The 60,948-nt window shown below is 42.5% G+C and overlaps 1 protein-coding gene across 4 annotated transcripts; it reads left to right on the forward strand.

The window, feature by feature from the left end:
* Nucleotides 1-33,777: 33,777 nt before the first annotated feature.
* BNIP2 (BCL2 interacting protein 2) lies at nucleotides 33,778-59,277 on the forward strand. Of its 4 annotated transcripts, XM_014599952.3 has the most exons (12): nucleotides 33,778-33,873; nucleotides 38,788-38,934; nucleotides 40,462-40,592; nucleotides 42,050-42,117; nucleotides 43,317-43,484; nucleotides 45,244-45,420; nucleotides 46,169-46,271; nucleotides 46,574-46,705; nucleotides 47,833-47,919; nucleotides 48,053-48,151; nucleotides 49,689-49,724; nucleotides 55,010-59,277. In XM_014599952.3, the coding sequence occupies exons 3-12, from the start codon at nucleotides 40,543-40,545 to the stop codon at nucleotides 55,056-55,058; spliced, it is 969 nt and encodes a 322-aa protein (XP_014455438.1). In that variant the 5' UTR covers nucleotides 33,778-33,873; nucleotides 38,788-38,934; nucleotides 40,462-40,542; the 3' UTR covers nucleotides 55,059-59,277. The 4 variants fall into 4 exon arrangements, with proteins under 4 accessions (XP_014455438.1, XP_059570776.1, XP_014455440.1 ...); XM_059714793.1 differs by lacking the exon at nucleotides 49,689-49,724 and having other exon boundaries at nucleotides 48,053-48,184; XM_014599954.3 differs by lacking the exon at nucleotides 49,689-49,724.
* Nucleotides 59,278-60,948: the final 1,671 nt, after the last annotated feature.

Below are 60,948 nucleotides of genomic sequence, written 5' to 3' on the forward strand. Positions count from 1 at the left end.
CCTATGTGCGCACACACAAGCACACACGGCAACCATGCAGCGTGCAGAGCAGCTTCTGCAGCTCCCTCCAGGTAAGTCATTGCAGGGGAAGGCAGATTGAGGCTCCCATGGTGAGGAAGGGAAGGAGAGAGCAGGGAAGGGCTGAGGCTGGGGATGCTGCCCAGCCACGCCAATGCATGGGGCCCAGGGCTGGGATGGGAATGCAAGACCCAGCTGGGGACTGGCTCTCCACTGCTTCATGGACTCCTGGGGAGGGAGGCTTGAGGGAGTCATATGGCTCCCAGATTTGTGTGTGGGGCAGGGGTGGATGTGGGCTGCCTCCTGCCAGTCCAGGGCTCCTTGCTCTGTTGCCCTCCCCCAGGGCCTCCACAGCTTAGCAGGCAGGACCCAGAATGGGAGAGAAGAGCGGAGCAGGGAGGCTTGGGGCCACTGCTGGGAGCCCCACTCTAGCCGTGCAGCTGTGGTGAGGCCGTGCACCTCCCCATCTGGCAGAGGTGGGGGCACAACTCCATGCCACCACTGCCACTACTGCTGGGTGAGCAGAGGGATCCTCACAATGATGGTGCAGCTGGCATGGGGCTCCCGGCAGTGGCACTAAGCCTCCCCACCCTCCCATGCCAGGTCCTCTGTGGGAGGGGGAGCCCCAAGCCTACAGTGGACAACTTGCATCCTACCCATCCTCCCCTCCATGGGCTCCACTTTGGCCACACCACCCGTGGGGGGTAGGGGGATTGATCTTTTCTGCATCAGTTTGGGGTCGCAAAAAAATTCCAACTTTTAAATGGGGTCATGCTGAGGAAAAGGTTGGAAAGCACTTCTCTAATGAAAAAATGCTCACTGTAGCATTGTGTAAGGATTTCAGTTTAAGTTCTCATGAACTATTGAAAAAGGTGTCAAAATCTCTGCTGTAGCCTTTCCTCACATGGATAAACTTATGCAGATAAGCGATCCTTTGGATTTCAGTGGGATACCTACATAGGTATGATTGGTTGGGCTGACCCCTATTTTTCTTGTGCTCAGCAGTAGAAGTTTAGAGGTATTTTTTGTTAATTAAGATGAATTATTCTGTTATTTTCCATGGGCGAAGTTTTGCAAGGCAGCTATAACATTATCTTGCAAGATATTTGTCTTGCCTTACAAAAGGTGTTTCATCAATGTCAGAAAATCTCCCTCTGTGGGTCCCAGTGAAGCCTCACAAACATTTAAATCCCATTAGTGACTCCCCTACTGGAGGGGAAATAGATTTAATTGGGAGTCAACACACATTTTAAACCTCACCACAAAAAAAATTCTTCTCAGGACCTGAGTATGATTAACAAAAAATCTCTCTACAGCACTACGAGGAATAATTAAGCTGTAAATTTAGTCTTTGTTTGCTAAATGAGAAACAATATTTTTTACCATCGGCTTTTCCCCCCAACTTTATCTGTCTAGATAAATATAATTAGGTAATGGATGATGGTTTGTTAGCATTTTATTACATGTGTTTGCAAGGGCATTAAGAGTAATCATAAAGCGCACAACAAATATTGTAGGTGTTCAGATTTTCAGTACTAAAGAACGTGACTTTTTCAAATCAGATGGGTCTGGGACATGTGTTTTTACAAATTAACTCTTCCTTTATTCAGAACAGGAACTGAGATTCTTCCCTCTCAGCTGATTTACATACACTAATTGCTAGCTCCCATTAAGCACTAGGCGGTCACCTGCTCAATAAATTCATAAATTAATATTTTTACAGAGCAATTATTCACAGATAGCAGGAAACAATCACAATAACTTTATACTGATTTTAGCAATGGAACAGAATTATCCTTTAATTCATCAAATTGTTTGCCAATTCACTATTCAGCCAATGTGAGCCAGTTAAGCCATATAAAATTTAGAAGTGTGTGTGCGTGTGCGCACGCGCACATGTATGTTTATATTGGAGTAGAAGTTTCATAAAGCTCAAAATATTTAACTTGATATGCACTTTGATTGTTACATGATCAAGTTTTCTGAGCTAAAGTGACTTATTTATCTATTTAAGAAAGAATTATGTTTGTATTTTGCTGCAGAGCCTTTATGTCTAGGACCTACAGGAATAATCCATATTTATGGCTACTGCCATTCGAAGAAAGATCTGAGCTGGCATTTTAAAATTCCTTGCAGCTGACCTTCTCCAAGAAGCCACTTAAGAATTTAGTTCACTAACATATAGGTTATTTGTATCTTAATGTGCACCTGACAAACCATGGCAAGATAGCACAGACACAATATGCCAGGGGTAGGCAATGTTTTTTTGCTGGAGTGCCTAAAAAACCACAATCTCTACCTTGGAAGGTGCTGGAGTGCCAGCATGCCAGAAAAACAAAATGAGGGCAGGAATGGGGGGTACCTAACAGGATGCACTGCATATTAGTATACAGGCAGTCCTTGATTTACAACGTTTTGAGTTACAATGTTTTGCACTTACAACATTTATAAATTGACACCCTGTTTCAACTTTATGACTTACAACACTTGATCCGATGCAACGCCATGCCAGCGAACAAGTTCGCTGCGTCACTCATCTCCCTGGAGAACACCTGTCCAAACTTCCTTGGACACTTCCTTTAAGAAAGCAGACAAGACTTCAGAAAAACCAGCAGTTAAGACTCTTGAGAAGACTCCAGCCAAGAACCCTTCAAAAAGACCAACCAAGAGCCTTTCAAAAAGTCTAGCAAAGTCACCTCAAAGAAGTTCTTCCAAATCAATATGGTTGCTATTTACAATATAAATACACTAATGTAGCTGTATTACTCATCTATAATTAATTGAGTACAACATTCTGAGGTATTTTTGGTGAAAATAGGGTATTGGGCCTTGGTTCAGGAACCAATTCCCCATTTATAACATTGTTTCTTATGAGAAAATTGGTTCCGAATTACAACATTTCAGCTTAAGATGCAAGTTTTTAGGAACCAATTGTGTCATAAGTACAAGGACTGCCTGTATTTAATAATCATAAATGTTGCCTTTGTTGTTGTGTGTTCCTTTTTTGTTAAGTATGTTGCAGTGGGAGAGAGAGAAATAAGAGAGGAGAGAGAGAAAGAGGGAAAGAGAAAGAAAAAAGAGAGAGAGAGAGAGGGAAAGAAAAAGGAGAGCAGAGAGCGAGTCAGACACATATACATGCACATAGAGAACCAAACATGCACACGCACAACCAGATGTGAACAAACACAGAGAACCAGAACACAACCAAAACAGACACATAGAGACAAACATCCAGAACCAGACACGTGTGCACACAGATACACAGGGCAGCGCAGCCCTCCAACTGTCCGCGCTGAGGTGCACGTGCAGTTGCTGCCAGCATGGAGCTGTGGAGCCCAGTGCGGCTGTTTGCAGCTTGCCCACTTTTTGCTGCAGCTGCCCAGAGCCCAGGCTGGCTACAAACAGCTGCACCGGGCTCCAGAGCCCAGTCACCAGCTCTGTGCTGGGAGCAGGGGAGAGACCGGGATTGTGCTGCCTCAGACTCCTCCCCCACTCTCCGCTCTGAGGTGCGCATGCACGCACCAGTACAGAACTGATGCTGGAGCCCGGTGGAGCCGTTTGCAGTCTCCCGGCTACAGCCAGTCCTGACTCTGGGTAGCTGCTGCCAACCATGGAGCCTGGGCTGCTTGCATCAGGGCTTGCAGCCTCCCAGCTGCCTGCTGGGAGCAGCCTGGGCTCTGTGGCTGGCAGCAGCTACCCAAAACCGGGGCTGGTGGTAGTGTGCCAAGCAAAATGGCCTTGCGTGACATGCTCAGTACGTGTGCTGGGGGTTGCCAACCCCTGCAATATGCCATACCATCCTTTGGGAAGACACTGATTTCACAGAAAATGAAAATGTTTGGAAATACTATGTCTTAGTAAAATTGACATAATAGGCATAGGTGTCATACTATAAAGTTAGATGTGAATTCCCATCTACTAAGCTTTTAGCATGTGAGTAGTCCTATTAGACCTTGATAGCTCAATAGAAGGGAAAGCAGCAGATCTTTGTTCAGTATCTCCTTTTATAGAAGGTCAACATGCTCACTCACATGCCTCCCTCCCCTGCCCTCTGCTGCTGCTGTCCCCAGATGATATGGGGTGGGGGCAGCTCCAGAGCTACTCCTACCTGCTCCTGCCTGGTTCCAGCTGGGCTGCATTGGGAGTCTGGCTCAGCCAGGGACAGTGGTAGCAGATGGGTTCCTTCTCACTGCTCACTAGTGTTCCCCGCCAGCCCAGGAGCCAGGATCAAGGAGGGGACCCTGCCTCCTGCTCTATACAACCTGGCTGGAGTGAGGCAGCTCTGGAACTCCCTCTGCCCCTGGATCAGCCATGGACAGAGGCAGTGGTAGCTGGGGAACCTAGTGAATTCTTACCTGATTCAGGGACTTAAAATCCCTGGTTGCTGCTCCTGCAGCATGGTCTGCCCTTGTGGTGTGCATGGTGTGCTCCCAGAGCTGGGATCCTTGATCAGCCAACAGTTCCCAATCTCAGGGGCACATGGTGTGCCCTCATGGCTGGGAGCTGTATCAGCTGACACTTACTACTTGCCAGTTCAGGGGGAGCCCGGGATCAGGATTCTGGGCTTCCCCTGCACCAGCAATAAGGCATGATGGGGTTTTATGCTCAATCCCACAATCACACCTCCTGCCATACACATGTAGCATGGCATGAAGCATTATTGTGGGAATCGCTCATCAGATCCCATTGCTCCTTTAATTGCACGTCTGCCAGAGAGACATTTTAAGCATCAGCAAGGCAAATATGTGGAAATTTTGACCATTTTATTGCTGTGTGTGATCATTAAAATACTAAGAATTCAGAACAAAAAAAAAAAATGAAGGTACTAATCTCTGGTTTTCTTAGATATTTAAAAGATGAGCTAATCAGTCTCTCTGAAATATTTGTGTTTTATTGTAATGACCCTGCAATCTACTGTTATTCCCTTCTGGTAGTCTGAGTCAAGTTAACAATATTACTACTTTGCTCAAACTTTAATGCATTCCATGTTCAATTTTTAAAATAAGAATGGCAAATAATAGACCATTTTGGTGTATAATAAATGATCCCTTCCAAATTCTAATCATCTCTCACTTTAGTTATAGTCCTTCTTATAGCAGTGGACAACTTAAAAAAGCTTTTCTTACAACATGCATCTAATTTTTAAAGAGCTAAAATAAAGTTCTAAAATAAGTCCTTTAATTTAATGTATGCAAGCATGACCATCATGCTAGGAATATCTTCATTCTTGCTCCCCTTATTTTACACATCAACTTGTCTTATTTCTTGTCTCAATCTTCTTGGGTTTCTCTTTTCATCTACTGTTATTTTTCATTAATCTTTTTCAATTAATCAGATAATTTCTAACTGCAGGTAATATTAAGTGTCATTATCATCATCATGAATCAGACCCTACAATTTGCCTTCTGGAGTTTGGAACTTTCAAGGATAATTTTGTATACATTTTACTGTAACCGTGAGAACTTCTTTTTTAAGTGAAAGCAGAAATTCCTGCATAACAAGGGACCTACTGAATTCATGGCGGAAGTGGCAGCTCCTTTAATCTTGCCAGTTCCCCCACACACCCCTCCCCATTGCTGAATGGCTGAGGGGCTCTGGTGGCCCTGCTGCTTGCTGGGAGGCCAAAACGGCACCATATTTAAAACTGTGCTTTTTGTCTCCCTGCTGATGGGGAACAAGAGGCAGGGCCCCTGAAAGATTAAAGGAGCCACTGCACAGCCCCTTTCTGCCATGAATTTGGTAGATCTCTATACATAACTATGTGACTTCACAAATGCAAAATTTATGAAAAAATCATGTGTGTTCAAAGTAATATGTACATGTGGTATTTTTCTTCCAGTAGGATTATGTTACTTGTTATAAAACATTTTTTTCCATACACAATGACCAGCCATATATTATTAGTCAGAATGAGCTTCAGTTGTTTTGTGAAACCACGATGACAAAAAAGAACACAAGTAAAGTCTCTACATCAGAGTAACACGAAAACTCCTGCATTTAGCTACACTTGAACACAGACCAACAGCTGTCTTAGCACCAGAGATTTTAAAAGGCCAGGACACAAAAAAAAAAAAAAAAACCCCAACAAAGCTGCAACTGTCACAGGCAGGATGGCTTTATTGATCATGAACAAAACAAGAAATTATGTGAAAATTAATTTGGCATCATTAATTTGGCTTCATTTGGCAACCTCTGGGGATAAGCAAATGCATGCTCTTTCCCTTTAAGCATTATACAACACTGTGATTATGCAGATTATACAACACTATGCAGTCTGTCTGTCTGCCCTTGCTCAGAATGTTATTGTAATTATATCTAATAGGGGTGTGAGAAGCGGGCCCTGTTCGATTCGAATTTGGCCCGAATCGGGGACAGTGATTCAATTGTTGATTTGGATCACTGTCCCTGATTTGATTTGGCCAAATCCAAATCTGAAGATTCGATGCTGATTTGGAGAATCAGTGTTCTGGACATAAACACAGCTTTAAATGTTTTTTCTACATACCCTGAGGAACCAGCACAGCTCATGAATGCTGCAATGCTGGGATGAATAGAGCATCCCACAGGAGTGTGGAGGGAGGGGGGAGGAGGGGCTGTGTGCTCAGCAGTGAACCTGGAAGTGGACCGGACGTACTTTCTGTCAACTTCTGGGTCTGCCGGGGAGAACACCGGGGACCCCCGCAGCCCCCCAGCTTGGCGATTGACCACAGGGGGACCCTGGGTGCCCTCCCCACAGACCCAGGAGGCACCAGTCACTGAGCCAGGGGGTGTGGAGGGGCCCCCCAGTGTGCTCTCTGGCAGACCCAGAAGTGGACCAGAAGTACTTCTGGGTCTGCTGCCAAGCATGCTGGGGAGCCCTCCATGCTTCTGTGGGACACTCCATGCGCCCCAGCATCACAGCATTCACGAGCTGCCTGCTACCTAGAGGTATGTAGAAAAAATATTTGATGCTGTGTCTATGTCCGAATCGCTGAATCTCTCCGAATCAATTTGGAGGGTTCCAATTCAATTTGGAGAAATTAAAGGGTCCTCTGATTCAATTTGGATTGAGAGATTCGGCCACTAAATCAGGCCAAATTTCCGTCGAATTGAATCAGGGACCAAAGCTTCACACAGCCCTAGTATCTAATCACTTGAAAGTTACACCCATGAAGAAACTCCAGGATCATACCTGTGTTTGATTAAACATATAGAATGACATATAAAATATAGAAATTTGCAGCACAGGGCCAAAATTTGCTACTGGGATTTCTCAGTAGCAAAAAACCCCCAAACACACACACAAAATAACCTGGCCCAAAATGTGGTGCAACACATGCAGGACAAGCATGCACCAGCACATATAGAGATTAAGCCATCTAGAGCAATGCTCTGGCTGCCAGCCAGGCCACTGTGCTGCTTGACCTGTGTCCCTGCTGCTCCAAGCCATGAGGTAAGCCTGCTGGGGCCAGCACCAGTGCAGGCCATAGCCTCCAGTTCTCCATGGCTGAAGAGCCAGGAGGAGCTGGGCAAGGGCATTTTGCCCATTGCAGGATAATTTGTCCCATAGTGAAGGGCATGTTCAGGGGCATGTGCTGCAGCAATTCGTGCTGCTGCAAATGCACATCCCTACATGTCTGGACACAGCCCTAGAGACTCAGTTTCAGAAACCCATGAGCTTTCATACACAACAGCCTATACCTTTCTGAACAAGTTAATCAGGCTATGTACAGGTATTCAAGAAGTCCATGGAGGAAGAAGTCTAACTTTCGAGCTTTACTCTAAGTGCCACAGTTAGGTTGAGAGGAACTAGAAAACATTAGCCCTAGTGGTGGGAGGGGCTTGAAGGCCACCTGCACGGCCTCCCAGCCTCGCATGCCTCCCATGGCTCTCATATGCCTCCCAACATGTCCCGCAGGCTCCCCAGGCTGCTGAAGACTCCTGAGTGGAGCTGAATCGCCAAGCCATGCCTGATTGATTGACAGGGACATCATGGCCATGCACCTGGACCTGATAGAGCAGCAGCTCATCATGGCCATGAGCCATCAGTTAGCCATCCCACACTTGCCCACTCAGGGCACCCTATGACCACCAAGTGTGTGTCAGACACCTGGGTCATGTTTGTCTTTTTGTCCTGGATGCCTGCGGGGGGGGGGGGGGAGGGGTTCAAGATGCCTGGGTTCTATGTGTATGAGTGTGTGTGTGTGCCCCCTCAAACACACCCCAGTTATCTGGATGCTGTCATGCACGCACACACTTACACAGACACATGCACAGGACCCAAGTGCCTACAGATGAAAAAAATGGAGTGTAAGTGAATTTAATGATTACCCAGCTAGGGAAGTGATTTTCCCCCAGCTCAGGCAACTTCTCTAATTCATTGCAAGGAGACAAAACAAGGGAAGGCTAGAGATGTACCTTATAGAGTAAACAATACAGTATGAAGATCCAATCCTGTTTCATTTGAAATCAAGGGGAAATTATCCCAATGTCAGATTTAAGACTTACTACATGTCAGCAACTTACATGTGACTGAAGGACTGTGTGATAAACTTATCCCCCACCCCACCCTCTATTTTACATGTGCATTCTATTTCCCCAGACAAGTTGGAAATTAGCGATGCTACGTATTAATATATGTAGGTGTGTTGACTTGGTAGCCATAGTGTCCCCCAGGCTGGTCAGCCTAGTCAAGTTATATGATGAATTTTTCACACACACACCCCCATTTACAAGTGACCTACTTTTTGAATAGTGAGCATGCAACAGTTGTGGGGTTACCATATTTCCAGTATCAAAAAAAAAGAACACCTGTGGCGGGGGGGGAGAGGTATATGATTGTGGAGGGGGGGGGTGCAGGCAGTGGTATGCCCATGCCCTGCCTCTGCCCCTCACTCCTAAGCCATAGCCCCCCAGTCCTGCTGCTACTTCTTACTCCTGACCCACAGTACCCACCAGCCCTACCAGTGCCCCTCACTCCCAACCCCCTGCCCACCCCCAGCCCTGCCGGTACCCCTTACTCCTGACTCGCAGCCCCCTGCCCCCTTCAGCTGTGCTGCCCACACATCTCACATAAACACTGTATCTCTGTCTCTGTCTCTCTCTTACCTGTGAACAACTGTCAGGACCCATGCACAGAACACTGCATCCCCTGACAGCCAATCACCTTCCCCTGCTGCTCCCAGACCCAAGCAGTCAAACCACAAATGCTGGGGAAAAGCAGAGGCAGAGCAAAAACTCAGACTTTTGCTTGCAGTTTAAAAACCTATCCAGACAGAGCATGGGGGCCACAAACAAGGACATGTCTGGGAAAACCTGGACATACAGTAATCCTACACAGCTGCTATTCAGCAACTGTGTGAGTGGCAGGAAACAGGTGAGCAACACCTACACAGGGTGAAGTGACTGGCAATTGGCCCTTGAAGGTAACAGTGATAAAGATGTAGAGAAAGTTATTGAGTGACAGGTTGCAAAAATGATTGACAGCTATTCTGGCTGAGATGCATTTAAAGGCCGTTTCTGAGAAGAATGTGTGTGCTTGCCTGTAGTGTGACCAGAGTGCTTATAATGTGTGACTGGTGACTGCGACAGAGGTGTGTGAGAGAGAATCGTGTGAGCGTGAGAGCCGGGGCAGCTAAATCCCCTCCAGGTGTGGGTTAATTGTGGTATTGTTGATTGTTATCTGCTGGAGGCAGATGCATGGGTATGGATGGAAGGCTTTGAAAATTGATCAAGGTTTGGGAAGATATGCTAAATCATGTATGTATATGTAACCATCTATTTATATAGATAGAAATATATTTTTCCCAAAAAAAGAAAAAGACGGATTAACCATCAGTTGTGATCCTAACAACAAGTTGAGATTCTACCTAGTTTAACCCAGTGGCTGGCTGGACGAGTGGCCCTGTGACTACTGGGGGTAAAGTATCACCCCTTCCCTGGGTAAAGAACTGAGCTTCAAGTAAGAGAAAAGTCCTGGACGGGAGGTGGGATGTGGGATCTTTAGTGAAAGCGCTTGCTCTGATCTTAGAGTAAGTTCATGTCAGTGACAAATTAAGCTGTATTACCTGCAACAATGTTGCAAGCTTGAGTGAGAAGCCAGCACTTGATCTTTAATTATGTACATATAGTTTGGGTGATATTCTTGTATATATGAAATTTCTTTTTCACTTACCTGTTTGTATTGTCTTTTGTTATTGAGCTCTATTACCATTGCAATATAGTCTTGCTGTTTATATATACACTCTTGAATCTGTGATTATTATACTTAGTTGATTAGTTGTAAGCTAGAGCCAGCCTGGAGGTTGACAGAGAGATATTAGGCCACCCACTTCCTTACAAAGACAATTTGTGTGAGAATTAACAACTCTCATTTGTGTAATTAGAGTTAGTCCTCAACAGGTGTGCTGTTGTACATTTTGGTCAAGTTCAAGTACATTTTTTATTTCCATTACAGAACTTGCCCATTTGACAGAAATCAGTGCAGATGAATCAGTTCTTAAGACAGGTTAACTGTGAGCAGAGGCAAAATAGCAGCAGATCCGCATTCAGCACTTGCTGACCTGCACCCATAACAATATGCAATAAGAGAAATTCAGCAATATTCTCTGATGGATCTATGCTACCCAAGCTGGGCCTGGGGACAGAGGCTTCACTGACCCTTGTCAGTGACAGCCCAAAGATGGAGCTGGCCTGGCGCTCTTGGCCACACGAGGTCTGGCCAAGGCTAGAGCACCACCTTGGGGGTGGGGTGAGTGGTGTGCTGCAAAACCCCATGGGTTGCCAGCAGAATGCGACTGTGAGTTGCGATTGGACCTGGTACAGATCTTCATCATGGTGCTCTAACCTACAATTGCTGAAGTCTGATACCACACCCATTCAGGGTTATCTTAGAGTGGGACCCACCATTTTTACAGTGCTCTATGTACCCTATCTTTGCGGTTATAGCTGTAGAGAGCTTTCTGCTCACCTACTGTGCAATAAGAGTAGTTTCTGTACTTGGCCTCCTGTGCTACTCTACCCGGTCTTGAGCTGCCTTCAGACTAACACACCTGACCACCTCTCTCTGTCCTTGAACACAAATATATGTCACATACCTGCTGTCCAGCCTCCTGTCTTAGGCTGACAATCAGTGTTGTGCAATATTGCCTTTTTGCAGCACTCTTTTTTTTTTTTTATAGAGTTTTAACTTCTTATAATTGTTGAAACAATGAAAAAAATGTTTATGGAATGAGCACCAGCAAAAGCTATCCTGCTCTGCATAGCATAATGGAGTTTTAATGTATTCCTCCTGTCGGCATGGTGTATTTGTGTGATAATTTTATGTGACAGTGTAATTAAATTGGAAAACAATTCCCATTTCCTATGTATTTTATCTATTTATCATCATTTATTTCTTTACTTTCTTGCTCTGCAATAAATATTATTGTAAGGAGAGTTAAATAAGTTAAACCAATGCAATTACTTTTACAGATTGAAATTAACATCATATATCAATTTATACTAGTTTGTATAGAGCACCTACTATTTGCCCTGTACAAATAAATGCATTTGTTGCAGGATATTTATAGTGTCACTAAGGTTTCCATGTTTGCACTCCTTTTGAATAATGTTCTGTGTGTTAAAAGTTGACATTTTAACAGTATTTTAAAACAATTTCATTCATTATCAAATAACCATTTATTACACTGTGGCAATTTCAAACCATTTACTGGACCCTTTAGACACTGCTAAACAATGATTTATCAACCAGTGCACAAATTTTAATGCTTATCACAGCAAATATAGAAAGTAACATTAGATAGTGACTTGACAACAGCTTTGACTAAATTATCTTCTTTTTTAATCTTGATGAGTCATATTCAGTAATAGCTGGCTTGCCAGTTTATAAATGCACTGGAAATTGAGGGCAGACTGTTTCATCCTACAGTTCTTGGTTGGCTTTTTTTTTGGTTAATAATCTGTAGGAAACAATCCACCCTCTCTTTAAGAATTCTTTTTTCCAATAGTGTTATACTGGCTCCCTCAATACTAAATCTAATCATTATTAGTGCTTTTCAGGTTAGTGTCTGTAACATATGAAAGGACTCTGAAAGCAAGTTTCCAGACAAGTATTTGTTTAAAAATGTGTGTCCCATTTCTATAAATATTCATTGGCTATTAATATTATCCTATAAAGCAATTATTTAGTATTATTTATTTTTATTATTGGAATCAGGGTCTGTTCGTGATATGATCTGACATCCATATAAGAAGAAAGTCCCTGCTCTAAGGGACTTAAGGTTTAAGCATACAAAAAGATAGGTAATGAAGCACTACCCTTATTTGATAAATAGGGAACTGAATTGCAGACTGACTGTGACTTTACTTGCCCATGGTGATGTAGGGAGCTTGTGGGTAAAACTGGGAATTGAACCTGGATTTCCTGAAACCCTGTCCACTGCCTTGATCACAGGGGATAACATTTTCAAATGTACTTCAGTCCTATTTTGAAGAACCAAAGTTCCTGGGGAAACAAATTCATATGGGATATAAATTGATTTAGTACTTTAAGAGTTAAAGTTGCTTTTGAAACAGAGTCTTGCACTCTTACATTACTTGAAGCGCTCTTGAATATTCTACCCAGGCCTTTGCATCTAATCACAGGATTTCCAAGATGTTGCATTTATTTATGGAAATATTAATTAATCTGCTTTCAAAAAAAAGAAAGAAAATTCACCAGATCTAACAGCATCCTGGAGAAGTGCAAAATCAGGCCTAAAAATGTCATTGTTTCAAATAGGGTTTCCCTTCCACTGTATGTGACAAAATGTCCTCTAAAATCAACAAAAACAAATAATTCACTTTTATTCAAACTAGAAACACTAGCATAGATTTTTTTTAGCTCAAAACATCATATCAAGAAGTTGACTGATGGTTCTTTAACAGAGTGATCACACTGTCCTAATTCAGGTAATTGTCAGTTTGAAATTGGGACAGCGAGGTGAGGCATTTAAGGAAGGGTCATGACTAAAATAGTTTTCTTTATTTTTTTCCTTAATTTAGGCTGTGGCATTTGTTCACAGAATAAATAAACTACCACATCCATGTTTGTGTAAAAAAATAAAAATAAAGGGGGTGGGGTGGAGTCTTAGAAAACAAATTGGCCAGAATGATTCAATGAACCTACTGGTAATTAAATATGTTTTGGGGTCTAGTCCAGACAAAGATGAGCATGTTTAAATGGGTTAGCTAGTTGTGTTCAACTGTAGGGCCTGCTGCTAATGGCACAATAGCATTTAACATTTTCCTGGTTAAAATCCTTCCTTTCCATGTCAAGAAGGCCTGTGGGAGCTTTGTTGAAAATCCTTCATTTGCCACAGTAATCAAAGGTATTATTTTAATCTGATAAGAGGGGTAAGAATGGGGTGGAAACTGGATGGAAGGTGAGATCTCTGTTAATTTAAGGATATATTATACAAAACATTAAACCCAATCAGGGTATCTATCAAATATAAGTGCCCCTGTATCTCTGCCATTATCTACCTCCCCTAATGGATTCATTTGACACTAATTGCAAAAATGATTTAATTTAGTTAATCTTCACAGACTACTGTTTGGAAATTAAGATTAATGGATGGGATAAAATCTAAATATTTTTGCTAGATAAAAACTTGGAGATTGAAGATTCCAAGCTGATGGAGGTGGCTACAAAAGGTCTTTTCAGAAGGCAGATTGCTAAATTGAGGGTCAGGGTGCACAGTCACTTCTGTACATTTGAAAAGTCCAACACAGTCTGCAGCCCAGCCTGATTGCAGCTGGGTCTGGGGCTCTGCCCCAGCCACAGAAGGCAATTTGAGAGAGTAGCTAGAGACGTGTGCGGGGAAAGGAGATGAATGGTTCTTAGAGCTGAGCTGGCAGCCTAGAAGGAACAAGGGAAAGTAGAAGAGAGAGACAGGTGAGGACTGCTATGAAAACAGGAATGGGGAGCTTAATTGGTGTGCAAAGCAATGGGGAATGAGTGGAGTGACTTGAGAGGTATGCAATATGCAGCAGGAGGAAAGTGCAGGAAAATCACTAAAGTGACATGCATGTGGGTAAAATGTGATGAACAGTTTTGACTAAAAATAAGGAAAACAGTCTAGGAAATTCTGTTTTGTTTCAAGGTTTTTAAAGCCACATATTAAAATGCTATTTTGTGACCAAATTTAGCTAAACGTTTTAATTTACAAAAGGGGGAACATGAAACTAAATGCAGTGTTTGGGGTTATTCTGTCAGTTATTCTAGGACTAGTGGCTTGGTCAAATGGGGAGAGATGGTTCTCAGAGTTGTCAGCCTGCCCTTTTGTAGCACTGGATCAGCAAGTAAAAAGGGAGATTTGCATCAAGGGACCAGTTACAGGTCCCTGAGCCTCTGTCTCACCTCCACTTCTGGCAATATGGGCTGCTTTCATCTGTGACAGCTGGGGTAAGCCTTTGAAGCTATCTGCCAGCTAAGCATAGCCAGAATACAGCATGTTCCCAGTACTCTTCCTGGTGTTCCCACCAAGCATCCAGTGGGGAAGGGGTTATTTTGACTTTAAACCAAGTGGGGATCCAAACCAGGACAAAGAGAATGTATCAAAGAACCTATATCTTAAAGGCATGCCAGAGAGAAGGGCAGAACAGTCAGGGATGCATATTTCACCTGCTTTCTTAAATGGTCATTTACCAAAATAAAAATGGAAAAAAAAAAGCCAAGTCTACTTCCTTTCTTACTAGTGAATGTTTGTCCTTTACTCCCACAGGAAGTGGGAATAGTAAATGTCCCTCAGACTGAGGTGTGTTCTGATGATGTCTTGTTATATTTGCATTAAATTAAAAGATTATATTTCTACAACATCAGCCAATTGACACCGGAGACTTGCTTTGCTAAATACTGCAGTGGGACTCCTAATTGTTCCTCCACTGCCCTATTGCCAGCTTCCCTTGTGCTCTTTTGTGTGCCAAGCTAATGTAATTAGCCATGTGTTAAGCTTGCAAAGGAGGCAGGAGCTAATACTAACACATGGCTAATTACAATATTACAGTTGGCCATTTGCTAGGCTGACTCAAGGGACTAGTAATAGAATATGGAATCCTTTACCTTAAGTTCAGCTGTTCTCACCCCAAAATTCCCAGTCAGCAATCAATAATTTCTCATTAACATTGGCACAAATGAATGCAATGCTATTCAGCCAGGTGGATGACTTTAATCCATATTTCTGTCAATAGGGAGAGCTGTTGTCCCTGATGATTAGGTTTCAAAGGGAAGTCCACAACACTGTAAATGAATGGGAGAAGCTGACATGATTATTTCAGTGATTTTGTCATTATTTTAGTTTTGTCTCATCTCCAAACCAACTAAATAATCTTTTGGCAGAGGCAGACTTGAATTCCCAAGTCTGCAGTTCATTGGGACACCTCAGTACTACTGAAAGGCAAATATAGTAGAATGAAAAGGGACAGAAAAGTTCATGGTTCCCTTAGATGATAAATCTCTATGAGGACCCTAATTCCATAATCCTACCTGTGTTGCCGACAATGTAAAGGGTCATTGCTTCTAGGCATTCTAGTCATTTTCTTGCTGAAGGGTATCACCTTCTATGTATGCAATGCCTTCATCCTGTCAAGTTGTGTCCCATAAATTTGCATGTCTTCTATGAAGCAAAATGTGTTGCCAGCAGCCTCCTAGACCAGATCAAAACAATTTGTTAATGTGTGTTTACATCAGCTTTGACCTCCTGTGCTACTTTCTATCTGTTCCCCAAACCAGCTAAATCCCCTCTTTAAAGAAAGTGTTCTGGTGGGGATGAGCAGAGCAAAGGTTAGGTCACTGAAATTGGTCCAAGTCTTCAACAAGGCACCATTGCAACTCAGCTATGCAAATTAAAACGTATGCTACAAATGCATTCAGTCTTATTCCATTGGGATAAGCATGTTATGTTAGGGGTGTGTATATGTGTATGTAGTGAGGGTATAATGAATGCCTGCTGCCCCCTCCCCTCTCTGGGTGTGTGGGGATGACAAATTCTTTGAGAAGTAATTCCTTTGACTGGCTCGTTGAGGAAAGGAAACTTGTCATGATGCCAAGCACAAAACTGCTTCTGGGCTTAGTTTTGAATTTTATAAAGTGAATAAGTGAAAAATGTATACACATTCACTTCAGACCCGAGTTATGAATAATTAAAAGAATATATAATTGTATCCAGTTTTCCCCTCAAGCTCAACCAGCAAAGACATCTTCTGTCCATGTAAGAGGGTGCTTCATGTTTTTTTAAAAAATTGTAAGAACTGAACTGAACCAAACATCGCTAAATTTATGTGTATGCAAGTATAAATAACAGCCTGACCATTAGAACAGACAAGAAAGAGAGCGTAGTGCTCAACAGTTTTATTTGATGGAAGGAGTAGATTTTTAATTTGACTATGCACACGTATTTCCTTAGTGCTGTACATCCTGACTTTCATGCTGGATTCTGATCGGAGATGGGTGGGTTGGGTATAAGTGTATGCCTTACAGAACACGCTATTCCATTTGTCCTTGTATGCATGGCAACTGACTCGAGGACTCCGGGCAAGATATAGCAACATGTATCTGATTGGAAGTTAGGTTTCTCTGGTATTTTATTACCATAGTAGAATAATTTAGTTTTGTCAAACACAACTATTACATTAACTCTGCAATTGGCTGAAATGATTCTTTATTTTACTAAGTAAAATAAAAGAAGGATGTTTAATGCATAATAATTGTTATGCAAGCATAACTTCACAGAACAAAAAAATGTTTCTTTTTTAAGAAGGGACCAGCTTTGGTGTACATTAAAAAAAAACGGAATTTAACAACCATGAGTAAAATGTTTGTCTTCAGCTTATATTGATGCATCCCAGTAGCAAAGGGCAGAAGCAAGGCAACTTCATTATATATTATTTTTCCCATTATTCTCCTAGTATTCTACCAGCATCCTATACTGTGTAAGTTTTACTCCTGGAAAAATTGGAGTGAACAGCAGGAGGTTTGCCTCAGGAAAGAATGGTGAATAAATTAATAAATTTTTAATAATAATGTATTTAGCACCTTTCACCTGAGGATTTTGGAGTGCCTTACAAACACTAATTAAGGCCTGCATCAATTTTTGTCAAGTAGGAAAGCATTATTTCCATTTACAAATGGAGAAACTAAGACGCAAGCAAGTTAAGTGACTAACTTCAGTCATGCAGAGGTATGTGGCAGAGACTAGGTACTGAAAGCCAGGAGCCCTGTTTCCTGTCACATACTTTAACCCTTGACTACTCCCTCTCATGCTGCTGTTGCTGGTAAGGTTTTTTGGATAAATGTGCTATATTTTATTAGACCAACTAAATAGCTGGAAAAAATTATTCTTTGTAAGCTTCTTCAGGCATGGTGGAAGAGAAGCCAATATACAAAATTCAGGTCTGGGGTTATCAGATGTCAGGCAGTTTATAATGTTCCATAAATCTAATGTCTATATTTCATCCAGGATTTTTTGTATCCAGTAGATTTATGAACTGAAGTTCATAGGCTTATCTATGAAAGGTGTTTTGTAAATTCCCTTTGAGGATTAGAACTAGAGACTGGTGAGATAATGGCTGTCTTGTGAGAAGTGTGCACCCACAGGTAATTGGATATTTTTGTCATTGATGTATTGTCGGTATGCATTCATTCTCGCATGTAATTGCTGGTTGGTTTCTTCTACATATTTTCCACCAGGACATTTAGTACACTGGGTGAGATGTATTACATTTGTGGAGGTGCAGGTATAAGATCCAGGAATGGTGATGGTTATGTTGTGGGGTGTTGTTATTGTGGGAGTGTTGGAGATGTGTTGGCAGGTTTTACATTTCTTGTCTTGGCATGGTCCAGATCCATTTGATGTGCTTTGAGCCATAGGAAGTTTGCCTCTGGTGATTAGGATAGGAAAGTTCGGTGCTTGTTTAAAGGCTAGTATGGGTAGTTCTAGAAAGATGTCTTTAAGAATTGGATCTTCTTCTAGTATGGGTTGAAACTGAGGATTTTCCATATAGGGTCCAGTGAAAGATGATATTTCATAACTAATGATGTGCGATTCATGGAGATTTTTTTTTTTTGTACTGCAGCAATTCTTCACCTCGTAACTGTTTGCAAAACTGTGATCCAGTCTTTCTGGAGGAATGTCCTTATTGGTTGAAAGCCCTTTTGAGATGTGTGAGGTGACAACCATAGTTGTTCTTCTCAGTGCAAATTCAGTGGTATTGGAGGGCTTGGCCGTATATTACAGCTTTCTTGATGTGTTTAGGGTGATTGCTAGTTTTGTGTAAATATGTATGTTGATCTGTTGGTCTGTGGGTTTCTTGTATATGGTGGTTTGTATTTTATTGTTTTGGGTATTGATCATAGTGTCTAAAAGGGAAACGTTCTGAACTTCTCCTGCATACTTGTGAAGCATATTTGGAGTTGTGCGTAGTAGGCAGAGGACTGGTAAACTACAAGCAGACCTGGACAGGTTGGACATGTGGGCAGAAAACAACAGAATGCAATTCAACAAGGAGAAATGCAAAGTGCTGCACCTAGGGAGGAAAAATGTCCAGCACACCTACAGCCTAGGGAATGACCTGCTGGGTGGAACAGAAGTGGAAAGGGATCTTGGAGTCCTAGTGGACTCCAAGATGAACATGAGACGGCAGTGTGACGAAGCCATCAGAAAAGCCAATGGCACTTTATTGTGCATCAGCAGATGCATGATGAACAGATCCAAGGAGGTGATACTTCCCCTCTATCGGGCGCTGGTCAGACCGCAGTTGGAGTACTGCGTGCAATTCTGGGTGCCGCACTTCAAGAGGGATGCGGATAACCTGGAGAGGGTCCAGAGAAGGGCCACTCGTATGGTTAAGGGCTTACAGGCCCAAGCCCTATGAGGAGAGACTGGGGCACCTGGACCTCTTCAGCCTCCGCAAGAGAAGGTTGAGAGGTGACCTTGTGGCTGCCTATAAGTTCATTACGGGGGCACAGAAGGGAATTGGTGAGTATTTATTCACCAAGGCGCCCCCAGGGGTTACAAGAAATAATGGCCACAAGCTAGCAGAGAGCAGATTTAGACTGGACATTAGGAAGAACTTCTTCACAGTTCGAGTGGCCAAGGTCTGGAACGGGCTCCCAAGGGAGGTGGTGCTCTCCCCTACCCTGGGGGTCTTCAAGAGGAGGTTAGATAGGCATCTAGCTGGGGTCATCTGAACCCAGCACTCTTTCCTGCCTATGCAGGGGGTCGGACTCGATGATCTATTGAGGTCCCTTCCGACCCTAGCATCTATGAATCTATGATTGTAGGTGTTCAGTCCTCTGGGAATGATGTTGTGTTACATCGCTGTTGAGTTTGGCTTCTTTCTTCTTCATGTTGTGAAGTTTCCATTCAAACAGCAAAATTCAGTATCTTCCATGCTTTAGGGTTGTTGGTTGTAGCTGTGTTGGTCTAAGGACACAGGCAGACAAGGTTCTTTGGGTAAACATGATAGCCTTTATTAAACCAACTAAATAGTTGAAAAAATTGTTCTTTGCAAGCTTTCAGGCACAAATGCCCTTCTTTAGGCATAGGGAGAATCTGCTGGAGAGTTTTTGGGCTGTCACTTTTGTTCTCCAGGGTGTAAATTAAGGGGGCGCTTGGGCAAGGGGAGGGGTGGAGGTGCTGAGCCCCCTCATAAGAGATGAGAGCCTCCCTCCCCCCCCAATAAGATTTGAATATCATAACCGGAGGGGGGCGGGGGGAGAGGAGGTCTCCAATCAGATTGCTCTTTCACTTAGGTGGACTTGTTAATTAATGAACCAGTTTAATTTTTTTTGAAGACTCCCTTCCCCACAAGAGTCAAAGTGTAAGAGAAGACTCTTGCACTTTGGTGTTCTCCATGGTGGAAGAGAAGCCAATATGCAAAATGCAGGTCTTGGGGTATCAGACTGCAGGCAGGTTATAATGTGCCATAAATCCAATGTCTATATTTATGATTTTTTTGTATCCAGTAGATTTATGAAGTGAAGTTTGTAGGCTCATCTACAAAAGATGTTTTGTAAATTCCCTTTGAGGATTAGAACTAAGAGATTGGATTGCACTCAGTAAACTGTGATGTCCACCAGCAATAGAAATCTGTAAGACAGCTGCAAGCTGTTGCATGTGCTATGATCCAGAAGAATCAATGGTTGCCTACTACTCATACAGAGCAAGCTGTATACCTTTTCTATTGGATGTGGTAAAACATAATTCCTTGATGGGTCAGGCTTAATTTATTTTGTTAAGAGCACTCTCCTTATATACTCTTCCTTCTCCACCCACAATATCAAACATGGACTTACAGGTATTAATGTGCTCTGCTTGTCCCTGATTCCTGCCTTGTTCTTTTCTCTGCAGGTACACATCAAAGATAGACTGTGTGCAGTTCTGCTGTATGGAAAGAGAAAAGAATGTGCTAAGGTGGTCCAGTCCTTAGAGACGGGCACAATATAGAAGTCTGAATAAGGTACAGAAAATCCAATCTTCCATCTGAAGTACAAGAGAAATGTTTGGAACAGAACAGTGTATGTTGGAGTTTAGCAAGGGCTTTTGACTGGACACATCTCCTAGTCAACTTCCCTCCTCCCTGGCAACCTAAGGCAAGTGGGGGTGTCTGGCTAGAGTTACTTCATAGTCTTTCAGAGAGCTTCAAAAAGTTGCTTATATGCTCTACAGAAAAACTGCAAGTAGCTTGAACCTAAAGGCTTTGTTCAAGTCCCACCACGCACCTGGAAATGATTATTTCTGATGTTTTACACCTTTTATTTTGTACCATGAGTGCCTAAGATCAGCACCCCATTATGGTAGGTGCTGTACATACACACAATAAGTAGTAATCCCTGCCCAAGGGAAAGAGCTAGGGGGAGGCAAAGGAAGTAGGAATATCTGATAGGGAACTAAGTGTGTGACAGTAAGTGACTTATACAGGAGATAGCAATTAAATAACAATGCAGTAGGAGACCATCCTTCTGCACATTGAGGTGTAATGCTTGTACTGTTCATGCCAGATGGGAACTCTGAAATAAACATCGTATCTAATTTGTCTCCATGTCCAGCTCAGTGGCTGGACTTCTAGTAGAATGCTCCTAAACTTTTTGGAGGTTTCTGAACTATTACACTAATCATGTGAAAAGCACTTTAATCCTCCTTTGTAACAGCATGTTAAAAAATATTTTGGCTACGTTTAAAAATAAACCTAATGTGCATGTTTTGCTCTGCTGTTGCTTTCAGTCTGAAGTACCTCAAATCCAAAGTTGGCAGCAGTTGATTTTATAAGGTGTAGGATAAAACTTATGACAGCATTGTTCTTACAACCCTGTTCTTTGGTACAGCTTTCATATAAGAATCTGCTTGTATTTGCAATTGTCTGATGTTTAACAATAGAAGCATTAAGCATTTGCTAGGTGGTTGGCTCTGACCCCTTGTTTACTTGTTTTTCAGGCTATAGTTGAATCCTTGATTGATTTCCAGCTATCTGCTGCCATCCTGTGGAGATAATGAAACACTGCATGATGTCAATGGTGAATCCTGGAGCTGGTAGGAAAATCAGACCCTTTGTAGACGACACTTTAAAGCAGGTTTAAAGCAGGTTAAATGACTTTTGCACCACTTTAATGGCATTGCTGTTTGCACATTTGGCAGTGTAATGTGCCTTAAATGACTTCAGGATGTAGCAAATGACTTTGGGGCACTGAAAAGGAGGAATTTTAGTTTCCTACCCTACAGCGGCGAAGGGAAGCACTGGGCTCTGTACAGTTCAGGAGGTGTGCAGGCAGACCATGCAGGCAGCCTGGCAGCAGCCCAGGAAGGCAAGCTCCACAGAAGGGGAAAAAAAAAAGCAGCAAGCCTGGTTTCCCTCTCCCCTGGATCCTGCCTGAGCTGTGTGGGGGCCTGGTGCTTCCCTTCATGGCTGCAGTGCCCCGCAGAACTGCCCGAGCTGGGTGTTGCCTGGGGGTGGCCATCGCTGCCACAGAGGGAAGCACCAGAAGCTCAGGGACTGCTCTGCCTGCCAGCAGCTCACGCTCCCCTCCCCGCCACTGGAGAGGCAGGTAAGGATTGGGCAGACACGGTGTACATGACATGGGGGTTTACTTCGCCCTAAATTGAAGCAACGTTTTTAAAAAACTACCACTTCATTTTAGGGAGAATTAAACCCCCATATCATGTACAAATGCCCTCAGGTTCTCTCATGGACCATCTCAGCAAAAACAGGGGAAAAATGCATGTAAGATTACAGATGAAAGTTTTGACATTTATCAAAAAAGGTCACTTTAGGCCCTATGTTCACTTTTATCTTGAAATTTTCTGTAGAAAGCAGATGTTTTTCACAAATAAATTTTAGTTGGCAATCTAGTATCATTGAAATCCAGGTTTGATAGAAAAATTCTGTTAGTGAATTCCCAAAATATGATCATAGTATTAATAAGGAAAAAAGACCCATCAAATTGGACTCAGTTGGAAAAAGTATCATATATTAATATCATCCACTCTCTTATCCACAACAGTCTACAATAATAGTGCCTGAAACTGCAACCAGCATTGGGTGTGTTTTTATACCTCAACAGAGCTTTTTCAGGCATCAAATCAGTGGTTCTATTCAAATGCCACAGCTCTATTCTTATAGAGGACATTACACTGAATCACTGTGTCATTCAGTGTAATGTCCTCTATAAGAATAGAGTTGCTTGAATTCTAGAGTTCAATCCCCAAATCTCTACTATAATTCTACCAGTTTGTGGATATTCTACTAGAGCAGAGTACATACAGGTTTCCCTCACTTTATGCTGTACATGAATTCCTGGAAAACAGCGCATGACTCAAATTTGTGTAAAGGGAACCCACTTTACAATGTAAGAAATAGGGATACGTTCCAAGACCTCAACTGTACTGTCCTCCACCCCTCCCCCCCCGACCCATTTCTACCACTTTTAGAAGACAATTTTGGTACTCACCAACAGCAGACTGTACACACAAGCAAAGGGTGGTGGTGAATGTTTAGTTGGTGTCAAGAGAGGGTGGTGAAGGCTTCATTGATAGACCAAGGAGAGGGGCAGGAGATAAACTAGCGGAACCTTATAAGTCATAACGGGGATGGCAGCTACAGAAACACGTGTCACAGACAACGAGTGGGGAGCACAGACCCACACAGGAGACTGTATTTTGGCGTGTGTCACTCCCACAATGCACTGCACAAAGCAGCTGACTGCGGGCTTCCACCACACCGATAGCATAAAAGTGAATTTACCTTGCATATAATGAATTTTTGGTATAAAAAGGGTCATCACATAAGAGTTAATCTGCACATACAGAACCTGCATAAAGCAAGGAAAACCTGTACTATTAAGGCTCTTATCTTCTGTCCCAAGTAAGTTTACAGAAGTCCCATTGTTTTGTCTTCAGTACCCAGAGAAATTACTTATCGAAAAACCAAGCTACAAAGGCGATTTTCTATCAATTCGGATGTTTCCAGCACTAGGCTAATCGGGAAATGATCACATACCCCAAGGGACCAGCTCTTTAGTGAGTTAAAGCTGGAGTGCCTAGAATGGGAGGCTACTTCAAAGTAGGGTGCAGTAACAAAAGTAGAACTGGTATTCAGGGATTTTTCGGCAGCTAGGGTGGACAAAAAGTGTCCTGTTGCCTTCCACAACTGAGCAGGACTTCCTTTGCTTTTTCTTTTTTCTGTGCCACTCTTACTTTTCAAGAATAAAAATGGGAATGTAGCTAAAAGTGGGAAATTATAAAATAGGATTGTTCATGGATGAACATGACTTGCAGGGGAAGAATCAATATGGCATCTGTATGCAGTTTTGGGCTCTATGTTTTAAAAAGGATATGGAGAACAGTCCAGAGGTAGGCAACAAGAATGATAAAGGGCTTGGAAAGCAAACCATAAAAGGAGAGGCTGAAAGTGGTAGGTATGTTTAATTTGCAGAAAAGGCATTTAAAAGAGGACATGGTAGCAGTCTTGAAATACTTAAAGGGCTACCATAAAGAAGGAAAAGCGTTTTCTATCTTGCTGCAGAGAGTAGGGCACAGACATATGGCTTGAAGTTGCAGCAAAGTCAGTTTAGATTGGATATCAGGAAAAAACGTCTTCACTGTTAGTTAGAGCTATGAAACAGTGGAATAGACTGCCTAGGGAAGCTGTAAACTCTCCATCACTGGAGGTGTTAAAGAAGAGGTTGAACAGCCACTGGTCAGGGTTGATCTAGGCATAGCTCTGCCTGTGTTCTGTTATTGGTATTTCCCATGCTTCTGGACTTTGCTGACTGCCACATAGGGCTCCTCCCTTCCCTTCCATACCCCCTTGTTTCTTCCTTCTCTTACATACCTCCCCTACATGTCAGGGTTTTTTTAATCCTTCTTCAGAAGTATTGGGTGTTGCCTGCAGCCAAGGCTGAGGATTGTGACTGAAGTGTGCCAGTACTCCTCCTTTGGAGGTTCCTTCCTACCCTGCTTCTCTGTGATCTGTAAAAGGAGGTCATGCCTCACCAATCTCCTAGGGTTCTTTGAGGGTGTTGACAAACATGTGGATCAGGGTGATCTGGTTGATCCAGTGCATCTGGACATTCAAGATGCTTTTGACTAAGTTCCGCACCAAATGCTCTTCATGAAAATTAGGTGGTCATGGCACCAGAAGCAAAGTCCACCTGTGGATCAGTAACTATCATGACATATCACCTGGACAAGGGAGAAGAGATTGACATCATATATCTGGACTTTAAAAAAACCTTTGATCTGGTGTCCCATGATCTCCTTATGCAAAAATTGGCCAAATGTGGCCTCGTCTACACCACAGTCCGATGGCTGGGAAATTGGCTCCGAGGTCAGGCCCAGAGAGTAGTAGTTGATGGAAACGAATCATTATGGTGCTCCGTGACCAGTGGCATCCCCCAAGGCTCTGTCCTTGGACCAGTTCTCTTCAACATCTTTATCAACTATGTGGACATTGGTGTCAGAAGGGGACTGGCCAAGTTCGCCGATGACACTAACATTTGGGGCATAGCGACCACACCTGAGGATAAGCTAGTGATCCAGGCTGACTTGGATAAGCTTAGTAAGTGGGCAGATATAAACCTGATGATGTTCAATACTGAAAAATGCAAGGTACTCCACCTCAGGGGGCAGCAAAAAACCCGCAGCATGCTTATAGGTTCGGCAGTGCTACGCTTGCTAGCACCACGGCTGAAAGAGACTTGGGGGGTCATGATTGACCACAAGATGAACATGAGCCACCAATGCAATGTCACAGCTGGTAAAGCAAACAAAACTCTGGCTTGCATCCATAGATGTTTCTCAAGTAAATCCCCGGATGTCATCTTCCTGCTGTACTCGGCCTTGGTGAGGCCGCAGCTGGAGTACTGCATCTAGTTCTGGGCTCCACAATTCAAAAAGGATGTTGAGAAGCTTGAGAGAGTCCAGAGGAGAGCTATGCACATGATCAGAGGGCAAGAGAACAGGCCTTACGATGAGAGGCGGAGAGCCATGGGACTCTTCAGCCTGGAAAAGCGCAGGCTCTGGGGGAACCTGGTGGCTGCATATCCTGTTCACCAGAGCACCACAAGGGATAACAAGGACCAATGGTCATAAACTCCTCTGTGACCATTTTAGACTGAACATAAGGAAAAACTTCTTTACTGTCCGAGCCCCTAAGGCCTGGAACAGACTCCCTCCAGAAGTGGTGCAGGCACCTACTTTGGACTCTTCAAGAAATGCTTGGATGCTTATCTTGCTGGGATCCTTTGACCCTAGCTGACTTCCTGCCCCTGGGGCAGGGGACTGGACTTGATGATCTTCAAGGTCCCTTCCAGCCCTAATGTCTATGAATCTATGAAAAAAAACCCTAAAATGCAGGATACAGAGTCGGTATAAATGATCAGTACTCACAACAGAGGGTGGTAAGCAGTGGGATCCCCATAGGATTTGTTCTCTTTAACCTATTTATAAATTATTTGGAAAGGGGAGCATATAGTAAAGTGGTCATGTTTGTGGATGACATTGAATTATTCAGGATGGTTAAAAAGCACAGCTGGCTGAGAAACCATAGAAGGATCTCAGAAACTTGAAAAGGGGAACAAAAAAACTGGCCAACAAAATTCAGTGTTGACAAGTGCAAAGTGGAAAAGAATAACTCTAACACACCTACATAAGGCTGATGTTAGCTGTTACTCCTCAAGAAAGGGAGGTTGGAAGGACTGGGGACAGCTCTCTGAAGGCATCAGCCTAATATTCAGCAGCCACCCAAAAGGCAAAAAGGAAGTTAAGAATTACTGAGGAGGAAACTTTATACAGAAAATGTCATGAGACTGAAGTTAGTTCCTTATTCTTGGTTCCTTATTCCTGGTTCCCGGTTCCTTTTTCAAAGCTAATCTTTACACAGTTAAAAGTTGTTAGGAATGAATTAGATGTGTTAAAGAGTTAGGATTTCATCAGAAAAAATGTATATTTACTAATAAAATGGTTAAATAATATGATGTATCAAGTAGACGTATCAACACAGACCTGAATAAAGAGCAGAGATTAGGCTGGGATTATGGGGCAAAATCCATTTAGGGTCACCCCAAACCACACGTCTCTATTGCCAGAGGACACTTCTGAATAAGTCTGAGCAGGGCACTGCCCAACCTGAAGTTCGGTTTTCTCATGCCGGCCTGCCAACCAACAGCCCCCCAGGCCTTTGTGCAATTTACATTGCCCCAAATAAGGAACTGAGTTTGGGCTGTGATTACAGGTGAAAATCCTTTTTGGATCATCCATTTGTTCATCTGTCTCCCACTGTCTGGGCTCCACTTCTACACTGGCTGATGACCAGGGTTAAAGAGCTCAGTCTACCCTAACATGGAGTGGACTTCGGTTCTGCAATTTTTGGTGGCATTTTCTCTAAGGTGCTCTTCTATACAAAGCCATTGGCACCCTAGAGGTTGCCAAGTGATTTAACCACCACCCAGTAATAACAGTCAAGGGTAGTTCCAGCTACTGTAAATTACAGTAGCAGGTGAACCTCACCTGACCTGCATTAGCAGGTGAACACATTAGTGTTCTTAATTCCCCGAGAGCAAGGCTTTGGCTTGTATTTAACTATCTGTGTGTGTCCTTGATGATGTCCTTAGTGTTTCTAAGACATTTGTACAGCAACAACATGGCTTGGTATGCTTTACTTCCGAAGACATGTGGGAGGCTGCTCTGACGTGCTATGATTAAGCGAGTCTGCTGGAGTGTGCTAATTAGCATGCTCCAGCCATCCCCCATGTCTCATGTATCAGCATCCCCACGCTTCAACTAAAGCTTGTTCAATGAGGTGATTTGGTGTTTGTTGTGGGAGACCCCCTCCTGAGGGGGATGGAGGGGCCAATCTGCCACCCCAACCCCTTAGCCCGGCAAGTCTGCTGCTTCCCAGGGGCCCGCATCCGGGACATTGCGGAGAGGATCCCAAAGCTCCTCAAACCCACAGACCACTATCCCATGCTCCTTATTCATGTGGGCACTAATGACACGGCTCGGAGCACTCCCAGCCAGGTCATGAGGTGCTACAGGGATTTGGGAGCGGGGCTTAAGGGTCTGGGGGCACAGGTGGTGTTCTCATCGATCCTCCCAGTCTCAGGCTATGGGCTGAGAAGGGACAGGAGGATCTATGAGGTCAACCAAAGACTGCAGCGCTGGTGTCGTCAGGAAGGCTTTGGCTTTCATGACCACAGCCCACTCTTTGGCGAGAGAGGCAGCGAGCTGCTGGGAAGAGATGGTCTCCACCTCTCTCCCCTGGGGAGGAGGCTCTTCTCAGCCAGACTGGCTGACCTGCTCCACCGGGCTTTAAACTAAGCCCGTTGGGGGACGGGGGGACTACCGCCACTGCTGGCCCGCTGAGCAATCTTTGCAAAGCCAGCGGATCACGGCACTCAAGGGAGCCCAGCCCTGCCCCAGCCCTGGTAAAATCTGTGGGCAAGGAAGGAGCCCCCCAGGGGGCACTTGCCTGCCTGTACACTAATGCCAGGAGCTTGGGGAATAAGCAGGAGGAGCTCATCCTCCTGCTCAGTGCAAACAATTACGATGTCATAGGGATAACGGAGACCTGGTGGGACTCCACTCATGACTGCACCACGGGTATAGATGGCTATACCCTGTACAGGAGGGATCGTGTAGAGAAAAGGGGCGGGGGCGTAGCTCTCTATGTTAAGGAAAGCTACGCGTCCCTACAAGCCGATATCGGCGACCAGGGTGGACGGCTGGAGACCCTCTGGGTTAAAATCCGTGGGGAACACGGCACAGGGGACACAATGGTGGGAGTCTATTACAGACCTCCCACCCAAAGTCCTGAGCTTGACCAGGAGTTTGCCCAGGAACTGGCTGAGGCAGCTTGCTCCAGGACCATGGTTGTCATGGGTGACCTCAATTACCCAGACATCTCGTGGGAGGATCGCTCAGCAAAATCTGAGCGGTCGCAGAGCTTCCTCTCGTGCGTGGATGACCTCTACCTGACTCAAGAAGTCTATGGGCCAACGAGAGGCAAAGCGCTGCTCGACCTGGTGCTGGCTACTGGGGATGACCTAGTCGGCAACCTAGTGATCGATGGGAAGCTGGGTGACAGCGACCACGAGCTGATCACCTTCACCATCCGCCGAAAAGCTGGCAAGTCAGTCAGCAACACGCAAGTCCTTGACTTCAGGAAAGCCGACTTTGACAAGCTCAGGAGGCTTGTCAGTGAGGCCCTAAGGGACTGTGACCACAGGGAGAGGGGAGTTCAAGAAGAGTGGTTGCTCCTCAAGGGAGCGATCCTCAATGCACAAACTAAGTCTATTCCATCTCGGAGGAAAGGCAGCAAGAGGGCACAGCAGCCCCCCTGGCTCTCCAGGGACCTAGCAGACCTCCTGAGGCTAAAAAGAAAGGCCTACAAAGGATGGAGGATGGGAGTCACCTCCAAGGAGGATTATTCTGCACTGGTCCGGTCCTGTAGGGAGCTGACCAGGAAAGCCAAGGCTGCAACTGAACTCCAGCTAGCTTTGAGCATCAAGGACAATAAAAAGTCCTTTTTCAGATATGTGGGGAGCCAGCGGAAAAGCAGGGGCAACGTTGGACCCCTGCTGAACCAGATGGGGCAACTGACAACTGACGCCCAGTAAAAAGCCAACCTATTAAATAGGTACTTTGCGTCAGTCTTTCATCAGCCCCATGGGACGCCCATGCCCGCTACAGAGCCGGGAAGTCCGGGTGAGGGTGGTCCCCTGCCCTCCATTAATGCTGACTTCGTGAAGGAACATCTTGAGAAGCTGGATACCTTCAAGTCAGCCAGCCCTGACAATCTTCACCCCAGGGTACTCAAGGAGCTGGCAAGCATCATAGCCCAGCCTCTAGCGCGGATCTTTGAAAACTCTTGGCGCTCTGGTGTAGTGCCCGAAGACTGGAAGAAGGCCAATGTGGTGCCTATCTTCAAGAAAGGGAGGAAAGTGGATCCGGCTAACTATAGGCCCATCAGCCTGACTTCTATCCCAGGGAAGATCTTAGAAAAGTTTATTAAGGAGGCCATCCTTAACGGACTGGCCGACGCCAACATCTTAAGGGATAGCCAGCACGGGTTTGTTGCGGGTAGGTCTTGCTTGACCAATCTCATTTCCTTCTACGACCAGGTGACCTATCACCTGGACAAGGGAGATGAGATTGATGTCATATATCTTGACTTCAAAAAAGCCTTCGATCTGGTGTCCCATGATCGTCTCTTGGAGAAACTGGCCAATTGTCGCCTTGGGTCCTCCACGATCCACTGGCTGGAAAATTGGCTCCAGGGTCAGACCCAGAGGGTAGTAATTGATGGAAGTCACTCATTGTGGTGTCCTGTGACCAGTGGGGTCCCCCAGGGCTCTGTCCTTGGACCCATACTGTTCAACATCTTCATTAATGATGTGGACACTGGAGTCAGAAGCGTACTGGCCAAGTTCGCAGATGACACCAAACTTTGGGGCAAAGCATCCACACCAGAAGACAGGCGGATGATCCAGGCTGACCTGGACAGGCTCAGCAAGTGGGCGGACGAGAATCTGATGGTGTTCAATGCCGATATATGCAAGGTTCTCCACCTTGGGAAAAAAAACCCGCAGCATCCTTATAGGCTCGGCAGTGCTATGTTGGTTAGCACTATGGAAGAAAGAGACTTGGGGGTCATCATTGACCACAAGATGAACATGAGCCTGCAGCACGATGCTGCGGCTAGTAAAGCGACCAAAATGCTGGCTTGCATCCGTAGATGCTTCTCAAGCAAATCCCGGGAACATCATTCTCCCCCTGTACTCGGCCTTAGTGAGGCCGCAGCTGGAGTACTGCATCCAGTTTTGGGCTCCACAATTCAAAAAGGATGTGGAGAAGCTTAAGAGAGTCCAGGGAAGAGCCACGCGCATGATCAGAGGTCAGGGAAGCAGACCCTACGATGACAGGCTGAGAGCCCTGGGGCTCTTTAGCCTGGAAAAGCGCAGGCTCAGGGGTGATCTGATGGCCACCTACAAGTTTATCAGGGGTGACCACCAGTATCTGGGGGAACGTTTGTTCACCAGAGCGCCCCAAGGGATGACGAGGTCGAATGGTCACAAACTACTACATGATCATTTCAGGCTGGACATAAGGAAGAATTTCTTTACTGTCCGAGCCCCCAAGGTCTGGAACAGCCTGCCACCGGAGGTTGTTCAAGCGCCTTCATTGAACACCTTCAAGATGAAACTGGATGCTTATCTTGCTGGGATCCTATGACCCCAGCTGACTTCCTGCCCTTTGGGCAGGGGGCTGGACTCGATGATCTTCCGAGGTCCCTTCCAGCCCTAATGTCTATGAAATCTATGAAATGAGCTTTCATTAAAGTGCCCCCACCACCATTTTGAAGCGTAGGGATGCTGATATCTGTGGGTGCTTTAATTAGAGCGCTCCCACAGCCGCTCTAATTAAAGCACCCTTGGAGCACATGTAAAAATAACCCTGGAGAATTCTTCTTCAGCTGCCGGTGGATTTCCACATCCTAGCTTTTTTACTTCTAAAATTCCATCAGAGTAATGCCAGCTCTCGGTCTCACCTAGTTTGTGGAAACATATAAAATGGCTGTTAATATTGCACATTACCCCAATTACTTTGTACCTGCAATGAAAAAAAATGTTTGTTTTACCAGACTCTGATAAATTTGCGAATATGTCTGATGCAGTCTGTTGAATTAATCATGACTAGTGACATGTTTTAATTAGCAATATACCATTTACTTAAATACAAGAGTCCTAAATACAAGACACAAGAAAGGGATTTTGGGGACAAGGGAATTGAGTACTACCACATCTGAAAAGGCAGCTACTGACATTTGCTCATAGTTCATAGTTAGTAGTTGGTAAGGTCAGAAGGGACCTGAGCAGATCATCAAGTCCAACCCCCTGCCATGGCAGAAAAGAGTACTGGGGTCAAACGACACCGGTGAGGTATTCATCCAGCCTCCTCTTAAAGAACCCCAGGGTAGGAGCCAGCACCACTTCTCATGGAAGTTGGTTCCAGATCCTGGCTGCCCTGACAGTGAAGTAGCGCCTTCTGACGTCTAGTCTGAATCTACCCTCTGCCAGCTTGTGACCATTATTTCTTGTCATTCTTGGTAGTGCTCGGGGGAACAGGGACTCCCCCAATGCCTGCTGGTCCCCACTGACTAGTTTGTAAACTGGCCACTAGATCCCCTCTCAGCCTTCTCTTGTGGAGGCTGAGCAGGTTCAGGTCTCGTAGCCTCTCCTTGTAGGGCCTGCCCTGCTGACTCCTGATCATGTGGGTGGCCCTCCTCTGGACCCTCTCAATGCTGTCCACATCCCTCCTGAAGTGCAGCGCCCGGAACTGGACACAGTACTCCAACTGTGGCCTGACCAGTGCCGCATAGAGGGGGAGGATCACCTCCTTGGACCTACTCGTGATGCATCTGTGGATGCATGACAAGGTACGGTTGGCCTTCCTGACTGCGTCCCCACACTGTCGGCCCATGTTCATTTTGGCATCAGTAATGACTCCAAGATCCTTTTCTGCCTCTGCACTGATGAGAAGGGAATTCCCCAGCCTGTAGGTATGGTATTTGAGAAGGTGTGGTTCAGAAATTTGATATAAAGCTAGATAGGTATATAGTTTTATTTCAGTTTATTTAATGTCATCACAGCTACAACATAACACACTACCATCTTACTTAATGTCATGTATAGAAATCTGGTAGAAAAAGCCAAGAAATGGTGCCTCAAAAGGCTTTTTCAGGAAAGTCCACCAGGGGTGGGGAGGTGCAATTTGGGATGACCTGAAAAGGATTTTGTCTGGAAATCCCAGTCTAACCTCAGCCCCTTATTTGGTGCTGTTTACATAGTAAACAAGCCTGGGGGCTGTCAGTTGGCTAGCTGGTATGAGAAAACCAAGCTTCAGGTTGGGCACCATCTTGCCCAGATTTATTCAGGAGAGACCCTACGTCAGGGAGATGTGTGGTTTGGGGCGACCCAAAGAGGGTTTTGCCCCATAATCCCAGCCCAAAGTCAGTTCCTTATTGGCACTATGCATTTATTATAAAGGCCTGAGGGGTTCAGTTATTAGGTTAGCACTCAAAAACTGAGCTTTTGGTTGGGCAGCAGCCTGCAAAGCCTTCAGAAGAATCTCCCAGTGGCAGAGACACATGGTCTGGGGTGATCCGAAAAGGATTTCCACCCATAATCCCCGCTCAAACCCAGCTCCTTATTCAGGACTTGTACAAAGGCCTGGGGCATGTCAGTAGGCAGCCTGGCACACAAAAGCCAAGCTTCGGTTTGGCAGGGGCCTGCCCCAGCTTCTTCAGGAGAGTGCCTCAATGGCAGAGATCACGAAAGCCGTGTGCCCCTGGAGGCTGCAGGGGCACGGTGACCACCTGCAGGCGGTGGTGGCAGTTAGTGACGGGTGTGGCGGTGGTGAGCAGGGACCACTTGCAGGCAGCTGCGAAGACATCAGCAGCGAGGGTGGGCAGAGTCAGGGCTGCTGGCAGGTGGCGGCAAGTGTCGGCAGTGACGGGGGGTGATGGGTGGCAAGTGGGGACTGCCCACAGCCGCTGTTGGCAGTAGTGAGCGGAGATAGCCTGCAGAAGCTGGCGGCAGTTTCGGTGGGAGCTGATCTCAGGGGGGCATGGCCTATGGCAGAGATGTGTGGTCTGAGATGACCCAAAACCCCCGACCCAAACCCAGCTCTTTATTCAGGCCTGGGGGCAATCAGCAGGCAGCCTGGGATACAGAAACCAAGCTTCAGGTCAGGCAGGGCTCCACCTAGGCTTCTTCCCCAGAGTCCTGATTGCTGGGACGTATCTTTTGACCTGAAAAGGATTTTGCCGCGTAGTCCCATCCCGAACACAGCTCCTTGCTCAGGGCCACGTACTGTGGGTGGCGGGCTGGCACAGGAACACCGAGCAGCGTCCTGCCCAGGCTTCTTCAGGAGACACATGGCTCGTGGTGACCCAAAGTGGGTTTTGCCCCATAATCCTAGCCTAACCTCGGCTCTTTATTCGGGGTCGTGCCCCTAATACAGATTATTTTACATTGTTTTTAGCAAATACAAATTTCTGGTGAACTCCGAAGTCTTTAGCGCGTCTCGTTCCCTGGGAACATCCTTCCCCCGTGTGAAGATTAGCCCCAGCAGAGAGCGGAGCGGAGCCACACCTCCCCTCCCCGCGCGAACCGGGGGCGGGGGCGGGCCGGGGGGCCAGGGTTCGCACTGCGCACGCGCGGACCCACAACTGCCCACGCCTCTGCCCGGGCGCGTGATCTGGATCGGGCGCTGCTTCCGCTTCCACTTCCGCTTCCGGGCCGGGGTCTGGAGCGTTGGTGCTGTGGCCGGGACCGGCGGGCAGGTCAGGAGGGGCGCGGGGCCGGGCGGGGTGCGGCGCCTCTGGCTGGGCCGGGCCGGGGGCAGGAGCCTGTGTGCGGCGCCGCGGGCCCCGCTGAAACGCGAAGGGGCTGAGGAGGCGGGTCCGGCCTCGCTGTTGGGGCTGGGACGAGTGGGCTGCCCCTGGCATCAAAGAGCGCGCCGCGAGCGGGGCGGCAGCTTTCCTGGGCAGGGGCCGAAAACACCCGCAGCCTCGAGCTGTCGCATGCTGGTGCCGGGGATGGGGAAGCCGCGAGGGGCCCGACCACGTTGTGGCAGCGCAGCCCCGGCCCCTTCCCCGCTATCCGCCCCGGCGTGCCGGCAGCGAGCCGGGCCGCGCCTGGTGTAGCCAGTGGCAGCCTCGCAGCTGCCTGGCACAGCCGGCCCCGGGTCTGGGCAGGCCCTTGGTGCTGCTGGCAGCAGGGAGGCGCCAAGGAGGTGCCCCACGGAGCCCCACCCCGGCTCGTTGCTGGCGGCACGCAGCGCTTGAGGCGGACGGCGGGGAAGGGGCAGCAGGGCTGCGCTGCCACAACGAGGGTTGTGTCCCTCGTGGATTCCTGCCAGTCACCCCCAGGCACACGTGTCAAGCAAAATACCGTCACATGCTGTGCTCTTGCACACATGCTGGGGGTTGCCTACCCCTGTTTTAGAGCACAGTTAAGTCAGCTGGGTCAGGTTCTCATCTCATCTCCTGTTTCACTGGTCAGGACAGAGGCCCTGGCCGGGGAAACCAGGGGGATTGCGGGGCTGTCGCTCCTCCACTGGCACCTCCTGGCTGAGTTTCACTGGTCAGCATCTGCAGGCTGTCTCAACTGATTCGGGGGCAGCGGGCATTGGCTGATGCGCTCTTTCTGGTGTCCCTTCCACATCCCTTGTTAGTTTACGAGCTCGCTCCCCTTCCTGGTTTCTTTTTATTTGTCCCAAGCAATCAGTTGATGCGTCTGCAATGGTCTCCCTTATACAGGCTTATACAGTAGTATTTTATGATGGGTATAAAGTGACTTTCCTTGGTACATCGAAATAGGCCTTTTTTGCTGGCCAGGTGGACACTTGACTGGGATGGTTAAATCGGGGACCATCCCGCCATGAGTGGAGGGTTGTACTAGGTGTCCACCTGAGGTCCCTTCCAGCCCCACTTCTCTCTCTCCTGCTTCTATTTTCCCCTACAGAACTGGTCTGATAGAGCACTTCTCTTCTGCATTTGACTGATCAGGCCATTACCTTCCAATCTTGTTCTAAGCAATCAAGTATCTCTCTTAAATTTTTTTTTAAAAAAGCATGTTTCTTTCTAAGGTGGTTTCAAAGCTAGGAAGTTGAATGAGCCCAGCCAGCTCCAGAGATCATCAGATCTCAGTGGGCCACCACTGGGGGCCAGGCATGCAGATTATCATTGTTACTCAACATGAATGTTGCTGGCATCCAGTTAAACTAAAGATGCTGTTTGGTTGTCTTGTAACAGTAAACATTTGTTTTCATTTGGAAAATGAGATGCGTTTCTAACACGTTCATGCACCTGTCCCTGGTTTTCAGAAACAAGGTTGTTGGGTTTTTTTGCCTAGGGACTGGAGAAAAGCTAATTCTTACCTTGATCTAAAGGTGATTGCTGTTAATCTGGACAAAAATATTTTCAGCATCAAGTTCAGAAACAACTCCCATCTTCTCTAGCATATCTATATTGTTTCACATGCCAGGGTTGCTAATTACACAGCTGTATTGCTGTTGGCCACCTCAAATGACTGATTTATTAAGTAATATGACATTCTAAACCATGTACTTGAGAACGATTATAACACTTTAGGCTATATATTATGAGGCACAACCCAAACCTGTCTTAACCAAATAAGAGCAATTATTACTTTACAACTTGCCTTGAGTTCACTATTTCAATTATGAAATGGAGTTTAAAGTAACTTCCTCAGCAATTAAAGCTGTTTACTTAGAATTGAAAGATGTTTTTCATTAAAGTGCCTTGCTTACTAATCCTCTGGAGTAGGGAGGCTCAAGAGGTAGCTTGTCTTCAATGAAAACTAATCATTTTCTTCCTTCACGGCACACATTTATAAGCAGTTTAAAAATGGGATTTTTGCCATAAAATGTTGCTTTCTTTTAATGTGGGTCTCTAGTTATATGGCTGAATTTCAAAATCCCATTCTTTTGGGATGTTGCTGATGGTTCTTTCTCTTTCCTCAGATTAAGAGCACTATTTTAGAATTGTGAGCGAACTGTAGCGTAACTGCAGGTCTATCTTAACTCCTTCAGTTATGGGAAGTTATTTTAGACAAGTATTTCTCAATTCTGCTGCAATAAAAGGAAATGCTTCACTCTACTCGGTGACATCCATCATGTTGACTTTGTTGTGTGACAGAATATATACAGATAAGGATTGTTTGCCTGCTGAAATGAACCAAGTTCTGGAGTTAATTGATCTTAGTTAGTTAGTACACAGCATACTTGAAGGGCCATATACTGTGGAGAGAACATAAGCAACGATCTTAGAGCAGGGATGCTCAAATCCTGGGCCTCTGATCACATCAAGCCCATGTAGCCATGCCATCCAGGCCACAGGAATCCCCATTGGACTGAAAATTTGGTGGCAAGGGAGCAGTGGCAGCAACTGCTACTCCCCTGCTGCTAAATTTCCAGACCTTTAGGGAGCCCTGCAGGCCAGATGGAATGCCAGATAGGTGCATCTAGGGCCAGATCTGGTAGAGGTGCACCAGTGCATCAGTCCATATTGTATCGGCACTGATAAAAGGAAAATTGACATTATCAGCAATCAGCTTTTTTTTTTTTGGCTGATGTGGCTGATAATGTTGCTGATAAATGCTGCTTGCAAGCATGCAGCCAGGAATGCAGCCCAGCAGCTTGGAGACCAATGTGCAGCTGGTGAGTCTGTGGTGGGGGGAAGGGTTATCGGGTGGGGGCAGATCGAGGCCCCCACAATGAGGGAGGGAATGGGGCAGGGACAGGCGCTGCCCAGCCAGGGTAGTGTGGGGCTTGGGATGGAGCCAGCGGCTCATCCAGAGGCTGCAGAAGGGGCAGCTCCTGCCTCTGCGTGCACTCCTGGGGGAGGCATGGGGGACATGTGCCCCCCATATCTGTGCACAGGGAGAAGACAGGCTGCGCACTTGGGGCCAAGGCTGCTCCAGCCTCTTTCTGGCAGCTGCGCTCAGGCCAGGTGGGGCAAGGCAGGCGGCAAAGGTGCTGGGAGGGGGGGGGCGATGGTGAATTTTGGGGTGGCTCTTGCCCCCCCATAGTCGTCTCATTCCTGCACCGCTGTTGCCTGCCCCACTTCACCCAGCCCTAGCAAAGCTGCTGGGAAGAGGCTGGAGTAGCCCCAGCTCTGAGCACACAGCGAGCAATCCACCCCCACCCCACGCACAGATCCATGGGGGCACATGCCCTCATTATTCCCCCAGGAGTGCGCGCAGCAGTGGGAGTTGCCCCACCCTTCCCCACCCCCTGGATGAGCCTCCAGCTCCATCCTGTGCCTTGCCTCAGCCCAGCTGGGTAGCACCTGTCACTACCCCAGCCCTATTCCCTCCTTCACTGCTGGGGCCTCAAACTATGCCCCCCCCATACCCCTTCCCTCCCTCACGCCCCTTCCCCCAACAGACTTAGCAGCTGAATGCTGCTCTCCAAGCTGCCGGGCTGCATGTCAACAATTGGATTGGTATCCAGCAATCTGGCTGGTCAATAATCAGCTATAAGTATCGCCCCAAAAAATCTTTATCGGTTATGTGGCCCTAAGATCTGGTTATGTAGGGTCTAATTGGAGATGGTGTGGGCCCCAATCCTGCAGATCAGAGCCCTGAGAGGTGGCTCAGGGCCTGATCCAGTCTGAGGGCTGTCCCCGAGCCACTCATTTGGCCAATGCCAGCAAAAAGTTAAGCACTACTGCCTTAAAGCAAAGTCCAACCTCAAAAAGTCCTGTGGGAATTTTAATACCAGTTAAGCAGAAATAATTTCAGGAGTAGCATCCAAAAAGTTGCACGATACATGTAGGCAGGAGTTTTCTTATTTCTTGGTCTCCTGTGTTCCCCTCTTTATTTTTACATCTTTTTTTTTTTCTTTTGAGATCAAAGCCTGCTCTTTTACCCTTTTTTGACCAATCTGTTTTTGGTAGGTTTTGCTTCTGACATTCTCTTCTTTCTGTTGCTCTTGATCTGCCTTATCCCATGTATGTAGAATGTTTTATAATCAAGTTAGGTTCCATAAAAGAACAATACAGAAAAGGCCTAGTTCATATTTTCCTGCCATTATTTATAGATATGTGTCAGTTGTGTAACTTTCTTCCAAACAGATATTTGAAATTGTTTCTGATAAATACTAAGCAGTTGCGTAACTGAGAAACTTCACAAAAACAGCTCTATGCCAACATCCAGTGAAGAAGAGGAGGGGTTGCACTTGCCAAATCATGTGTCCCTAGCAGCAGGAAGCCATTCTGAATTAAGAACATTATTTTTAAAAGTTGTGAGGTATGGATGGTTGGATGGTGGCCACTTTCTGGAGCATGTCTATCTGGCTGAAAAATAGACAGCATTCCTAATTGTGGGCTAGAATGGTACTGCAGTCTCTGGGAAACATGACTTAACTTTCTTAGTTAATGAATCGGATGCATTCGCAAACCTTTTTGGTCTTACTCTGCAATGCTGTCTCTGGTTAATGTATAGTAGTGCTGCACTACACAAATTCAGTCTTGTAAAACCAATTGTCTGGCTACTTGGCTATACGATCAAATATGAACGTTGTCCCTCATTGTTTTGGTCTGTGGTTCAAATTCTTCTTTGCTGACTGTGAAGATGGCACCGACTTACTCACCTGTGTGTGTGCGTGCGCGCGCACGCATGCGCGCACTTGCAGACTAGTGAGTTCTTATTGTATGCTCCTATCGTTGTAGAGCCAATACAGCTGTGAGATTAGAGCTGGATTCCATTAGTTAACGTGTGCATCACCAGAATTGCTCAGCATGTTCCAGTATCAGGGACTCCTTATGACTGGTGATGGGTGAGCCTGAAAGAACACAGCTTGACTTGTACATCCCAGGGTGAGTTTGCTGAGCCGGCATCTCAAGACTTTGTATGGTAAACTGAGCAAATGCATTCTGAAATTGAGACAGATATGGAGTTCACTATAAAATATCTGCTTAATTTTATCTAGCACAGCATAATATGTTTTAATCTCTACTTTTTTTTAGGATTACTTTGAGAAGTCCAATGTTTGCAAATATACCAATAATGGATTGGCTTAATCCATTGTATACAGTGCTGTTAATTGATATTTGATTTCTTGGTTGAAAACTGAACAGGTGATACATTTCCTTATTGTCCTTGGCAAAATGTCAGAACTGTTTAAAACAACCTACATGCATTTAAGCTACCATGGTCAGAATTATTGTACTAGCCTTATACAGTTCACTCTTAGGTGAAAGTCTTCTCAGTGTTGAGTCTTAAAAGAATTTGGCTTGAACCGCTCTTTCACTCTGGGGTAAAGAAGCTGACCTTAGCAAAGTATCACCTTATAGGGTTCTCACTGGGCCATATCTGCATGGGGTTTAAGCAAATATGGTACTACTTCTTAGTAATTGAACTGTCACATCCTAGATTTGGGCCAGGGCCAAATCAAAGGTATAAATGCTACACAAATAGATGTGTGGTTAAGCAGTAAATAGATGGTCATATTTTCAAACATTATTAGAAGTTGGAAATTGACCAATCTTTTAGACCTCTTGTTGAAAAACCTGAACTGTCAGAGATGTTGTAACTGTTTTGCTTTGGACTAAATCTCTGTGATGCTTTTGTCTAAATTAAGCACCTGATCTAGACTGATGCTAACAAAAGACCTATAAAGAGAACTCAAAGATAGGTGTTATTGAAAGATTTAATGAGCTAACAGTGGTTGTTTTTTAGGTCAGGGTGAGGTTGGGGGGGGAGGTCCCTACATTAAGCTACAAAAGCTGGCATGCAAGGGACACTGTTATGAAGATACTATGTTCAAAATTTGCTTGCTTTGTTAGGAATAATTTATTTTGAAGCTCAACGTGCCATTTACAGTTAAAGCTCTGAGTTGCTGTATGTTTTGGAATTACTCTAAGTTTAAGACTTTTCTAAGCAATACGTTGACAACATAAGTGGTGTTGTATTTATTTCTGATGCGTTGGTGACTAGAAATATTAAAAGTCAAGGTAATTATTAGTTCTTGTCTTCTTTTCCAGCATGGGGCAATGGTGGGGCTGATATGCTGAAATGGTTATTAGTAACATCTCCTGCTTTCTTCTAATTATTAAGAATAAAATAACTCAAATTAAAATAGTTATTTTGAAATAAAGCTGAAACCTTTAGTTTAATGCCAGAAATAATCTCCTATTGAGATCCTGGAAGCAGGATGACAAGAAATTATTAGCTTGATCAGTTAAACAAGAACCTGTTGTCATGCCTAACTGATTTGTCTTTTGCAAGTTTCACGGCAGTTCCTTAAATACCATCTTTAGGGGAAAATGACAGCTTGTGAGTACTCAATTAAGGGAATTTTACAATGTTATTGAGCTAATACTTTGTGATGTTCCTTCCCACAGGTCCCTTTTTTGATCTCTTTCCAAAGACAAGAGGCCCTAGTTTGCCAGGAACCTGTATTAACTGTTCAGGCTGGACTGAGGATGGAAGGTGTTGAATTTAAGGAAGAGTGGCAAGATGAAGATTTTCCCAGGTAAGTGATGGCTTATAAAAATAAAATATACCTATCCTGCTAATCTATGAAAATGAATAATTTATTTCATAAGCAGGGCCTATAATTAAAGTCAGTTACTCTTTTCGAACATGATCCAGTAAAGCTTTAATCATGACTTCAAAGCATACTTTTTGTTTTTGTATACTCCTTGGGACAAAATGGGCCACTTTCTCCTCCTCCTGATGTTTGTGAGTCCTAAGGTAACTTACTAATTGGCAGCAGGCATTTTAAAAATAATATAGTACTGTTCAAAGGGTCTTGAAACTTGCCTTGTCATGCATGGGGAAGGGGATCTTTGTTAGTGATGCCAAGGACAGCGCATCATTCCTAAGAAATTAGCTTAAATTTTGTACATTGGCATAGTGGTGATTACAGTAAGGTTAAGGTTCCAGGGTATCTTTTGTGAGTTTAAGTAGTTTTTATGTGTTCTTGTTTATGCTTTCAAAAACTGAAATGTAGTTCATTGAATGTTATGCTTATAAGCATTGGTTAACAAAGTTGGAAAGAATTTGAACAGTATGCTTTGGAACATTTTGAAAAGCCTTTAAAGGACTGCACGAACAGGGGAAATCTTGAAGTATAAGTCAGTTCTAATTTGAGGTTGCTTGTTGGTACTGAGAGAGAATTTCTAATTGAAACTTAGAGGTATGCTTCACAATAAAGGAGTGCATTTTCCAGAGAAATATACTGACTAGCATAAGCTCTTAAGAAGAAAACTTGTGTATAATTTTTCTATTAAAACTGACTTAAGTTTCTTTTAATCCTCAGTTTTACTTTTTCCTTTGTTGCCTCATCCAAGGCCATGGCAAAGACATTGCATTTCATTGAAACGTCCTGTTTTGTGCAATATGGTTAATTCTGCTAAAATAGACTGTTTTCCCCATACTTTCCTACCCTCTTGCTTTGTCTTATTTATAGGTATCTTGAAGGTTTCAAAGTATGATGTCATGCAGTTATGTCTGAAAATAGGACTTCCAAGAGCATAGTTGTCCAAAATTTAGGATAGCTGTCAGAACTATAAATGAAGTACTGTTCATGCCTTTAAGGAACTGCTTGAGCTTCATAGGAAAACGAAGTGAATTGCTTTTTTTGGTGTTAAAAGATGAGATGACTTGAAGGGTGAAGAAAAAAATGAACAGTCTGGTGCCTGTAATAACAGGCAGACAGTAACCACTGACTTAGGTCTCTCACATCAGCCTGTAAGACTCGCTTGAAACTGCAGATCAGTGTTCCACCATTCTAATGCTCTGCTGACAGCTCAGCTGAGTCCTCAAATGTGATTAATCTGATTCTGGACCATAACTTTCTTTTTGTAAAGTGCATATTATACGTTAAAAAGCACATTCTAATCGGGTGACATGTACACCTGTTCACAAATGAACATTGTGCATTGAAGCTGTATTTCTTATGAAATGCATCTCTGCTCCCTGCACCAGGCCCTTGCCCGAGGATGACCATGTTGAAGCAGATACGTCAGATGCAACTGGAAGAGAGGGACATCCTGGTAAGAATCTGTAGCTTCAGTCAAACTGATTATTTCTAACCTAAATGGCCTCCTTAGAAATACGGAAGGAGCTGCACAACGTTTTAAAAAGGTAGAAAGTCAGTCTTAGGTATGCGGTTTCTTAATCGGTATACTTGTTTTTAATACATATTATCAAGGTTTATTGTCCAGGAAAAGCAGGTTCATGGAATATATTGCTTTGAAAGCATTGTCTTGCCCTGTAAACTGAACGCCAGCTAGTATGTGCTAAACATGAACTATTGCACTATACTTTCATGACTGGTCTTGAATTCACAGAAACCAAATAAAAATGAGTCTTTCTGTCAATTTTAAGACCTGAATGAATTTTACTGAACATCTTGCATTCTTTCCGAATGTCCTTTTAATATAGGTTGCAGTGGATCTTAGAAATGAAACACAGTATCTCGAGGGAGAAAAGAGGGTATATGGCTGTTGCTTGGATCTAAGTTACCATGCTGTACTACATCTTGTTTGTTTCTTAACATTTGGGATTTCTTGGATCTTGTCTGTCTAATTTAGCTTGGTATTTGGATCGGTCACTAATTTTATTTCCTCTTTTCAACTTCTTTTTGAATCGCAAGTATTTGCCTCACCTCTTTGAGCATGTTGAGTTCACCTGTTATTCTTTAACCTTTGTCAGTCATTACTTATAAATTGTTCCTCTGTAGATTTTTCAAGGATGGTTACTATTAAGTGTTAAATAAAACAATCTTCTCTGATCTCTAATGTAAGATAACGCCTGAGGTCCTAGCAGAATATGCTGTGTTGTATTGTTTTGTCACATTAATTTACTGCAGTTTACTATGTGTTTCAGTATATAGCAGTCACAGATTCTGGCCAAAGAAGAAAATACACAATACTAGAAAACACTGCTGGTTGTAGGAAGTGTTGTAATGGAGAAATAGGATGACATGAAAACTATTACAATATGCAATACAAGGGGTGGAGTACAGGACCTGGAATCCTGGACTTATGTATTGATACAGTAATAAAGTTATTTTGCTTCATATTTTGAGGGATATGAACAGTTGGTTGAACTGATAAATATTCATTTATTAGGGACTTAATTTCACTATTTTCAGCACTGTGGTGTAATGAATTAGCTATGAATGTGCGAGCATGCTCAATTTTTAGATTGTAAAATAACTAGACTTTTCTTCATTTCCCAAATTCATTAGAGGTTAATGGAAACAAAGTTAAAAAGAAACTAATGGCTCCAGATATTAGTCTAACATTGGATCACAGTGAAGAATCAGTTTTGTCGGATGACTTGGATGAGAGTGGGGAGATTGATTTGGATGACCTGGATACCCCATCTGAGAATAGTAATGAGTTTGAATGGGAAGGTAAGGATTTGTTACCACTTGTAATGTTTCAAATCTCCTTACACACAGGTGCCTTATTGTACTTACTGAAGCCAGGATGACTTTGAATTTAACCCCCCCCCCCCCCCAAAAAAAACAAATAATTAGATGTTATATATAGAAAATGTATAAATATGGTAAAAATGGTACAAGTATGTTAGAAAGAAAAGATGAGGGAAAGAAGGCAAGAAATCTGAGTAACGTTGATCCTTTCTTTTATCGTAATAAGCAAGGAAGAGTCAGTCACCTTAGAAACCTTTTCCATTTCAAACTTAACGATCACCAAGGGACTCTTAAAATTGTTAAACATTTTTAATCATCTAAGAAATTCGTTTTATATTGTACTTCCAAAACTATGTTTGACTGAGTTTGAACAGTAAGGCTGTTCTAAAACTGGAAATAAGGCCTTGACACTACTGTCTTTTCCGAGGGAGCCCTCAAGCCTGTATTAAGTCTTGTTTAAGTCAGTGGGTTCTGTATAAGGATTCAGATGAGAATCAAACTGCAGAGTTGTGGTCTTTTTTATAAATTAAGAATCCTTCCCTATCGGGCTGCTGGGGTTCTTAAAACAACTCATACAAAAATTGACAGTTGTCCATACTACCTTATTTTTGTCCTGAAGATTAATGATGTTGTCTTATTAATTGGTACTTTAGATCAAAACTTATTAAGTTCAGAATTCTTCTAATGTTAAATGTTTGGTTTTTTTTTTAATACTCGTTGTAAGAGCAGTTTATTCCTGAATGAACTGCAACACTACTGAGTATAATGGGCATTGGGGAAAGAAAATAAGGCATCAAACATTAATTTATTTTTTAAACAGCTTAAATGAAGGGGTTTTTAAAGTATCATAACTTCAGTATTCAGAGTTAGAGGTTATGTGGATGTAACTGTGGAGTGGGATTGCTATCTTTTGACTTCTTGAGGGACTATGAGTTGGCACTTCAGGATAACTTTACAGTGTAACTGAGGAAATAATCCACTTCTGTTGCAAAAGTTGCTGAAAAGGGTTTCTGTCTTTTCTTCCTTTTAATGCTGCTGTCTTCATTTTCCTGGAAGGATAGTTTCCATTAACAGCTTTGTCTTGGAAACAGACAACTAACATGCAGTAGGTTTTTCTCACTTTTGGGTAAGGTCTGTGCAACTAAGTCAAAGAATCACCAGTTTTATTAGATCTGTTTTCTTCAGATTGCTCTTAAACATAAATTTCGCTTACTGATTTTTTTTTTTTTGCATATGTGAATTGGCTTTAATTCCTCATAAATTTGTCTGCATGTATGCTTGCCAAATATTATCAGTGTGTAAGTTGCTTCACTGTAAATCTGATCAAACAAAATACAATCATTGAAGTTAACCACTTTCTATCTATTTTGATGGTATTTATGGGAATGAATGTTTAAAACAATAAGAATATTTGCCAAAAGGCCTCCTGTGTAGCCAGAAATTTATAAGTAGCTAGACCCTTCATAATAAAATATAATCAAGAGAATCTGTGCGTTCATATGAAGGCTGAGATGCTATGCTGATGTAGGAAAGGTACTGTGACCACTTCATGCAAGAATACAATATAGTCTCATTTATCAACATCTTGGAGTGCCTGATACAAGTTTGTTACTCCCTCTGTCCAGTACCAGAGAAAATTGTAATAGCCTAAGCAGATAGTAAAGTGGTTAACTTATAATCGGATTAGATACAGCCACATATAATCACAATGGTCTTTAACATGTTTTAATTTTGGCAGATGATCTTCCAAAACCAAAAACTACTGAAGTAATTAGGAGAGGATCACTTTCTGAATATACTGCAGCAGAAGAGAGAGAGGATGGGCGACGCTGGCGTATGTTTAGAATTGGAGAACAGGACCATCGGGTGGACATGAAGGCAATTGAACCCTATAAAAAAGTTATCAGTCATGGAGGTAAGTAATAATGATGTTCTTGGGAATTGTTAGCATCTAACGTGCAACTGAACAGGAAGGGAAGGAATCATTTTAGGTGCAAAAGGCTGAAGGTTCTTTGGAGGATGGCTCCATTATGACCTGTGGTAAGAAGACATTAAAAAAGCACAACAAAAATCTATAAAGTACAGTCTTCATCATGGCTCATTACCTTACATAAGGGGAAAAGACTCCACAAGATGTTGGAAAAAGTTAAGTTACTTTAAGAGAATATCATAACTGTCTGGGTACATTTCACTGTTTGGGGTTGTCTTGGTAGATTGAGTATACTCTGTGTACATATACAGTGTGTGCAAAATCTTTTAGATTCCCTAGCAGACTGGTTAATGTGTTTTCTTTTTCCTTTCTATGTGTATAGAACCATTTTAAGAGGGAAAATTGACCATGCAAAATGCTGTTAGATGCATAAATAAATTAAAAATGCTAAAGCACAGAGTTTAGAGAGGGGCTTTTATTTCATTTTTTTTTTTAATTTCGGCTATTCTTTGTAACAATAAGTAACAAAGCAGATCTTTTAAATAAATGTCTCATGAGCCTTTCTGTGCCTATATTTTGACCCCCATATAAAATGGGATGTTTTCTCACCTTTGTAAAGCACTTTGAAATAGAGAAGAAGAGAGCACAGTAAGTGTCTTTTTATATGAAATTGATCAGACTACAATAAGATGTCAATTCTTATTGCTGCTGTATTTTTGTTTGCTTTTCCTAGGTTATTATGGTGATGGGTTAAATGCCATTGTTGTGTTTGCTGTCTGCTTTATGCCTGAAAGCAGTCAGCCAGATTACAGATATCTAATGGACAATCTGTTTAAGTAAGTAATATTTTTTGTCATTAAAAAACTGTTCTTAATGAAACTCTACTGTCAGAGTTTTTCTCCTCAGAAAGAACTACTCACGTTCTGTCGTCTTTTATACAATATTTTATATTTGAGAAACAGCATATCTAATTAAAATATTAAATTTAGATATGGCCACTTTTAAGAGTTTTTAAACTAAAACTTTAATTCTGTGAACAACATTTCTTTAAAACTCTTACCAAAGGTCAGGTTGTCTTCTACGTATAAGTTAAGTCATCCACAATGTGATTTGAAGGTTTTCTCCTTTATCTCTGCAGGTATGTTATTGGCACTTTAGAATTATTAGTAGCAGAGAACTATATGATAGTTTACTTAAATGGTGCTACAACGCGGAGAAAAATGCCAAGCTTAGGCTGGCTCAGGAAATGTTACCAGCAAATTGACAGAAGGTAAAAAATTTCTTAATGTCAAAATATCTCTACATTTCTTGGTTGTATATTCTTTTGCAGAATTTCTAATTAACATAGTATGAATTTAGGCAGCTTCCAGCAGGTGTTTTATGGCTTATGATTTAGACACTGAAGCCCCAAATTAAAAAAAAAAGAAAAGAAAAAACAAACAAAAAACATGCTGGAGATTCCCCCCCCGCCCCGCTTCAAGTGACAGTAGTGGAAAAGTAGTATGTTGGGGTTGGAGATGTTGTTCATGAACCATAACAGGACACTTGCTATGGAAGATCCATTATGACTTCTTCATACAGTAGTACAATATGGTTTTGTTTTAACTTGAGTGTCAAAGCAGGTACTTTTCTGGGCAGGTCAGTATCAAAACTGCATAAACATTCAGAGGAGTTAAATGGAAGGCTATGTGTAGCAATTCTCTTGTGTATGATGAGAAGCAGCGAAATTGCCTCTTAGTTTACCTAGAATTACGAGTGTTTACAATGTGTTTACAATGCTGTCACAATCAGTGGTTTGCTCATTTGGCCAGTGAATAGGCATGAAAGTGAGGAAAAAATGTGGGATTTTTGTCGTCATACGATATACAGAGAATATGGATTTGAAGTTTTTTTTGGCTGAAGAACCAGTTTCATACGACTGTGAATATGCCACTTTGCTTTGGATGAAAGACTTCAAATACAAGTAGTCATGGTTACTTGTCTTTTTTTTTCTAAGGAAAAAAAAGACATCTCTAAGATCCCAGTTGAAGGAGGCTTTTCTCTCCTATTGTACATATACCTCATTTGTCAAGGGAATTGTACATTTTCTTCTTTTTATGTGAACAGTTGATAAAATGCGTAGAAATAAGAGTTTCCTATGTTGCCCCTTAAGTAGTAGAAATGTATTGTTCCAGCTACTTTATCAGAAAGGTTTAACGACTTCCAAAGCTAACAGTTCAAAATTTTACATTCAGCATGACCTGCTTTGTTAATTTTATCCTCTAGGTAGATTGACATTTTTCTAATAGAGGTTTACTCATTAGACTGAACATGCCAGACAGCAGTAGTATTTGATTAGTAGAAATGATGTTTTTGCTGTTTTTCACTACTTTTCTAACACCGATGTCCAATCTTTAGGTTAAGGAAAAACCTGAAATCACTAATAATAGTTCATCCTTCCTGGTTTATCAGAACACTTCTGGCCATCACAAAACCTTTCATTAGGTAATATTGTTGAAATTTGTGTTATTTACAGAAAGTATCTCTGTGTGTTACATTTCAGAAAGTTTTACTTAATATTGAGTGATGTATCCAATACTTTAAATAGTAACTGTACTTTACGTTTGTTCTTCCACAGCTCAAAATTCAGCCAAAAAATTAGGTATGTCTTTACCCTGGCAGAGCTAGCTGAACTCATCCCCATGGAATACGTTGTCATACCAGAATGCATAAAACAGTACGTTTCATTATGCAAACATGCTAAATTGCGGTCAGTATAGAATGCAAATGTGTAAAAAATATTACTGTTTGGGTTTGTATTTTGCAAACTTGTTTTTAATTAAGTTTGGTATGCTAAGGAAAGATGTCATGCTTGAGGATGATGTTAAAATTGTGTATGCAGCAATATAATGCTAGCCAGATCATTAATACGCAGTTCTGTGATTTGGTTATTCTAAATTATATTGAGTGAGAACCAGTGTTTTGGAGACATTGTCTCACTGACACTGTTCTTATTCATGGGCATTAAATTAAGTTGATAGCATGACAAATGCTCACAAAAAGTAAACAATGAAGTATCATTCCAACAATTGAGAATTCCATTTTAAATTAAGAGGAGATGGAGGAGAGAGGTAGATCTAATGGTGGTTTTAAAACTAAATGGAGGGCTGGGCAGTGTTCAGGTCCTTTTCATCCCTGCACTTTCTAAAGAAAACTGAGATGTCAAGGGAGTGCACAGTGGCCCACCATAACAAAAGCACAGCCTTGGGTATGATGATAGAAATGCTAAGTAGATTATCTGTGGCTATAGGTACTAAGCAGCATGATGCTCAAAATGCAGGACTAATATATTGAGCAACAAAGCTGAGGATCCTAAAAACACCTAGTAGCAACTTTTGTAGCTGATACACTGATGGCAGTTAATATAAAGAACCCACAAGGAACAATCACAGTAGCAGGGTGCTCTTCCTTTTAATTTGGTAAGAATGTAATGCCAGCATTGCTCTTTAGTGTGAGCTGAGAGCCACGTAAGGCAAGATTTATTATTTTTTTAATACCTTTCTTGTGATCATAAGGGCTTCTGTTCCTACTGCAAAATATTTGGTGGGATAAATAATCAACTGATTCAAGTTGTAAAAGTGAATGTAAAAACAAATGCAAAACAAATACAGCTTTCGGCAAAAAGATTAAAAAAAAAAAGTAACCCAGGTTAGTAAATCTGACCTTCTGCCTAGAACAAATTCCCTTCAGAAAGGGAATTTGAAGGAACAGTAAGACTCTGGGTAGATTGGGAAGATGGTCTGGCTGCTGGTAAACAACTTTGATAAAACAGCTGTGATACAGCCCACTGAAATATTAATCAAGCACTGATTTTTCGAAAGAAGCTTAACTTGCTAGCCTACACAATCAGGCGTCTACCAGGTGGAAGTCTGCCACAGTTCCATAGTGGATTGAATGGCGCCTCAGTGTTAAATCCAAGTACTTCTGAATTTTTCAAAATTGGGTTATACAGTCCTTAGATTTTCTAGTGGAAACTTAGTCCATCTCTCCTGATTTTTAACGTTGTACAGTGTTGATGATCTTTTAGCAAATAGCAGTTAAATCTCCTATTACTGTTTAAAGCTAGATAATATTTCTGTATTCTGAACTATGCCGGTTTCAAGATTTGATATTCATGAGGAACACTTAAATATTGGTACTATTAATTTGCAACTTGTTGTGTTTAGTTGGCTTCGTATTTTGCATTTACTGAAATCAAACTTTTCCCCACCAAGGTATGAAGAAGAAAAATTTAGAAAGAAACACAAAAGGTATCTGCACACTATAATCAGGGATGCATCTAGACAAATCCATTTGCACTGCACAAACTAACTCCCAAATAGTTGGCTTGCAGAAAGGAATAAGCATTTGTAAATATAAACACGCACTAATGGCTAAGCTTCTGTATTTAACTAAACGATTGTATTTTTTATAATGTAACTTGTCCTGAAAATGTAAATGAAATTTCTCTAAAATAAACATCATTAAGGATAAATCAATTGACTTTGAGCTGCACCTACAAAAAGCCATATACATATCTGCACCTGTTTTAACTAAGTTTCACCATTAAAAATGGGAAATTATTTGAATGGTGATTTTTCAAGATACTAGTCTGCAGCTGTAGAAGTTACTTGTGAGAGCTTCTTAACCAGAAATTCTAATCTTGAATGTTATATCTTGCTTTGTTCAGTATTTACTAATTTAAATTGTCAAGATATAGAACTCACTAATCTAAATTTTAATCTAAAGCAATTTATATTTTTCTTAGTGCTGTTTGTATTTGCAGTGTCTAGGCTCCTTGCTAATACTGGATTTTTAAGTGTTTTTAGTTTAATTGACTGCTAATCATTCCAACAGTTTCTGGAGCTGACAAAATATTGAAAACAGATAAATTATCATTCAGTCTGTCTGTCATTAACCATCTTGCTGAAACATACTGCTTCTAATTTTAAACTTTATTCTCTTGCTGTGTGCATAACAGTTAATAATTTAGGGACACTTTACATACACTGTCATTGTAGGTAGAAAGATTGAAGACATATTGAAGAAATAAACCTGGAAGACCATGATTTTGCCCTATATTTTACTATATTAGAGCAAAATCAAAGAAAATGGAAGGGTGAGGAATAGCCTGTAGGAATGATTACAATTAAGCTGTATGTCTGCAATGCTGTCGCTGAGATTTTAAATCTGCAGAAAAGTTATAGCTCCCACAGCAACTGACTTAGTTCATTCTCACCCCACCCCCCCTCCACCAGCCTATTCCTGTTGCAAGGGAAAGAATCCATATAACCCTGAGATACAAATCTGTATCTTTGAAAGGGTCAACATGGCTTTAGTTTTTGAAATAAATTGAAATAACCTCCATCCCCCCTCCCCCCCACGCACCCTTTCCTTCCCTTCAAATTGGCTGTTTCTAGTTCAAGGTAATTCAGTGGTCCTCTGAATTTCATGGGCTGTGACTTCTTTGGGAACTATTAAGTATTGTATTTAGGGTCATTTTAGTACTGTGCTGGCATGATTGTTTTTCAGTCTACTTACATTCTCAGAGTGTTGCATTAGTATGGGTCCTGGGTCCTCTGTTTTAGCTTTTCTTTTTCCTTTTGAAATAGTTCTTGTGAAATAGTTACAGAGATTAGGATGGCACATACTCTTTGGTTACCGCACAGATTCACTATTGCTTACTGTGCACATAAAGAACAATTTTGGATTGAAATTCTGCAGCTTCAAGCCTTATTCATTCACATCAGTGAGGCCTCCTGGATTCAGTCCATGCAGCTATTTTAGTCAATCTTACAATGCAAAAAAACTAGGGCAAATTCACTTACCCTCTTGAAGGTGCACAAAGTAGCAGTCATCATTTTACCAAGTTATTCAAAGTAATTGAACATAGCATTGGGAGGCTGAACCAGGTGGGTCAGTCAGCCCATTGGCTCACAGTGAACAGATCCCCTGCACAAAATCCTCATGTGGGCATCCTGCAGAGATCTGCAATATCTGTGGAGCTCCTCTGTACACTTGCTTCACTCAGACTAGGTGTGGTAGGATTCTTTCCCCTTGAAAGTATATTTATTCAGATAGATGCTGTCAGTGTAGCAAGCATGTATTAGAAAGCAAAAAGGAAATTTAGTTTTCTTATATTTAAAGTAGTTTAGTTTAGTGGAACAATGTGTTTTGCTCTACTGGAGTGGCACAGTCAGTTTTAAATGAAGTTACCGTGGCCCAGAACCATAAAAGGAATTGAAGAACATGACTCCTTTCTTTCTCCCTCCCTGCTCCCCTGTCCCACACAGTGATGGAGAAATGCCTTTGCAGGGGGTTGGGGCAGGGGAGAGAAGGGGGATATCTGGGTTCAGACCAACATATTTTGTTGTCCACTAGGTAAAATGCATAAGCAGGAATTGGAACTTTGAGTGCTTTTTGCTTGGGTAGAGAGGCCTTAGTTCCTCTGCACCACAGCAAGACATCAACAGTAGAGACAACCTGTGAAAGCTTACAGCTTGGAGTCTGGGATGCTGTCACGGGTGATGAGAAATGTAGACTTGATCGACGACCCTCCCCCGCCCCAGCTGAAGAGGACATATAGGTCTCCCCATCCTGGGTGAATGACCCTGGCTGTTGAATAAAAAGTGAGCATCATCAATATTAAGTACATCAGGAGTGAATCCCAGTTTAATTTAGGTAGGTAATTCCCTGCAGCCTGGGCTTAGGCACTTAGGGTACATGTACATGAATGCAAAGGCTGCTCTGGCACACTGTGATTAGTGCGTCAGAGCAGACTCAATTAATTACCACATGGTAATTACTGCGCTCTAGCAGCCTCCTGCATCTCCCTGTATCAGCGTCCTCATGCTTCAAAATGGCGGCAGGAGTGCTTGAACATACTTTACTTCAAGTGCCCCTGCTGCCATTTTGAAGCAAAAGGACGCTGATGCACGAGAAGCAGCGGAGCTTTAGAGTGTTTCTTAGAGCCGTTCTAATTAAAGCACCCCTCCCCCCGCCCCTGGAGCACACAAAGTGCCTTTAAATCCTATCCCTCTTTTTGGTTAAGACACTCTCCCTTTCCTGGGTTTCCACTTGTCCTAATTTCTGTAGCCCCCACCCCACATGCTAGTTTTGGATATCCCCTACCAAGGCTTCTAATTCTATGTATTATTATTCAAGGAGCCTGGATGCCTTGTGCAGGGCTATATATTCCCTTCCAGGAGCCAGCCACCTAAAACTTAGGCATTGTGAGCTAAGTATTACATCCTGTAAGTTTATTGGTGGATCTGGTCCTCTGGCATCTGAGGTAATGCATATTCACTAGAAGTACCCCAATACATTGGTCCCATATCAGATTGGTACCAAAATAGGGAAAATTGAAAGTATTGGCAATTGGTTCTTTTTTTGCCTGATGTGGCCGTTGAATGCCTTGTGCACGCACACAGCTGCAGCATGCACAGGGCCAGGAGCACAGCCAGGCATCTTGGAGACCAACAGGTAAGTATGGTATCAGGGGAGGGGAGGGGGTGGGGCAGAGGCCTCTGGGGTGAGGGGGAGGGAGTGGGGGTGGGGCAGGTGCTGCTCAGCCAGGGCAGGTGCAAGATGGAGCTGTGAGCAGCTCATTGGGGGGGCAGGGTCTCCAAGCTGCCCGGCTGCATATCAAAATTTGATTGGTATTGGTTGATATAGCTCCTTAAAAATCAGCCGAAAAAATCTGTTGGTGCACCCCTAATATTCACCATTTTTCCTCTGTCCTTCTGGCTCTGCATTTTATGAAGCTACCTACTTTTGTTTTGTTACCATTCAAAATGCATATCACATCCACCCCCTTACATGGAAGGTATCTCAAAACTAAACTAGAGGGAGATTTATTTGTGCTACTTGTGCATAATATCTGACTTGATTTCATCTGCAATATTTGTTATGAGTGGTTAGTGTATATATGACTTCCTAACCTTCAAGCTCAAAGGGGAAAGCTCCTAAATTTAATCAGGTGTGTACAAAGATGAGTGCTCCCCTGTAGTTAAGTCTGGGTAGTGGTTTAATGAGAGACCAGTAACTCGGGCACTGAAAATACATCTAATGTTCTCAGTTTTACATCTGTTATTAAGATCCCTGTAGGCAGAAACTTACTGACTTTTAATTCTGTTCCTTGAGGGAATTTTGAGAAGTAGAGGTACTAAAAGTTAGATCCCAAAAAGTAGGTGCCAGAATTAATTGACTTCCAGATGAGTTTGTGTGCCTAAGTACCGTTTTGGATTTAGCTTTAAAGTGGATGTACATCTAGGGAACCATGCTTTATCAGTTCTTATTTGAAAGGTTGTTTTAGCTATCAGAGCTAGAAACTTCAGTTTATAAAAAAGAAATGTGAAACTTTACTTGCTAGGTTACCAAATGAGAATATACACAGCAGTCCTAGAGGGTCTGCACCCCAAAGCCTCATGACTACTGTTTATCTTTTATATTTTGAAGAAAGCTACGTTAAAGCCCTGTCGACACTTGGATTAAAAAGTCTATATTAGCTAATCCAGCCTATCTGATCTGCACTAACACCATGCATAGATGCTTGAATTCTGTGTTAAGAACCTTCTCGTTTTGGTTAGTCATAGTCGGCATGGATTAACCTTAGCTACAGAAAAGGTACTCGGTGCAGAATAAGCTTTGGCTTCATAGAAAATCTTAGTGTGAAGTAAGTATTGCACTTCAGTTCACATTCTGACTATTTTCTAAACTAATTTCTCATTAAGGTAAACCCTTAAATGATTTACCAGGACTCAGTGAGTTGGTTCTCAATATTAGGAATAGAATCCCAGGTGTTCTATTGCCTTGCCTGCTACAGTGTCCTAGTTGAATAGAACACAGAGTGTGTGACTCAGTTTAAATGGTGTTTAATCTTTTAAATATGCAGACTATAGAAAATAATTTCTTCAGTTCTAAGAAAATGTCTAAATAGTGTCTAACAGAACATCTGTTCAGAAATGCAGTTAGCCCAGTTTCTTGTGCCATTTTATTTGGAAATAATTCTATTAAACTTCAAAATTCACTATGTAGTAGTGAGAACAGCAATTTGTGTTGGAACCAACACTGTTATCTTTTCTGCTTTACATTAAATGTTATGCTAAAAATGCTCATTGTTTAGATAAACTTATGTATTGCATTTTGGTCTAAAAACTCATGTTACTTATGCCTTTATAAGCTTATGTCATTAGTCACATTTCATTGATAAGCAAAAGAGAAACCTTCTCTTGCAATGCAGTTGATTTCATATTTCATTTTTCAGACAGTTTCTTTGCAAACATGGCTTTTTTGCTAGAAAACGTTCTTGAATCCTTTAAAAAAGAGTTAGGGAGAATACAAATGAGGGGAGGAGTTATAACACTTTGCTGTGACTGCAACTATTTCACTGAAACGTTTGTTTTAACAATTTAATATGTACTAAAACATTTGCTATACATAAGCTTTAGTTTCTTGTCTGTTAGGATGAAATCAAGCTTTTTGCCTAACTTGCAAATTGATTAACTGAATTTGTTCTTAATATGTTCTAACTTAGTTTTTTATTATTATTAAACAGAGTTGACCAAGCGCTCAATGGGAAACAAGAACAGAAAAGTGAACAGTGAGTTTGGAGTCCAAACATGACTGAAGAATGTGCAGATGGAATGATGCCTTTTTTGCATTTTACAATGCATTCAGTAGCCTTTATTATATAACCTGTTACAAAAGGTGCCTTGATTTCTCTGGACTAGTAAACAGAGGACTGTTCACTGCTGTATTGGTTTAATTCTTGACTTTAATAGCTATCTTTTTATATGTAATCGTTTTATATTGCTAAATGTCAAAAACCTAGATGTTGATAAAAGGCATTCTTGCAATTGTTTATCTAAATGATGCATGTTCTTCAGTAAAATATTTATATACCTAAATGTTAAACGAAAGAGATAATATATATTTTTATGACTTTTTGAGCAATATTTTGTTTGCCTGCAGAAATGTGTTTGCAGGTAGACTAGGCCATGAATGACTGCTGTCATTATTTTGTAAAGTGCATGATGACTTTTTTTGCTGTAAATGGTTAAACACATTTCTTGGGTGTTGTGAGCCTAATGTTTTGAGATGTTAATGTTCACATGGTGCACTTTGTCACACTTGTGTGATGATGCTTGTTTTTGTTCACACACCTAATACAAATAGAACTAATTTCCACTGCCAGAATGAACTTGAGCTTTGGCTTCTTTATTTTTTTTTTTCTTCAAAATGCAAAACTGTGTAGGTCTTTTGATTTTGTCCATGCTTTGTTTGGTGTTTTAAGTCCCTCTATCTCAACTGAGCAATTCAGATGACTAGTTGCACAAAGAACCTTTCACTCTAGGGTCACTAATTTTAATTTTACTTAGATGTTTAGTAAATGGTAACTGAAGAAACAACAGCTTTTAATATGAAATGAACTTGTCCAGTTTCTTTTGAGCTGTCAGCTGGCATTAATATAAACTTTTCATTCTTGACAAAGAAAAAAATTGCCTGGGCACAAAGACTGAAATTACCTTTAGCCAAATGAAATAAACAGTCTGTTCAGGTGTGATTGAGGTACCCTGGAAAAGTATAGAGAATCTTGCACTGTATACCTCCATGCTTTGTAGAAAGATCTTCCATTTCCAGTGCTATCTGGCACTTTTCAACAGCACTAAATTCACTTTAACGAAGTAATATCTTTTTTTTCTTTTTCTCTCTTCTTAATGGTTGTCAAATTTTCACTTGATGTTCTTGGGCACATAAGCCAAAGTTTGTTCTGGTAACTAAATACATGCTCCACTTTTCTGATCTGTCTAATACAATATGTAGGAACTCTCAAATCTATTTGGTAATCATGCCCTACTGCCTGTAAGAACTAGTGCAAGTGAATCTGTTCAGGAGCTAAATGTTTAGCTGACATTAAAGCAAACTTATTTAATATGTTCACTTCTATTACTGTTGTGCTTACCGTTTGTCTTAATCAAGCCTAGAACACCCATTTTGATATTTTTACAAACAATATATGTAGGGGAGTGCTAATATTTTCACAGTTCATATTTATAAAATAAACCCAACATATGGAGAAAGTGAAGTGGCATTCAACTAGACAGTTATTTATCAGCGGGGTGCAGCAGGCAAAGGTTAATCTTAAAGTTAGGATTTACTAGTGATGGATCTTTTACCTCTCATTGTCTCTTATAATTGTTGTAGGTGTGAGGCTAGCAGATGCTGCTGCCAGATAAAGGCAATGATCTGCATTGGAGTTAACTCATGCAGATCAGGCACTCCATCTTGAGGTGTAGGTTGTAGCTGTGTTGGTCTAAGGACATAGGCAGACAAGGTTCTTTGGGTGAATCTGATATCTTTTATTAGTCCAACTTAAATAGTTGGAAAACAATTATTAAGCAAGCTTTTGGGTTCAAAAACCCTTTGTCAGGCTGAGGAAGTTTCAGCAGTTGGTATGTGCTTTTCCTGGATAGAATGAAAAATAAAGAAGTCAGAGGCTGGGCTGGTATGCATACAAGATAGGCAGTCAGTGAAGATGTAGATTGAGGAGTCAATGGGTGAGAGACAGGCTGGCTGCGGGGGGAGAGAAGGGGGATGAATAGTGGAGAGGTATCTGGGGAATCAGATGTCAGGCAGGTTATAATGTGTCATAAATCCAATGTCTATATTTAGTCCAGGGGTGTACTTGGTAGCTATGTTGGTCTAGGACAAAAAGACATACAAAAAACTAGAACTCTTGGTTTCAAAATGATACCTTTTATTAGACCAACTGGAAAATGGCAAGAAAACTGTCCTTTTCCGTAAGCTTTTGGGATCAAAGTTCCTTCGTCAGGCTCTGGGAAAAGTGTAGATGGTACAAGATGATAAAAATTCCCCATAGGTAGGAAATAAACTTCATTTTTGCACAGAGGGACCTGAAGATTTTTGCACAGAGGGACAGACTTCCATCTTCAGCTCCCTCTGTGCATCTTGTACCATCTATACTTTTCCCAGAGCCTGACGAAGGGACTTTGATCCCGAAAGCTTGCAGAAAAGGACAGTTTTCTTGCCATTTTCCAGTTGGTCTAATAAAAGGTATCATTTTGGAACCAAGAGTTCTAGCTTTTTGTATATATTTTGTCAATGATTTTTAGTATCCAGGAGGTTGATGAAGTGGAGTTCATAGGCTCATCTCTGGGAGGTGTTTTGTAAGTTTCGGCTGAGGATCAGGACTGAGAGATTGGAGAGAGTGGTTTTCATGCGAGAAATGCGCCCCCACAGGTAATTGGGTACTCCTGTCTTTGACAGATTTCCCATGAATTTATTCTCTGCATCTTACACTGCAGTTGAGTAAGATGTGTAAGTTGAGTGTGTGCATGCAAATCTGTGACCTTCATTTTACTTTTCTAGCCTTAAATCTAACTTTTACCAAGTCTCTAGAGGCCTGGAAAATTAGACGTTTTATTTAAACTTAACTTTCACTGAAAATAGGCATAATTTTTTTTTAATTTAAATTTTTTTTTAAAAAGTTCTGCATAGAAAGCTTATTGTTGCAGCAAACTATCACAGGTAGCAGAAAGATGCCTTCTCTTTTATGTGAGGTAGCACATAATAGGTGAAGGTGTTTCAAATACAAAATGTTTGTTTCGCCTCATGGGGAGACAAAATTGTAGTAATTCTCCCAGGCTCAGACATGATTTTGGTATCCCATTGTTTCCATGGTCTTAACCAGCTCACATCAGTATTTTCTTTCTTCCCCCTACTTGTTTTGATAGGTTTCTTTTCTCTCAAATTGCACAAAAGTAAGCTGCAAAGCACATTTTACTGTGTAGGCATGTTTTATATTTTGCATTTGACAGAGTCACTTTTAAGAAGTGAGAAGACTATCTTTTGCACCTTTTTGCTTCTATATTATGCGACTACAGAGACCTGAGTTATAAATTTTTCCTGTTTGCTTTTTCACATTGGATAAAAAGGATCCTCTTTTCCAAAACCTTGATAAGCTTGAAAATTTAATTAAAAAAAAGTAGGACTAGATACTGAAAAGTAAGTCTTGCACACTAGAAGATTAATTGCCCTCAATTTTAACTCCAGTAACTAAAAATATGATTAAAATTGCATTTGCAAGGTTGGTACCTCAGGCTTTCATTTGAGATTTAGCATCCCCAGCCAAAACTGAAGACAGATAAGAAATAGGAGAACTGAGGCAATGGGTGTTTGAACAACTCAATGTATCATAAGCTGATAAAGGATGATAAATCCTTTTCTCTACAGACCACATCTTAAATTATTATTAAATCTTTGGCTTTAACTCTGTCTTTCTTGATGGATGTACTTGAGTCTTGATCTTAACATTGCATTAATGCCACTTATTTAGAAGCATACCTGCAGATGCACGATTGCTTGATGTTTCTCTCCACAGTTTAAATAGCAGCATTCATTTTGATAGTCTAACTGGTCTCTAAAGAAAAAGCTTTCAAGCTAAGTTGGCCATCTCTGAGGGGACTCTCCCCCTTCTCAGTTTTCTGCCTTACATAACAAGTGGCATTTAAAAAAATCCTATTTTAAAAGACTTTTGGGACTTTCTCAAACACACACAAGGTATATTTTGTACTGAACCCTTTGTATTGCAATATAGATTATAAAGACCACTTTTATAAACATTTAAATCATTTCACTATAATTTTTTTAAATGCTTCAAAACTAAAATCATGGTAGTCTGAGGGAGAAGGAAGCATTAAAAACTTGGATCGTAAATGGAGGGCAGAAGTGGAGTTTTAAAGTACTTCTGTTTATCTTTTTTAATGACCTTACCTTCCAATGCATTAAAATCAGGTTTCTGTTCTTGACTGTATTTGTTTTCTTTAAATGGTGATTAGTCCTAGTTTTCAGCTTCCAGGTGGAAGCTTAGTCTTGCGTCTTAGCAACAATAATAACTAAAGGCAGGTATGTCAAAAAGTACTGGAAGTTTTCAATATTAATTTAAAATTGTGAACTTCTGCCCAAGATGAATTGAGATAAAAAAAATTGTTGTTTTTTTTTTTTAAACAAAGAATGTTTTAAAAAAATGACTTCAGTACTAAAAACATGACTTCAACAATTTGCTTTTTTGATCTGCTGTTCCCAATCCTTTACTTTATGATGTGACTTGCTGATAAAGGAAATTCAGGTTGGTGAGTTCTTGCTTCTCCAGCTAACAGTAAATTACATGTTGCAGGAATCCACTGCATTTTCTAAGCTGTCATTTTAAGATATGGGCTCTTGCACTTAAAGGGTTATAAATCCCCAGATATGTAGCAGCATGTTCTCAACTTTATTTTGCTACCAGAATGAGTACTTGCAAGTGACAAGGTCCTCTGAGCTGACTGCCCATTGTGATGGATGTAAGATATCTCTGGATTTGTATATATGGTAGGGAAAATAAAAAATAGCAAGCTTTTTAAGGACCTGAGAGTGCCATTGAAAATCAGTTGGACTTACATTTTTGTATCATCTGACTACCTCTGAAAAATTTTCAGTTTCACTCAAGTTAGGTTTTACGGTCAAACTAGGTTGGCACTGTGTGATTATGTAATGTTGAAATTTGGAGTTTGTATTGTCAGATGGTCAAGGCTTTGAGTTGGCTAGAAATTTTGAAGTTCTATTTTGTTCTTGGGTTTTTTCATTTGTTTTTTAATGTTGCATTTTTAAATGTGAAATTTAATTATTTTCATGCTCTGAACCAGTATAGATAGGAAGATCATGGAGCTATTTTCCCAGTTTTAACCTATCTAGGCACTTTTTGGGGTGAGGGTGTAGAGGGAGTGTCTGTGAAGTTCTTTAAGTAGGTGAATACATAATTCCACATAGCAACAGTACTATATCTTAGAGCAGGGGTTGTCAACTGGGGGTACATGTACCCCTGGGGGTACTTGGGAAGGCCCCAGGGGGTATGTGGTGGTGGCGCAGAGAAGCGGGGGTACTTGAGAAGCGGTGGCATGGGGGGCATGGCTGCTGCTGCCCTCTGTGACTCCACATTGCCTCCATGTGCCACTTCCCTGCGCCCAAGTATCCCTGCTTCTTTGCGCCGCTGGCTTTGCATCCGGCCAGTCATCAGCAGTCCTTTCCCCCTCTCCCCACCCCCGGGCCAGCTGGCCACAAAGTGTATAGCGAACTCCTCCCCCCTCCCCAACTCCGCATCCAGAAGGGGGGTACCCACCAGAAGGAGCTCCCTGCTTTTAAAAAGGTTGAAAACCCACGTCTTAAGAGTATAAGATTACATCTGTGTTAATTAGTCAAAGTCTGATATATACTACAACAGATCAAACTTCAGAAAAGCTCCCATTGCAGACTGCATACCTTTTATGATTTTTCCTATGATATTTAAAAATGAGTAGAGAGTAATTTAAATGGTTATGTTTACACTGAAAATGTGTAAGTAGAACAAATTTGGAGTAAACAGCATTTTAATGAGACTCCCATAATGGTAGGGAGGAAGGAGGAAGAAGGCTCTTACTGGTCAAATGTCTTAATTAG

Source organism: Alligator mississippiensis, chromosome 11 (genome assembly GCF_030867095.1).
Source record: "Alligator mississippiensis isolate rAllMis1 chromosome 11, rAllMis1, whole genome shotgun sequence".
Lineage (NCBI taxonomy): Eukaryota > Metazoa > Chordata > Crocodylia > Alligatoridae > Alligator > Alligator mississippiensis.

Coding starts and splice junctions, on each gene's coding strand:
- BNIP2 (XM_014599952.3), top strand. CDS start 40,543: ATGGAAGGTGTTGAATTTAAGGAAGAGTGGCAAGATGAAGATTTTCCC. Junction 42,118..43,316: donor TGGAAGAGAGGGACATCCTG/GTAAGAATCTGT, acceptor CAAATTCATTAG/AGGTTAATGGAAACAAAGTT. Junction 49,725..55,009: donor TTTAGAAAGAAACACAAAAG/GTATCTGCACAC, acceptor ATTATTAAACAG/AGTTGACCAAGCGCTCAATG.